The sequence below is a fragment of the Cololabis saira genome, chromosome 8 (genome assembly GCF_033807715.1).
Source record: "Cololabis saira isolate AMF1-May2022 chromosome 8, fColSai1.1, whole genome shotgun sequence".
In the NCBI taxonomy this organism is placed as follows: domain Eukaryota; kingdom Metazoa; phylum Chordata; class Actinopteri; order Beloniformes; family Belonidae; genus Cololabis; species Cololabis saira.
This window is the reverse complement of record NC_084594.1, coordinates 235,579-307,667: the sequence shown is the minus strand read 5'-3', so window position 1 is coordinate 307,667 and position 72,089 is coordinate 235,579. Positions and strand designations below refer to the sequence as shown.

Sequence of the window (72,089 nt, the reverse complement as noted above, 5' to 3'; positions counted from 1 at the left end):
TAGAAATAAGACAAATATTCCTGGTAGGATTTAGAGTTTTTACAGTGTGATTGTTCTTTGCTGTTTTCTTCACCTTTGTTGCTTTAATTATTTCCTAATTTTATATCTTTGAACCTTGTTCTGTACATTCTTTGTGTTAAATAAAGTTTAATAAAAAACTACTCTCCTTCCTGGTCACGTGGAAACAGCGCGGAGTGAAACATCTCTGATCCAGCAGGATCTCTGCAGGATTCTGCTGGTACACCGTAAACGGACCGGGAACGGACCAGAACCCGGACCAGACCCGGACCAGACCCGGACCAAAACCCGGGCCTCGGGGCTCCAGGTCCAGGTGAGTCTTTATTCCCTCACGGATCCTTTTGGGCGGGGCTTAGGCTCGTAAACAAACAACCCGGTTCCAGGACCAGACCCGGACCAGACCAGTCGTGGGGGGTCTGGGGGGTCTTCAGAATAATATGACTCAAGTAGAAGTAAAAGCATAATCCAAATAATTACTTGAATAAAAGTAAAAAAGTACTTGGTGAAAAAACTACTCAAGTACTGAGTAACTGTTGAGTAACGTCTGATTTATTTTATTAACACAACCATTCAAACAGACAAAAGTACAAAATAATCATCTTCAGGCAAATTAAATCAATAAAATAAATTAAAATTAAGGAAAAATAAAAAAATAGCTTAAATTAAAATAATCTTAAAGTAAATTCAAGTACTTTAATAAATAATAAAATAAATAAAACAACAGAATAAATAAATAAATTAAAAAATAAATAAAACAATAGAATAAAAAAATTAATTAAAGGAGCTTGAGGCAGGATTTATGAAAAAAATCTGTATACATTTTAAGTTTTCTAGTAATAATGTCAGATGAAGCGTTCCAAACCCAAAAGAATGTTTCCTCTAGTGTATCTCTCCTTTGCCTTGAACAGGCTGTTGCTGCAAAATGTGCTGCAATTCGGTCCTGAATTTCCCGCGCTGGGCTGTGGATGTGACGTCACATGACGCTGCATGCACTTTCTCCCCGTTCTCCCGTGCCGGCTTCACTGTTGGCTGCAGTACCCCCAACGGCCCAAAGTGGTGAAGGGTGGCGCTAGAGAGTCTCATTTCTTAAAAGGAGCCTCATGCTCCTTTAATTACAAGTAGCACAAAATGTCCAGTCTTTGTACTTTTCTTTTTTAACCAGCAGAACTAGAACAAACATGAACTCATAGAAACTCTGTGTGTGTTTGAGTCTGTGTAAATGTGACAAAACATGCAAAAACTAACATTTTTCCCAAAGAATCACCCAGTGATGTCATGAGATTGACGCGTACGTGGATAAAAGGGATAAAAGAAAAGTAACAGCTCAACGTAGCCTAATGTAGCGGAGTAAGAGGAACAGTTTCTTCTTCACAAATCTACTCAAGTAAAAGTCAAAAGTATAGTGATTCAAAACTACTCCTAAAAGTACAACATTTCCCAAAACTTACTCAAGTAAATGTAACGGAGTAAATGGAACTCGTTACTACCAGCTCTGCTACTAACTAACTACTAACTACTAACTACTAACTACTAACTACTTACCCACATCAAATCCAAACTCTTACACCGATCAAATAATTTTTGAAGCAGCTCATGATACAGAGGACAGTAAAATAAAAAATGGAATTCATTTTCAGTGTCATTAATGTCACAGTCAAGACAAATCCTCTCTTGTTCTGGGAGGTAACGATAACGTCCCGTCTCAAGGTGCAGAGAAGATTCCACAACAGATCTGGGCAAATAATGATCGTTGTCTTTTAGATAACGAGGAACAAACATACTTTTCACAACTATGACAACTTTTTATCATACTAAATATTCTTAATTTTGGTTTATACAATATGTCCTGTGACCATTTGATCTGATACACATTAAACATTAAAGGCTTCTTTAGCCAAAGAGACATTCACAACGCTCCCATTCTGAAATACATGCAATGCACCAATCCTCATAAATAAATAAGTATATCCTCTACTTCACTTGCACCTTTTATTGTAACATCCCATTTTAATAAATTCTTAGCAATTCTATTCTCTGGCATCTTCACTATTCTGTTCCATAAAGCTAACATAGCACCTTTCCAACGTACCTCACATGGCTCCCATCCCAAATCTCCCGTTATAGCTAGTATGGGTGCGAGTTTATGAACCCTAAAAAATATGGGATTGTTATTCTGTACCTTTGTCCTTTCATGTTTTCCTTTAAGCCCCAAACTCCTGCCATATAATCCATAACAGGACAGACGCACGCCTGGAATAATTAGGAATAGGAAGCATATCCCAGATCGCCCAGCTTTTTAGTCTTTCCTATTCCACCACCAAGTCCTACTTGCAGATTCAGCTAACAGAGATGTAGCATATTCAACATTTAGATGTTCATCCAAAATAAAACCTAGGTAATTGTAGTTTCCTACATACTCTAACTTTTGTTCCCCAAAATAAAACTGTATGTCACTCCTTTTAGTCCCAATCTGTCTAAAATGCATAATCTGAGTTTTGCTATGATTAACTGGAAGTCTCCACTTTCTACACCACTTCTCTGCACAAACCAACATTTTCTGCAGATCCTTTTCGTTTTCAGCTACCAAAATTATATCGTCCGCATAAAGCAAAATATCTAATTTGTTACCATCATAGTTAAGACCCAGTCCTCTGACCCGGCGGCTTCCGGTTTGGACATGGAGCGGTAGGCTGTGTGGCATCGGAGCTCTCGATAGTCAAGAGTAAAGACCCTCGAAAACTCGAATAAATAGAGCTGGAAATCACACTGACTGTAATGTAAAGGGGGAAAACTTGGAATGGGAAGGAAAACTCGAGTCACTCAGACCGAAAACACGGCGAAAGACGAAATGGAGAAATCGCTAGCTAACCGTGAGGAGGAGGATGGGGACCACGAGGCTGCGCGCATGGCTGGATGCGGGGCGGAGAGATGCGCTGGTCTGGGAACTGTTAGCGAGGAGATACGGGGCTTAAAAACAGAAATGAAAGCTACCTTCCGTGAATTTGGAGAAACATTGAGGAGAGACATGAGACAAGACTTGGAAGCCTTTAAACGGGATATAAACCAACAACTCACTAAAGTCGCCACTGAACAGCAGTTACAGAGCGGCAGACTCGACGAGGCAGAATCACGGATTGAAAAGCTGGAGCACTGGGCTCAGGAAGCAAATGATGCTCTCGTTATCTCGTTAACAGAACAAAAAACTCTCCAGGACAAGCTTACTGATTTGGAATCCAGATCGAGAAGAAATAATCTCCGTATCTACGGAGTTACAGAGGGAGAAGAGGGTGATTCGATGCCTACATTTTTACAAGACCTGTTCAAACGTGAACTTCAGCTCCCGGAGGATTTTAACCTCCAAATTCAGAGAGCGCATCGGTCACTCGCGCAGAAGCCTGCAGACGGAGCCCAGCCGAGACCCATCATCGTGAACTTTCTGGAATACACCACCAAAGAGAGAGTTTTGAGAGAAGCGTGGAAAAAGAAAATAAAACTCGGAAGCAGAATATTATCGTTTGATCACGACTACGCGACCGAGGTGGTTCAGAAAAGAAAGGAATACAACGCTGCTAAAAGAATCTTGAAGGAAAACGGGATCCGATTTCAGACGCCGTTCACGAGGATGAGGATCCACTGGGAAACGGGAACCCGAACCTACAATAATGCCAGGGAGGTGCGGGAAGAATTGGAGAAGCGCAGACTCGCGGAGAAGACACCGCCGCAGATGACGGGTCCTGCAGACGGACCGCAGACGCGGCTCCGCACCGCGATGGAGTGGCAGCGCAGGGAGGGAGCCCCGCGGAGCGGCAGCAGCGCAGTGGCTGCGACACGAGCTAAGGAAAAGCTCCAAGAGTTTCAAAGAACCTCTAATTAAAGACAGAAAACACACAACGCAGATTCGGTAGGAATGTTTTGATTTAGCCTGTTTTTGGTCATCTAAATATGATTATTACCCCAAAGTAAAAAGAAAATTACTATCGGGGCCCGAGTAACACTTTTTTTTTCTGTGTTAATGTTGGACTCATTTAGTATGACACAAACCCTTACTGTAGGACTTAATGTCATTACTAAGTTAGGCCCCTCTCTACATAAGAGGGCATTCCCTAGATCCACCAACAGGATCGGATTACCGGAGGACGAGAGGATCCTCCGCGTTTTGGAAGCGCATCTGTTCATTTCATTTTGTTTGTTTTATGCCGCTGTTCTGGCAGTGTTAGGGGAGCTACCGATGTTTTTTTATGTCTTTGTTGTTGACAGTAATGCAGCGTAACAATGTGAGAATAGCGTCCTTAAACGTTAATGGCTTAAATAACCCAATTAAAAGGGGAAAAGTAATGGCAAAAATGAGGAAAGAAAAAGTCCAAGTGATATATTTACAAGAAACACACTTATCTCAACAGGAACACGATAAATTGAGGAAATTTGGATTTAAAAACGCCTTTTTCAGTTCATTTAAGAAGGGTCCAAGGAGAGGAGTTGCCATATTAATTTCTAACTCTATTAATTTTGAAGTCATTAAAGAAATAAGAGACAAAGAAGGGAGATATGTACTTGTAAAAGGGAAGATGGACAATAATATAGTTACTTTGGTCAATATCTATGTGCCACCCAATTCTGATAGAAAGTTTCTTAAATTGGTGTTTGAGATCATAGCCTTGGAAAATGAAGGAATTTTAATATGTGCAGGGGATTTCAACATGATTCTGAATGCTAAATTGGACACAACTAACAATAAGAGAAATAAGACGCATCTATCAAAGCTTGTCAATACCTCTCTAACTGAACTAGGACTGTTTGATGTTTGGAGGGAACTCCACCCGCTAGACAGGGACTACACTCATTATCCTGCTCCACACTCCGTGTATTCCAGAATAGATTATTTTTTTATGAACACAGTAGACAGATATCGAATAGAAGAATGCAAGATAGGGATAACTGATTTGTCTGATCACAGTATAATTTACCTTAATATCCACCTAAATAGGAGAAGTAAAATTACACTATGGAGACTAAATGTGGGCATGCTGAACAACCAGAAACTTCAAAAAGAAATTAAGAAAGATATTAAAAACTGCATAGAAGAAAACAAAGACAGCCCAGTGGATCTTACTATACTGTGGGACACAGTTAAAGCTGTAATGAGAGGGAGGTTAATAGCAAGGGCAGTTTACCAAAAAAAGATTAGAGAGGAAAATTATAAAAAGTTGACTAAACAATTAAAAATATTAGAACAACAGCATAAAGACAACAAAGATGAAATAGTTTTACAACAAATAATTAGTGTGAGACGACAGATAGATGTTATTCTAAGTAATGAGGTTGAAAAAAAACTGAAATTCGTGAAACAAACCTACTATGAAGCAGGACCCAAAGCAACTAAATATCTGGCAAGACGGCTTAAGGTCCAGCAAGCCTCTAATACCATAAATAAAATTAGGGACCCCACAACAGAACAACTATTGTTTGAACCTGAAGAAATAGAAAAGGTATTTAAAGACTATTATGAAAACTTATATTCCCAACCCGTAACAAAAGAAGAGAATGAAATGAAAGATTTTCTGGATTTATTGGACTTACCATCTATTGGAGAGGAGCAAAACAAGAAGTTAATTACCAACATCACTATGAAGGAACTAGATGCTGCAATTAGCAGATTAAAGTCAAACAAAACACCAGGTAGTGATGGATTTCCCAGCGAGTGGTATAAGGTATTTAAGGAAGAATTATCTCCACTACTCCTGAGTTCTTTTAATCAAACTCTGACTGAGGGAAAACTGCCCCCCTCCTGGAAAGAGGCTATAATTTCCGTTATACCAAAAGAAGGGAAAAACAAAGAATACTGCGAATCCTACAGACCTATCTCAATCCTGAACGTGGATTACAAAATCTTTACTTCAATAATTTCTAAAAGATTTGAAAATTTTATGTCTGACTTGATTGATGAGGATCAATCCGGTTTTATAGTGGGTAGGCAGACTCAGGATAATGTTAGGCGTACCCTTCACATAATAGACCAGATTCAAAAGCAGGGACTGAGAGCAGTATTAGTGGGCCTTGATGCGCAGATGGCTTTTGACTGTGTACACTGGGGATTTTTATACCAGGTGATGGGGAGATTAGGGATCCAAAAACAGTCAATACATTGTATTCAAAGCCTTTACCAAGAACCTACAGCGAGGATCAAAATTAATGGACATCTAACTGATAGATTTGTTCTACAACGAGGGACTCGGCAAGGATGTTGCCTTAGCCCGACCTTGTTTGCAATATTTATTGAATCATTGGCACAAATGATCAGGCAGAGCGACAATTTAAAAGGAATCCAAATAGGAGGACAAGAACATATTATAGGACTTTTTGCAGACGATGTTATTGTGACTCTCCAAGACCCAGACAGAACCTTTCCTAAACTGATGTCGATATTGGAAGACTTTGGTAAGTACTCAGGCTATAAATTAAACATAGCAAAAACACAAATTCTTAAACTAAATTATTCCCCAAGTCGAGAAATTAAAGATAAATACAAAATCAAATGGAATGCTAAAGTGATCAAATATCTGGGTGTGATACTGGCAAAAAACCTCAATAAAACATTCAAAATAAATTATAATCAGATTAATGACAATATAAAGACAGATATCAGGCGGTGGTCAGCTTTCAACATGGATTTTGAGACACGGATTGAGATAATAAAAATGAACGTATTACCAAGATTGCTGTACCTTTTTCAATCCATCCCACAAATGATTCCAGAGATACAATTCAGACAATGGGACAAACTTATATCTAGTTTTATCTGGGCCGGACAGAAACCAAGGGTCAGGTATAAGACACTTCAATTGCAAAGGGAGGATTGTCCCTACCCAACCTGAAACAATACTTCTATGCAGCCCAAGGGAGGTTCCTGGTTTGTACATGCTGCCCACTATACCAGGCAAGATGGAAAGATATAGAGGCCAAGATAGATACTTTCCAAATTCAAACATCATTAGGAGACATAGGAAATAAAATCTCTCGACAAAGCAATAACGAAATTATTAAACAAACAATGGATATTTGGAGTAGGATGGTGAAAGAATATAATATGGAGGGGGACATCAAATTATTAATTTGGCCTGCTCTGGATCCCAAATATAAGCCAGGAATCAGTGACGTTGGTTTCCGACGATGGTGGGACATGGGTATTACCGCAATATGTACACTAACTCACGGTGGATCCTTTAAAAGTTTTGGGGAATTACAAAAGGAATTTGGACTTGAAAATAAGGAATTTTTCAGATACCTACAAATAAGAGACTACTATGACAGAAGAATAAAGTCAACATTGACTAAGGAAGGTAATGTAGTGATAGATGTTCTGACTGAAGCCTATAAAATTAAGAGTAAAAAAATTATTTCCAGAATATATCAGGGCCTTCAGAAACAGAACGGGTACAACACAGGATATATTAAAGTAAAATGGGAGAAAGAACTAAATATAGAAATGTCGCAGGAGGACTGGCGCTCAATGTGGAATGCACAGCATTCATCCACAAGTTCAAAGAAGTGGAGAATATTTGGTTGGAAAAATTTGATCCGCTACTTTGTCACACCAAATATTAAGAGCAAATTTTCTCAATCACAGGAACAGTGCTGGAGGCAGTGTGGAAACTTGAACGCTGATCACTCTCATATCTTCTGGTTATGTCCAAAAATCCACATTTTCTGGGAAAATATATGTATCGCTGTGGGAAAGATTTTGGGATATAGGGTTCCTAATGATGTTAAAGTTTTGTATTTCTGTGATTTGGCAGATGATGTGATTAGGAAGGAAGACTGGTATCTGTGCAAAATATTGCTAATGGCCTGTAAAAAGACAATCACCAAGAACTGGTATAAACCTGAGACCCCAGGTCTTAATCAATGGATGGACAGAGTTAAAGAAATATATGCTATGGAGAAGATGACTTTCTGTTTGAGGTCCAAAGGAGGACTTTCCACAGGAAATGGGCGAAATGGGATGCATTTATTGGAGGAATAGAGGACGCTTTCAGTTAAACAGGTCACTTGAGCTGATTGGACATTGTCATGACATAACATCATCTATATAGGAGCCCCCATGTTTTTGTCTGTTTTTTTGTTGTTGTTGTTGTTTGTCTGTTTGTTGTATAAGCTGAAAATACTAAATAAAAAGTTTAAAAAAACAGTCCTCTGTGTTTTATTTCCTTAACTAAATTGTTTTTTTTTTTTTTTTTTTCTATTTTTATCCCGGTTTTTTCCCATTTTTACCACCCAGTGCTCCTACCTAAGTGACAGTCCTGGGCATTGCTCCCTCTACCAACCCTGGGAGTTCCTGCACTGAGCTCAGGTCTCCTCCTTAACCTGAGGAGTGAGCAGGCCGCATCTTTTCACCAGACAGGGTGGGGTTTCTCCGGCCGGACGTAGCGCGTGGAAGGATCACGTTATTCCGGCCGGATCCTCCCCACCCCATCTGGCGCCCCGGTTGGCCAGAGGGAGCATGTGTTTGTCAGGACTGTTGCATGTTTTTGTGAGGGTAGAGAACATTAGCTACCCAGGGGAACACGGGGAGAACATGCAAACTCCACACAGAAAGATCCTTTCTCCAACCCCACCCAGGGTGTGGGCACTGAAGTCATGGGGGAACTAACACGCACTTCAGCGCCCACAGCGTCCCCCGGCGGGAATCGAACCCAGGACCTTCTTGCTGTGAGACGGCTGCACTACCAGCTGCGCCACCGTGCCCCCGTTATAACTTAACTAAATTGTTAAGGTAGGAGAAAGACAATCCCCCTGCTTGACACCAGAGGGCGTAGGGAACCACCCTGAGCAATATCCTAACCCTAATCCTAATCCTAACTCTAACTCTAATCCTAACCCTAACCCTAATCCTAACCCTAACTCTAACACAAGCCCGGGGATCTTTGTACAGTGACTGTTTGGCCCAATAGAATTTCCCACCTATCCCTTCCTCAAGAAGACGATAGGCTAGTAGATCTCTGTTATGTGCTCGGTAACAGTCCCCTATATTGACCCACAGGTTTACGAATGTCTGGTGGGGGAGTGTGATACTGTAGAGGTGTCTAAGGGGGGAGTGAAATGTAAATGTTTAATCGATTCTGGGGCAAACGTTTCCTCTGTTACAGTTACAGAAAGTTTTTTTTTCAACCATTTGTTGCCCAAATGGGGTGGGAATTTGGCTGACTGTGGGTGGTTGACGCTGAGTGGTGCGCATGGGCTGGATATTCCATATCTAGGTTATTTTACAATTGACGTGGAGGCAGTGGCACTGGACAGGACTATACCACAGCGAGGTATATTGGTGGTGAAAGACGCGATTGGGCATGCCGCAAAAGAGAGAAAAACAGCGGTGCCGGGTTTGCTGGGCATGAATGTCATTAAGAAATGTTATCAGTTATTATACCCGGTGCAAAGTCATAGCCCACCGCCACCTCTCCTAAACACTCCAGGCTGGCAGACTGCTTTTGCAGTAATAGAACGCAAAAAGAGGAAGATTATTCCAATCTGATGGAGCTTCAAAATAAAATGATCTTTTACCTTTAACCTCTTTTGAAATTCTAGGAACAAAGAAAAAAGTAAAATGTATATGTCTGAGTGAGTATGGAGAGTTTTATAGAATCATGAGTTCTGTTAAATATGGAGGAAAATCAGTGAAAATAAACACATTTAAAAAGGAAGTGAAGCCGGTGAAACTGAAACCAGTTCAATAATTAAACATAAAACTATGATGTTCTGAAAGGACAACGTAACATTAATCTACATCATGAATTAAATAATACAGTCAGAGGTTTAAGATGGAGTATTTTGATAAACAATAAGTGGTAGTATGAGGTGAGAAATGAACCTTTTTCTGACAGGAAGTGAAACAGTTGATTGAACGGTAAAGATGAAATTTTCCTCCTGCTCGTCCGACTTCCTTCCGTGTAGGATTTTTGTGAAAGTGTTTGAGGTAAAACCAAAACCAAAATGGTTAACGTCTCTCTGTCCTCCGGTGTTTCCCAATGCCTTTAAGCATTAGCTGTAGTTATATTATATATAGCTGTAGTGGAGCCTTTACTCAAAAAGACTTAGGCTTAGACCCGACTGTCCTCGGTAATGTCAGGCCGATCTCTGAGCTACCGATCTAGATCCTAGAGAAGGTCCAGTAGTAGTAGTAATAGTAGTAGTAGTAGTAGTAATAGTAGTAGTAGTAGTAGTAGTAGTAATAGTAGTATTAGAGAAGGTCCAGTCGTCTCTGAGCAGCTGTCTTTATTCCTGGATCAAAACAACATCCATTAGACATTTCAGTCTGGTTTCCTCAAACATCACTCCACAGCAGGAATATTAATATAATTTGTAAATGTGCCCGGGAGGAGTTTCCGACGCAAAAAAACTAAGTGTTAATTCACTAAAAAGGAAGGCATAAATAATTGCCATGAATCGCACGAAGAAACGTACGAAACATTGTACGAAAAAACGCATGAAAAAAACGTACGAAAAAAAACGTACGAAAAAACGCACGAAAAAACGCACGAAAAATCGGACGAAAAAACGCACGAAAAAACGTACGAAAAAATGCACGAAAAATCGTACAAAAACCGCACGAAAAAACTCACGAAAAAACTAACGAAAAAAGGCACGAAAAATCGTACGAAAAAACGCACGAAAAAACGTACGAAAAAAAGCACGAAAAAACGCACGAAAAATTGCGCGAAAAACGTACGAAATAAGGTCTTTACCACAAAATGTCGTGAATCAAGTGAAAATTTCGACAAAAAAGACGGCCTTGCTGAAAGTGTCATTATGATGTCTGCTGATTCGGGAAAATGCACTTCTAGTTCTCCTAGATCTATCCTCAGTCTCTAGTTCTCCTAGATCTATCCTCAGTCTGTTCTAGTTCTCCTAGATCTATCCTCAGTCTGTTCTAGTTCTCCTAGATCTATCCTCAGTCTGTTCTAGTTCTCCTAGATCTATCCTCAGTCTCTAGTTCTCCTAGATCTATCCTCAGTCTCTAGTTCTCCTAGATCTATCCTCAGTCTCTAGTTCTCTTAGATCTATCCTCAGTCTGTTCTAGTTCTCCTAGATCTATCCTCAGTCTGTTCTAGTTCTCCTAGATCTATCCTCAGTCTGTTCTAGTTCTCCTAGATCTATCCTCAGTCTGTTCTAGTTCTCCTAGATCTATCCTCAGTCTCTAGTTCTCCTAGATCTATCCTCAGTCTGTTCTAGTTCTCCTAGATCTATCCTCAGTCTCTAGTTCTCCTAGATCTGTCCTCAGTCTGTTCTAGTTCTCCTAGATCTATCCTCAGTCTGTTCTAGTTCTCCTAGATCTATCCTCAGTCTCTAGTTCTCCTAGATCTGTCCTCAGTCTGTTCTAGTTCTCATAGATCTGTCCTCAGTCTGTTCTAGTTCTCCTAGATCTATCCTCAGTCTGTTCTAGTTCTCCTAGATCTATCCTCAGTCTGTTCTAGTTCTCCTAGATCTATCCTCAGTCTCTAGTTCTCCTAGATCTATCCTCAGTCTGTTCTAGTTCTCCTAGATCTATCCTCAGTCTCTAGTTCTCCTAGATCTATCCTCAGTCTCTAGTTCTCCTAGATCTATCCTCAGTCTGTTCTAGTTCTCCTAGATCTATCCTCAGTCTCTAGTTCTCCTAGATCTATCCTCAGTCTCTAGTTCTCCTAGATCTATCCTCAGTCTCTAGTTCTCCTAGATCTATCCTCAGTCTGTTCTAGTTCTCCTAGATCTATCCTCAGTCTCTAGTTCTCCTAGATCTATCCTCAGTCTCTAGTTCTCCTAGATCTATCCTCAGTCTGTTCTAGTTCTCCTAGATCTGTCCTCAAAAAAGACGAAAAAATGCACAAAAACCGCACGAAAAACTCACGAAAAATCGCACGAAAAAACGCACAAAAAACGCACGAAAAAAACGTACGAAAAAAACGTACGAAAAAACGTACGAAAAAACGCACGAAAAAACGCACGAAAAAAACGTACGAAAAAAACGTACGAAAAAACACGAAAAAACGCACGAAAAAACGCACGAAAAAATGTACGAAAAAACGTACGAAAAAATGCACGAAAAAACACACGAAAAATCGTACAAAAACCACACAAGAAAACTCACGAAAAAAGGCACGAAAAATAGTATGAAAAAACGCACGAAAAAACGCACGAAAAAAACGTACGAAAAAACGTACGAAAAAATTGCGCGAAAAACGTACGAAATAAGGTCTTTACACCAAAATGTTGTGAAAAAAGTGAAAATTTCGACAAAAAAGACGGCCTTGCTGAAAGTGACATTATGATGTCTGCTGATTCGGGAAAATGCACTTCTAGTTCTCCTAGATCTATCCTCAGTCTGTTCTAGTTCTCCTAGATCTATCCTCAGTCTGTTCTAGTTCTCCTAGATCTATCCTCAGTCTGTTCTAGTTCTCCTAGATCTATCCTCAGTCTCTAGTTCTCCTAGATCTATCCTCAGTCTGTTCTAGTTCTCCTAGATCTATCCTCAGTCTGTTCTAGTTCTCCTAGATCTATCCTCAGTCTGTTCTAGTTCTCCTAGATCTAACCTCAGTCTGTTCTAGTTCTCCTAGATCTAACCTCAGTCTGTTCTAGTTCTCCTAGATCTAACCTCAGTCTGTTCTAGTTCTCCTAGATCTATCCTCAGTCTGTTCTAGTTCTCCTAGATCTATCCTCAGTCTCTAGTTCTCCTAGATCTATCCTCAGTCTGTTCTAGTTCTCCTAGATCTATCCTCAGTCTCTAGTTCTCCTAGATCTATCCTCAGTCTCTAGTTCTCCTAGATCTATCCTCAGTCTCTAGTTCTCCTAGATCTATCCTCAGTCTCTAGTTCTCCTAGATCTATCCTCAGTCTGTTCTAGTTCTCCTAGATCTATCCTCAGTCTCTAGTTCTCCTAGATCTGTCCTCAGTCTCTAGTTCTCCTAGATCTATCCTCAGTCTGTTCTAGTTCTCCTAGATCTATCCTCAGCCTGTTCTAGTTCTCCTAGATCTATCCTCAGTCTGTTCTAGTTCTCCTAGATCTATCCTCAGTCTGTTCTAGTTCTCCTAGATCTATCCTCAGTCTCTAGTTCTCCTAGATCTATCCTCAGTCTGTTCTAGTTCTCCTAGATCTATCCTCAGTCTCTAGTTCTCCTAGATCTATCCTCAGTCTGTTCTAGTTCTCCTAGATCTATCCTCAGTCTGTTCTAGTTCTCCTAGATCTATCCTCAGTCTCTAGTTCTCCTAGATCTATCCTCAGTCTCTAGTTCTCCTAGATCTATCCTCAGTCTCTAGTTCTCCTAGATCTATCCTCAGTCTGTTCTAGTTCTCCTAGATCTGTCCTCAAAAAAGACGAAAAAATGCACAAAAACCGCACGAAAAACTCACGAAAAATCGCACGAAAAAACGCACAAAAAACGCACGAAAAAAACGTACGAAAAAAACGTACGAAAAAACGTACGAAAAAACGCACGAAAAAACGCACGAAAAAAACGTACGAAAAAAACGTACGAAAAAACACGAAAAAACGCACGAAAAAACGCACGAAAAAATGTACGAAAAAACGTACGAAAAAATGCACGAAAAAACACACGAAAAATCGTACAAAAACCACACAAGAAAACTCACGAAAAAAGGCACGAAAAATAGTATGAAAAAACGCACGAAAAAACGCACGAAAAAAACGTACGAAAAAACGTACGAAAAAATTGCGCGAAAAACGTACGAAATAAGGTCTTTACACCAAAATGTTGTGAAAAAAGTGAAAATTTCGACAAAAAAGACGGCCTTGCTGAAAGTGACATTATGATGTCTGCTGATTCGGGAAAATGCACTTCTAGTTCTCCTAGATCTATCCTCAGTCTGTTCTAGTTCTCCTAGATCTATCCTCAGTCTGTTCTAGTTCTCCTAGATCTATCCTCAGTCTGTTCTAGTTCTCCTAGATCTATCCTCAGTCTGTTCTAGTTCTCCTAGATCTATCCTCAGTCTGTTCTAGTTCTCCTAGATCTATCCTCAGTCTCTAGTTCTCCTAGATCTATCCTCAGTCTCTAGTTCTCCTAGATCTATCCTCAGTCTGTTCTAGTTCTCCTAGATCTATCCTCAGTCTGTTCTAGTTCTCCTAGATCTATCCTCAGTCTCTAGTTCTCCTAGATCTATCCTCAGTCTCTAGTTCTCCTAGATCTATCCTCAGTCTCTAGTTCTCCTAGATCTATCCTCAGTCTGTTCTAGTTCTCCTAGATCTGTCCTCAAAAAAGACGAAAAAATGCACAAAAACCGCACGAAAAACTCACGAAAAATCGCACGAAAAAACGCACAAAAAACGCACGAAAAAAACGTACGAAAAAAACGTACGAAAAAACGTACGAAAAAACGCACGAAAAAACGCACGAAAAAAACGTACGAAAAAAACGTACGAAAAAACACGAAAAAACGCACGAAAAAACGCACGAAAAAATGTACGAAAAAACGTACGAAAAAATGCACGAAAAAACACACGAAAAATCGTACAAAAACCACACAAGAAAACTCACGAAAAAAGGCACGAAAAATAGTATGAAAAAACGCACGAAAAAACGCACGAAAAAAACGTACGAAAAAACGTACGAAAAAATTGCGCGAAAAACGTACGAAATAAGGTCTTTACACCAAAATGTTGTGAAAAAAGTGAAAATTTCGACAAAAAAGACGGCCTTGCTGAAAGTGACATTATGATGTCTGCTGATTCGGGAAAATGCACTTCTAGTTCTCCTAGATCTATCCTCAGTCTGTTCTAGTTCTCCTAGATCTATCCTCAGTCTGTTCTAGTTCTCCTAGATCTATCCTCAGTCTGTTCTAGTTCTCCTAGATCTATCCTCAGTCTGTTCTAGTTCTCCTAGATCTATCCTCAGTCTGTTCTAGTTCTCCTAGATCTATCCTCAGTCTCTAGTTCTCCTAGATCTATCCTCAGTCTCTAGTTCTCCTAGATCTATCCTCAGTCTGTTCTAGTTCTCCTAGAACTATCCTCAGTCTGTTCTAGTTCTCCTAGATCTATCCTCAGTCTCTAGTTCTCCTAGATCTATCCTCAGTCTCTAGTTCTCCTAGATCTATCCTCAGTCTGTTCTAGTTCTCCTAGATCTATCCTCAGTCTGTTCTAGTTCTCCTAGATCTATCCTCAGTCTGTTCTAGTTCTCCTAGATCTATCCTCAGTCTCTAGTTCTCCTAGATCTATCCTCAGTCTCTAGTTCTCCTAGATCTATCCTCAGTCTCTAGTTCTCCTAGATCTATCCTCAGTCTGTTCTAGTTCTCCTAGATCTGTCCTCAAAAAAGACGAAAAAATGCACAAAAACCGCACGAAAAACTCACGAAAAATCGCACGAAAAAACGCACAAAAAACGCACGAAAAAAACGTACGAAAAAAACGTACGAAAAAACGTACGAAAAAACGCACGAAAAAACGCACGAAAAAAACGTACGAAAAAAACGTACGAAAAAACACGAAAAAACGCACGAAAAAACGCACGAAAAAATGTACGAAAAAACGTACGAAAAAATGCACGAAAAAACACACGAAAAATCGTACAAAAACCACACAAGAAAACTCACGAAAAAAGGCACGAAAAATAGTATGAAAAAACGCACGAAAAAACGCACGAAAAAAACGTACGAAAAAACGTACGAAAAAATTGCGCGAAAAACGTACGAAATAAGGTCTTTACACCAAAATGTTGTGAAAAAAGTGAAAATTTCGACAAAAAAGACGGCCTTGCTGAAAGTGACATTATGATGTCTGCTGATTCGGGAAAATGCACTTCTAGTTCTCCTAGATCTATCCTCAGTCTGTTCTAGTTCTCCTAGATCTATCCTCAGTCTGTTCTAGTTCTCCTAGATCTATCCTCAGTCTGTTCTAGTTCTCCTAGATCTATCCTCAGTCTGTTCTAGTTCTCCTAGATCTATCCTCAGTCTGTTCTAGTTCTCCTAGATCTATCCTCAGTCTCTAGTTCTCCTAGATCTATCCTCAGTCTCTAGTTCTCCTAGATCTATCCTCAGTCTGTTCTAGTTCTCCTAGATCTATCCTCAGTCTGTTCTAGTTCTCCTAGATCTATCCTCAGTCTCTAGTTCTCCTAGATCTATCCTCAGTCTCTAGTTCTCCTAGATCTATCCTCAGTCTCTAGTTCTCCTAGATCTATCCTCAGTCTGTTCTAGTTCTCCTAGATCTGTCCTCAAAAAAGACGAAAAAATGCACAAAAACCGCACGAAAAACTCACGAAAAATCGCACGAAAAAACGCACAAAAAACGCACGAAAAAAACGTACGAAAAAAACGTACGAAAAAACGTACGAAAAAACGCACGAAAAAACGCACGAAAAAAACGTACGAAAAAAACGTACGAAAAAACACGAAAAAACGCACGAAAAAACGCACGAAAAAATGTACGAAAAAACGTACGAAAAAATGCACGAAAAAACACACGAAAAATCGTACAAAAACCACACAAGAAAACTCACGAAAAAAGGCACGAAAAATAGTATGAAAAAACGCACGAAAAAACGCACGAAAAAAACGTACGAAAAAACGTACGAAAAAATTGCGCGAAAAACGTACGAAATAAGGTCTTTACACCAAAATGTTGTGAAAAAAGTGAAAATTTCGACAAAAAAGACGGCCTTGCTGAAAGTGACATTATGATGTCTGCTGATTCGGGAAAATGCACTTCTAGTTCTCCTAGATCTATCCTCAGTCTGTTCTAGTTCTCCTAGATCTATCCTCAGTCTGTTCTAGTTCTCCTAGATCTATCCTCAGTCTGTTCTAGTTCTCCTAGATCTATCCTCAGTCTGTTCTAGTTCTCCTAGATCTATCCTCAGTCTGTTCTAGTTCTCCTAGATCTATCCTCAGTCTCTAGTTCTCCTAGATCTATCCTCAGTCTCTAGTTCTCCTAGATCTATCCTCAGTCTGTTCTAGTTCTCCTAGATCTATCCTCAGTCTGTTCTAGTTCTCCTAGATCTATCCTCAGTCTCTAGTTCTCCTAGATCTATCCTCAGTCTCTAGTTCTCCTAGATCTATCCTCAGTCTGTTCTAGTTCTCCTAGATCTATCCTCAGTCTGTTCTAGTTCTCCTAGATCTATCCTCAGGAAATGATTACTTAAGACTCTAAATAGTTGTTTAATAATGCCCATCCAGTAAACATGTACACCATTAGTGAATGATTAGTAGATGTATTAGGTAGCTGTTACTTAATGCTTATTCACTCCAAATAAACACCATTAGTAAATGATTACTAGGGACATTAGTAACGTTTTACTTATGTATTAACTAATGTATTACTTTATACTAAGTAATGCATACATAAGGATAAATAATTACATCATGTAACGTTTATTAATGCTTACTAATGTATTAATTAACTCTGAGCAGTAGGCATTAATTAACTGTTTATTAATGCATTAACTAACTGTTTATTAATGCATTAACTAATATGCTAATTAATGTTAAGTAATACATAATAATGGTTATTTAACTATTATTACACTGTTAATTAATGCTTAATAATGCATTAACTAACTGTTTATTAATGCATTAACTAATATGCTAACTAATGTTAAGTAATACATAATAATGGTTATTTAACTATTATTAAACTGTTAATTAATGCTTAATAATGCATTAACTAACTGTTTATTAATGCATTAACTAATATGCTAATTAATGTTAAGTAATACATAATAATGGTTATTTAACTATTATTACACTGTTAATTAATGCTTAATAATGCATTAACTAACTGTTTATTAATGCATTAACTAATATGCTAATTAATGTTAAGTAATACATAATAATGGTTATTTAACTATTATTACACTGTTAATTAATGCTTAATAATGCATTAACTAACTGTTTATTAATGCATTAACTAATATGCTAATTAATGTTAAGTAATACATAATAATGGTTATTTAACTATTATTAAACTGTTAATTAATGCTTAATAATGCATTAACTAACGTTAATTAAGGGACCCTTATTGTAAAGTGTTACCAATATTATGTCATATAACCAAATTATATCACCATACTATTATATATAACGATATAATAATACTATAGTTAAACATCCCATGAGGTTTCATAACTTAATATAATGATAAACTATGCAACTATGCTGTTTAATAACAATAAACAGGTTTTAAACAGTTTTCTGCTGTAAATAATAACAATAAACGGGTTTTAAACAGTTTTTCTGCTGTAAATAATACAAATAAACGGGTTTTAAACAGGTTTTCTGCTGTAAATAATAAAAATAAACGGGTTTTAAACAGGTTTTCTGCTGTAAATAATAACAATAAACAGGTTTTCTGCTGTAAATAATAACAATAAACAGGTTTTCTGCTGTTTTCTGCAGTAAACAATAAAAATAAACGGGTGTAAAACCTTTTTTTTTGCCGTTTCCTGCTGTAAATACAGTATGGACCGGTATGGACCGGTATGAACCGGTATGGACCGGTATGAACCGGTATGAACCGGTATGGACCGGTATGGACCGGTATGAACCGGTATGGACCGGTATGAACCGGTATGAACCGGTATGGACCGGTATGGACCGGTATGGACCGGTATGGACCGGTATGGACCGGTATGGACCGGTATGAACCGGTATGAACCGGTATGAACCGGTATGAACCGGTATGAACCGGTATGGACCGGTATGAACCGGTATGAACCGGTATGAACCGGTATGGACCGGTATGGACCGGTATGGACCGGTATGGACCGGTATGGACCGGTATGGACCGGTATGGACCGGTATGGACCGGTATGGACCGGTATGGACCGGTATGGACCGGTATGGACCGGTATGAACCGGTATGGACCGGTATGGACCGGTATGGACCGGTATGGACCGGTATGGACCGGTATGGACCGGTATGGACCGGTATGGACCGGTATGGACCGGTATACCGCCCAGCACTAAACCGAGCCTAAGAAACCTGGTGTTGTGTTTGACAAAGACATGTCATTAACAACACTGCAAACAGCTGACGGGGTGACTGAGGTCTGGACCAGAACCTGCTGGTGGTACCAGGTACTGGTTCTGATCCAGTCCAGCTCTCTGAGGTCTGGACCAGAACCAGGTACTGGTTTCTGAGGTCTGGACCAGAACCACGTACTGGTTCTGATCCAGACCCAGCTCTCTCAGGTCTGGACCAGAACCACGTACTGGTTTCCGGACCAGAGGAGACCGGTTCTTCCTCGTTGCTCCCAGACTTTGGAACGATCTTCTCTCTGCGTTCGTTGGAGTCGTTGATCCTTCAAAAGGAACTTAAGACTATTTATTTGTGCAGGTTTTGTCTGATTGTCTCGGGCTGTTCTGATCGTTATTGTGTCGTCTGGGCCTTTAAACTTAAATATGTTTGTATCTTTTAACTGTTTGGTTTTTGATGTAACTGTGAAGCTTCTGTGACCGCGGTCTGTGAAGGATCTGGGCAAATAAAACTTACTTACCTGTCTCCCTCCAGGTGGTCCAGGACCAGGACCAGGACCAGGCCTGTGAAGGAGCAAAGAAAACTTACTTTCCTGTCTCCCTCCAGGTGGTCCAGGACCAGGACCAGGTCTGTGAAGGAGCAAATAAAACTTACTTACCTCAACAAACCCACTCTTCATCAAACTGAGAACACTCACATTCAAGGATCTGGTCGACTTCCAAACTTTACAAATCCTGCACAAAGAGAATCAGCATCAGTTGCCACAAAACATCCAGAAGTTTCAAATAAAAGAAAATAAACACAATCTCAGGGGAATATGTAATTTTAAAAAACAACATGTACGAACAAACATCAAAACCCACTGTGTATCAGTGAAGGATTAATCTGTGGAACAACTGCAGAGATGAAATGAAATCATGTAATTCACCAAGTAAGTTCAAACGAATCTTTAAAATCACTACTCTTTATGGATATAAAACAGAAATGGACACATGAACTGACAGTTCCTGCTCAGCTCAACCACTTTTTCTTTTCTTTTATGCGTTTCTTTTGGAGTTGTGTGAAATGAATAAACAGTAAAAACAGAACATTAGAAGGGGAAGGACTAGAAAAGTTTTTAGAAACTTCATCCTACACCCTTTCAAACAGGAAATATTTATCTACATATAGATTTGTCTCTTTAATTTGCTTGTTTTGCTTATGGTTTTTTTTATTTTTTTTCGGTATGTACATTTTATGTATTCTGATTATTTTGTTTTTGTTTTAACCTGTTTGAATAAATAATGAAATGAAATGAAATGAAAACCTGTCTCCCTCCAGGTGGACCAGGACCAGAATCCAGATCCGGACCAGGACCAGAACCAGAACCAGGTCCAGGAACCAGAACCAGGACCAGGACCAGGACCAGGACCAGGATCCAGAACCAGGAACCAGGACCAGAACCAGATCCGGACCAGGACCAGAACCAGAACCGGGATGGGTGCAGGTCCGAGTCAGGACGGTTCTGACCCGAGACCAGAGGAAGAACCTCAGGACCCTAACGGGCCGGACAGAACCGGGCCGGACAGAACCGGGCCAGACAGAACCGGGCCCTCTTTGCCGCCTGAAGGTTTGGGGGTTTTCTGTTGGAACTATTGTAAATAAGTAGTAAGTTATCATGCTCCTTTAACAGAACGTATGATAATTCTCTTACGCCTGTGACTGATAAAACAATGCTGTTAAGTGATTAAAAAGTTCTGCACAAGAAGTTTCCTGATATCAGCATAAAGCAGAAATCTGCAGAGAAGAGAAAACTTCTTGTTGCTAAACAAGAACAATCTCTACCTGTCACTGACTGGGACCACTCCCTTTCCCCCTCCCTTTAGGGTTAGGGTTAGCAGTCAGCGCTGTAATCTAGGGAACACCCAGAGTGAATAAAGGGTTAGGGTTAGGGTTTAGGGGTTAGGGTTAGCAGTCAGCTCTGTAAACTAGGGAACACCTAGAGTGAATAAAGGGTTTAGGGTTAGGGTTAGCAGTCAGCTCTGTAAACTAGGAAACACCCAGAGTGAATAAAAGCAAAGAAGCAGCAAGGAGGGTTAGAGTAAGTTTGAGATTTTACACGTCTCGACTGCTCTCCTTGCGCAAGTCAAAAAGATACTTAACTGTGTCCGTGTCTCTTTTGTTTCCAGAAAGTTTGATGATACGAATGTTAAGTGTTTGAACCTAACATTTTCCTGGTGCTAGTTCTGCTAGTTCCAGCTGCTAATAATGAAAACGTTCCTCCACAGAGCCGGCCGAGCTGCCCCAGTGCATGATGGGAACCAGGAGGGTGGACAACATGTGCTTCATGATCTCCTGCACCAACTGGTACTGACCCGGTTCTGACCCGGTTCGGGTCAGAACCGGGTCATCTGTTTGTGGAGTTTGTGACGAATAAAAGACGTAAAACTCTGTTTTCTGAGGTTCTTTAACCCCCAACCCTCAACCCGCCCACGAGCAACACCAGCAGGTTCCGTTCACGGGAGGACAGAGTTTGTTTCATTTCTATTTCTGTTTTTCTCTTTTATATATTATTAATATAAAATATCCTAACCTGCGCACGAGGCACTCTTATTATTGCTCAGGCTTATTAGTGCCACGGCTATGCCATAGCAATGGAGGAGGAGGCTTATTTATTTATTCTTCCGTATAAACTTCGGCGCGTAACTAGTCCCGCAGCTTTGAGAAAACCCGAAAAGTAAAAACGTAGAAACGTGCGCCTTAAGCGGGAATTGAGTGGTATGACTTTTATTAGCGATTGGTGCGCACGTTTTTGCACAACGTGCGAAAACGTGCGCTTTTAGGCCAATCCGGAACGCATTGCGTGAACTTTGGGGCCTCACCACTCGCACACCGTTACTCGAAAAATTCGGAACCGATTTAGAAAGTTGTAGGCCCTGAATTTAACTACAGTCCTGTGGATTTTCAGAGCGATCGTGTGTGTGCCGTGGAATGTCACACTGTGGATGGGAGGAAGTAAAGAAAAATTCACCTTTTTTCTCAGTCACCTAACTTTCTCATACTTGCACGTAGAAATGTCATTCAAACTTCAAAACGGAGGAAAACTTCTCTTCTCTCCAAAACCCTAACCAAACAGTTTTTTCCTAAGATGTACACTTTTCAAAATATGAGCACTCAAGCGAGGACTGGAAATCACTTTTTTGTCAAATCTAGAGTGCAGGTGTCGGTTTCTAGAGTGGGAGAAAGAGTAAAAAATTAACCTGAATTTTTATTTGTAACACGAGCTCATGGCCAAACCGTAAAAAGGAGACCAATAATTTTTGGTCAGAATGTAGACATAGGTGTTGGGATTCATAAAATGTGACTTTGACAGGTGGGGGGGGGGGGGGCTAAAGCGGCACCAATACAGTCTCCATTGACTGCATTGTAATCAAACGTGAATAAAATTAAGATTGTCAGAATCTGCCGGGTTCTGTGTCTCTCACGATGTTTTCGTTTTTTTGCTACCATCTATGGTTTTATCACAAATCAAAGTGATTTGAGACTTTGTCAGAAGCTAAAATCTGGGTTAACCGGAAGGTTCTTCAAATTAGCCCCCGCCCCAAAAAAAAGGGGTTGTATGTGTATATATATATGTATATATGAGATAAATATAGTAACAATGCACATATATATGCCTTAGGTTCTTACCAGCATGGTATTAACCATTAATATGTGCAGACAAAAACAGAGAGAGAGAGAGAGAGAGAGAGAGAGAGTCTGTTTCTCTGATGCTTCATTGTTTTCGTCTCCGTGTCAGTTGGAGTTTTATTTAGCTCTCATTGTTCTGGTCCCTGAACCGGATCTGAACCGGATCTGAACCGGATCTGACCCGGATCTGAACCGGATCTGAACCAGAACTGGGTCTGAACCGGATCTGAACCGGATCTGGGCTGGACTTCCGGACAGGAAAACACCGAACACTGAACCTGAAAAGCCGATCGTTGTCCGTGCAGCGATATCAGCTCCTATAAACTAATCAATAAATGAGCGACACACTCGACATCTTTAGTTCTTTATTTTAAAAACCAGGAGAAACTTTAACCCAACAACTAAATAACATCATCTTTAAAAACGTAAAAACAAGTTTCCCCCCGATCCTTCAGATACTCAGTATTGATCCCTGGCACCAATATCCATCAATACCAGGTATTGATCCTCAGTGACGTCACTGGTATCTGAAACAGATAAACTCTTAAACCAAAGAGAAACAAAGAGAAACAAACGTCCAGAAGCGTCAGAGACTGGTTCCAGGTTCTGGACCAGTTCTTTCCTCTGGACCAGTTCTGGTTCTGGGTTGGTCTGAAGTCGTAGTTTAATACTTTTAAATTCTAATAAAATCACCTGAAGTCGTGATTCTGCTCTGAGTTTACATTTCTGAGTTTGTAGCGACGCTAAAAAAGCTTCAGCTTATTTTGTGTATAAATGTTAACATAAATGAACGAAGGATTCTGATAGATTTTACTTTTATGCACATACAGTAATAATAAAGACATTTGAAGCGGCTGAAGCTTCAGCTGAAAACTTGTCCGTGAGACAAGACGTCCCCACGAGGGCTGTGCGATTAATCGATTTTAAATCTAAATCGGATTTATTAAGCAAGACGATGTTAAAAAAAGGAAAATGGTAAAATGGATGTTCCTTTTCTGCAGCTGCATTACAGACAGAGCTCGTCTAGTCTTTGTTTGGTCAAGAAAATTGTAAATGTTGTCACTTTACTAAACTCAAGGAGGATTTACAGGATCTTTCAATTTCACTTCATTCCCAATAGGGAAATTTGTTTGCTATTTTTCTTTAAAAATAAAAATAAAATATTTGAAACAATTTATTCCATTGTCTTTTGTAGTTTTACCAAAAAAATCTAAATCGAAAATCGGGTTTTCAGAGAAAAAAAATCGCACAGCCCTAGTCCCCACCCACAAAAATCCCCAACAAAAATATCAAACATGAGACCAGACGGTTGTAAAAGACGCCTGAGTGGCGGAGGAAACGTCCCGGAGTGTTGGAGACGAGAGTTTCACATTTTCATCTGTTTCCTGTTTCTGAGGAATAAGATCCGTAGAGAGATCTGTGTAAACCGTCACCGTAAACCAACCGTCCCCTGACCCCCCGGGGGAAGTGTTGAGCCGCATTTTGTAATAAACGTCCAAAATGAAATAACTTTTTTTTTTTTTTTTTTTTTTTAATTCATTTTTCTATTTTATTTTTTTTTCCATTAAAAAAAAAAAAAAAAATGTAATAACTTTGTCATTTCATTTTGTAATAAACCCGCATTTTGTAATAAACTTCCCCAACACATTTTGTAATAAATTTTGCTGCATTATGTAATAAGTTTTGAGAAGATTATTACAAAATACACTTGCAACTTTTTTATTGTAAAAATTTATTAAAGTTATTAAAGTTATTTGAAAATGTAATAACATGGTGCCTTATGTAATAATAATAGTTTATTTGTTATTGGCCTATATAATTCCAAACTTCAAATAGGCAACTAAAGTTATATTTGCAGTTTTATACATAGATTTATTGGCTACATAGCTCTGAGGGAAATTGCATAAAAAATAAAAGTCACTCTTGTATAAATTCATTGTTAAACCAACAATAATAATAGGTATTATTACATAATTCACCATGGTATTACATTTCCTATAAAATAAAAAAGTTGCAAGTGCATTTTATAATAATCTTCAAAATGCAATAACATTTATTACAAAATGCGGCAGTTTATTACAAAATGAAATGAAAACGTTATTACATTTTGGACGTTTATTCCAAAATGCACCGTTATTACAAAATGCGGCTCAACACGGCGTCCAAATATCGTAATTATCACGGGAATAATTACGGGTCGTAATATCACGAGAATAAAGTCGTAATATTATGAGAATTAAAGTCGTAATATCACGAGAATAAAGTCGTAATATTATGAGAATAAAGTCGTAACATTACGAGAATAAAGTCGTAATATTAGGACTTTATTCTGGTGATATCAGGACTTTATTCCGGTGATATTAGGACTTTATTCTGGTGATATCAGGACTTTATTCCGGTGATATCAGGACTTTATTCCGGTGATATTACGCCCGTTTTCCCCGCCCTAGTTGGAGCTCTTGAGCTCGAAGCGGCTGTAAACCTGCTTGGACTTGAGCCGGTTGTAGTGGTTCACCAGGTCCAGCTTGCTGTGGCCGAGCGTCATCCTCTTCTGGTCCCCGCGGCTCATGAGGGCCGGGGGGGACGTGGGGGGCGGCGGGGGGCTCTGCTGGGCCTCGGGCTCGGGGGGGGACAGGTCTGGCTCGGCCCAGGGGGCGGGGCCCCCCAGGGGGGGCGGGGTCCTCCAGCAGCTGTAGCCGTCCCTGTCCTTGTCCCGGGACGCCGAGGGCGGCAGGAAGAAGTCCGTGATCTTGTTAAGGAACGGGCTGGAGCTGGTCCTGGGCCGGGGGGCGAGCCGGCCGTCGGGGGCGAGCCGGCCGTCGGGGGCGAGCCGGCCCTCGGGGACGGGGACGGGGCCGGGGGGCGGGGTCTTGGGGCTCGGGGAGCCGTGGAACATGGCCGGCTTGTGGTCGTACAAGCCCAGGCCCTGGAACTTGGACGAGACTCCGCCCCCGCTGGGCTTGTTCCACTCCAGCCCCGTCGGCTGGCTAACCGGGTTGTAGCTAGCGCCGCCGCTAGCGGAGCTCCGGGCCGCCGGGGTCGGCCCGCCCGCCCGCTCGGCGGTTCCTTCCCTGCGCTGCGGGCTGAGGCGAGACGCGGCCGGCGGGTCCTTCTTGTCGTGACCCTGCGTGACCTTGAAGACGGCGGTTGACGCCGCCATGCCGGGCGCCGCCTTGACGCTGGAGACGCTGTTGTTGCTGGACTGGCTGCTGGAGTTCTCGGAACAAACCCGGTCCCGTTCCCGCTCCCGGTCCCGGTGTCTGCAGGAAGAGAGGGACAGACGGGATCAGAAACCTTAACCCCTAACTTCAGATTCAGAGAAACTTTATTCATCCCCGAGGGGCAATTCAGGACAACTAAGCAGCAATACAAGACAGTAAATCTGCTTAGCTGCCGGCCGGTCGACCACAACGAGCAGTGACCCGAAACCGGAACAAAGCAGAGAAAGGATGACATTGGGGTTGGGGGAGGGAGGAGGGACAAAAAGGGCATCTGTGTATAAGTACTCAGTGAGAAAGTGCAAAAAAGCACCTCAGCACAGAAAGCACATGACAAATGTAACATCATCATCACAAGACTTATAGCCGGGAAGGCGTTGAGTTGAGGGAGGTGGTTATCAGTAAGTGTGTGAGCGGTAAGTCCGTGAACTTCTCCCAGAGCTGCTCCTCAGCCAATGTCCTTGATGTTATCAGACGGCTCGGTCAGTTCTGAAACAGGTCCACAGATGTTCCTGAGAGGGGAGGGCTAGTGGGGGCAGAGTCACCTTTTTACATTCCACCAGGGAGATTGTGACCAGAGCGATCGGCCAAAACCACCCTGTCAAGGCCAGATTATAGAATCAACAATTATATTGAAAACAGACAGACTCAGTAATTTTCCGTCTGCCTTCAGTCTCTGGTTCATCAATGGCGACTCCAATCAGACGAATTAGTGATCAATTCCCACCAAGCCGAGCTCGAGCAACACGTCTCGAGTCCAAGTGTCGAGAAAAAAGTCGATGTGTAAAGAAAAAAGGCAAAATTTCGACTTTATTCTTGAAATTGTATTTCAACATGAATCTGGACATTTGGACTTTTTTCTCTCCAGTAAAAACCTCTTCCTCTCAGTAAAAACCAATTATGAAGCATCTTCAACGTCCTCGACAGACAGGATCGCCAAACACAACGGTTTCCAATGTTTCCAGGAATCCATTGTGTATCCAGTAAATGTCCCATGGGGGCAGGAGGGCTCCCTTACCCCCTGACTTCTGGTTGTGCTGAGAGACCAGTTAATCAATTCCATGATTGTAGAGTTTGGGAGGAGTGAAAAGAAGAGACTCTGAAGACGAGACAGGACAAAAGCAGTAGCAGGACAGATAGGGAGGGAGAGGAGCAGAAAAGCATCCGCCTTCACCGAGAGCCGGAAGAGAGAAAACTCAAACCCCCAACCGTAAGCATCGGTGCAACCGTCCTGCACCTTGCGTATTTCCTCACCTGTCGGAGAGTAAATCCAGCGCCGGGCTCCACCCGGTCGCGGCGGACTGGTACGGCGGGTAGTACGGCATCCCGTCGTCCTCCGGGTTGGAGAAACAGTCGATGAGCTGCGAGTCGGCGTAGAGACACCGGAACTCCCGGTCGAAGCTGTCGGTGATGCGGCCGGAGAAATGCATCACCATGTTGCTGTGCACCTGCGCCGACAGCCAGGTGAAGCTGCGGAGAGAGGAAACCTTAGCGTCAGAGAGGAACGCTAACCTTAGCGTCAGAGAGAGGAACGCTAACCTTAGCGTCAGAGAGAGGAACGCTAACCTTAGCATCAGAGAGAGGAACGCTAACCTTAGCGTCAGAGAGATGAATGCATGAATTATTAGTATCTATATTAGTTAGAACTGGGGGAGATTTATTTATTCATTATGCACTTCCAGAAAAAAAAAAGTAAAAATGTCGAGAAAAAAGTCGAGAAAAAGTTGAAATTTAGAGAAAAAAGTTGAAATTTTGAGAAAAGGGTTGAAATTTTGATGAAAAAAGTCGGAAAAAAAGTAGAAATTTTGAGAAAAAAGTTGAAATTTTGATGAAAAAGTTGAAATTTTGAGAAAAGGGTGAAATTTTGAGAAAAACGTTGAAATGTCGAAAACGCACGAAAGAACGAACGCACGAAAAAACGCACGCGAGGAATGCCTCCCAATCTCCCTCCTAACGGAGGGAGATTGGCCCTAACGGAGGGAGATTGGTGAGGCCCTAACGGAGGGAGATTGGTGAGGCCCTAACGGAGGGAGATTGGTGAGGCCCTAACGGAGGGAGATTGGTGAGGCCCTAACGGAGGGAGATTGGCCCTAACGGAGGGAGATTGGTCCTAACGGAGGGAGATTGGCCCTAACGGAGGGAGATTGGTCCTAACGGAGGGAGATTGGTGAGGCCCTAACGGAGGGAGATTGGTGAGGCCCTAACGGAGGGAGATTGGCCCTAACGGAGGGAGATTGGCCCTAACGGAGGGAGATTGGTGAGGCCCTAACGGAGGGAGATTGGCCCTAACGGAGGGAGATTGGTCCTAACGGAGGGAGATTGGTGAGGCCCTAACGGAGGGAGATTGGCCCTAACGGAGGGAGATTGGTGAGGCCCTAACGGAGGGAGATTGGCCCTAACGGAGGGAGATTGGCGAGGCCCTAACGGAGGGAGATTGGTCCTAACGGAGGGAGATTGGTGAGGCCCTAACGGAGGGAGATTGGCCCTAACGGAGGGAGATTGGCGAGGCCCTAACGGAGGGAGATTGGTGAGGCCCTAACGGAGGGAGATTGGCCCTAACGGAGGGAGATTGGCCCTAACGGAGGGAGATTGGCCCTAACGGAGGGAGATTGGCCCTAACGGAGGGAGATTGGCCCTAACGGAGGGAGATTGGTCCTAACGGAGGGAGATTGGCCCTAACGGAGGGAGATTGGCCCTAACGGAGGGAGATTGGTGAGGCCCTAACGGAGGGAGATTGGTCCTAACGGAGGGAGATTGGTCCTAACGGAGGGAGATTGGTGAGGTCCTAACGGAGGGAGATTGGCCCTAACGGAGGGAGATTGGTCCTAACGGAGGGAGATTGGCCCTAACGGAGGGAGATTGGCCCTAACGGAGGGAGATTGGCCCTAACGGAGGGAGATTGGCCCTAACGGAGGGAGATTGGCCCTAACGGAGGGAGATTGGTGAGGCCCTAACGGAGGGAGATTGGTCCTAACGGAGGGAGATTGGCCCTAACGGAGGGAGATTGGCCCTAACGGAGGGAGATTTGTCCTAACGGAGGGAGATTGGTGAGGCCCTAACGGAGGGAGATTGGTCCTAACGGAGGGAGATTGGCCCTAACGGAGGGAGATTGGCCCTAACGGAGGGAGATTGGTCCTAACGGAGGGAGATTGGTGAGGCCCTAACGGAGGGAGATTGGTCCTAACGGAGGGAGATTGGCCCTAACGGAGGGAGATTGGCCCTAACGGAGGGAGATTGGCCCTAACGGAGGGAGATTGGCCCTAACGGAGGGAGATTGGCCCTAACGGAGGGAGATTGGCCCTAACGGAGGGAGATTGGCCCTAACGGAGGGAGATTGGCCCTAACGGAGGGATATTGGCCCTAACGGAGGGAGATTGGTCCTAACGGAGGGAGATTGGTGAGGTCCTAACGGAGGGAGATTGGCCCTAACGGAGGGAGATTGGTCCTAACGGAGGGAGATTGGTGAGGCCCTAACGGAGGGAGATTGGTGAGGTCCTAACGGAGGGAGATTGGTCCTAACGGAGGGAGATTGGCCCTAACGGAGGGAGATTGGCCCTAACGGAGGGAGATTGGTGAGGCCCTAACGGAGGGAGATTGGTCCTAACGGAGGGAGATTGGCCCTAACGGAGGGAGATTGGCCCTAACGGAGGGAGATTGGTCCTAACGGAGGGAGATTGGCCCTAACGGAGGGAGATTGGCCCTAACGGAGGGAGATTGGTGAGGCCCTAACGGAGGGAGATTGGTCCTAACGGAGGGAGATTGGTGAGGCCCTAACGGAGGGAGATTGGTGAGGCCCTAACGGAGGGAGATTGGTCCTAACGGAGGGAGATTGGCCCTAACGGAGGGAGATTGGCCCTAACGGAGGGAGATTGGCCCTAACGGAGGGAGATTGGCCCTAACGGAGGGAGATTGGTGAGGCCCTAACGGAGGGAGATTGGCCCTAACGGAGGGAGATTGGTCCTAACGGAGGGAGATTGGTCCTAACGGAGGGAGATTGGCCCTAACGGAGGGAGATTGGTGAGGCCCTAACGGAGGGAGATTGGCCCTAACGGAGGGAGATTGGTCCTAACGGAGGGAGATTGGTCCTAACGGAGGGAGATTGGCCCTAACGGAGGGAGATTGGTGAGGCCCTAACGGAGGGAGATTGGCCCTAACGGAGGGAGATTGGTCCTAACGGAGGGAGATTGGTCCTAACGGAGGGAGATTGGTGAGGCCCTAACGGAGGGAGATTGGTCCTAACGGAGGGAGATTGGTCCTAACGGAGGGAGATTGGCCCTAACGGAGGGAGATTGGTCCTAACGGAGGGAGATTGGTCCTAACGGAGGGAGATTGGCCCTAACGGAGGGAGATTGGCCCTAACGGAGGGAGATTGGTGAGGCCCTAACGGAGGGAGATTGGTGAGGCCCTAACGGAGGGAGATTGGCCCTAACGGAGGGAGATTGGCCCTAACGGAGGGAGATTGGTGAGGCCCTAACGGAGGGAGATTGGTGAGGTCCTAACGGAGGGAGATTGGTGAGGCCCTAACGGAGGGAGATTGGTCCTAACGGAGGGAGATTGGTGAGGCCCTAACGGAGGGAGATTGGCCCTAACGGAGGGAGATTGGCCCTAACGGAGGGAGATTGGTGAGGCCCTAACGGAGGGAGATTGGTGAGGTCCTAACGGAGGGAGATTGGTGAGGCCCTAACGGAGGGAGATTGGTGAGGCCCTAACGGAGGGAGATTGGCCCTAACGGAGGGAGATTGGTGAGGTCCTAACGGAGGGAGATTGGTGAGGCCCTAACGGAGGGAGATTGGTGAGGCCCTAACGGAGGGAGATTGGCCCTAACGGAGGGAGATTGGTCCTAACGGAGGGAGATTGGTGAGGTCCTAACGGAGGGAGATTGGTGAGGCCCTAACGGAGGGAGATTGGTGAGGCCCTAACGGAGGGAGATTGGCCCTAACGGAGGGAGATTGGCCCTAACGGAGGGAGATTGGCCCTAACGGAGGGAGATTGGTCCTAACGGAGGGAGATTGGCCCTAACGGAGGGAGATTGGCCCTAACGGAGGGATATTGGCCCTAACGGAGGGAGATTGGCCCTAACGGAGGGAGATTGGTCCTAACGGAGGGAGATTGGCCCTAACGGAGGGAGATTGGCCCTAACGGAGGGATATTGGCCCTAACGGAGGGAGATTGGCCCTAACGGAGGGAGATTGGTCCTAACGGAGGGAGATTGGCCCTAACGGAGGGAGATTGGTCCTAACGGAGGGAGATTGGCCCTAACGGAGGGAGATTGGCCCTAACGGAGGGATATTGGCCCTAACGGAGGGAGATTGGTCCTAACGGAGGGAGATTGGCCCTAACGGAGGGAGATTGGCCCTAACGGAGGGATATTGGCCCTAACGGAGGGAGATTGGTCCTAACGGAGGGAGATTGGCCCTAACGGAGGGAGATTGGCCCTAACGGAGGGATATTGGCCCTAACGGAGGGAGATTGGCCCTAACGGAGGGAGATTGGTGAGGCCCTAACGGAGGGAGATTGGTGAGGCCCTAACGGAGGGAGATTGGTGAGGCGGTGGGGCGGCCCCGGTTTCTTCAACAGTATAAAAAGAGGAGGCAAATCCAGGAAGTTTTCAGAGAGACCGGTGGATCTAACTCTCCTGTGTTTGGTACAAATTGTATTCGTACAATAAAAACCTTTGCAGTATTTGAACGGAACGCCAGCCCAAACCTGACTCCAGTGTTTTTATTCAGTCCATTGATGAAGGTGAAACTTCACCTTCATCTCCCTCCGTTAGGACCTCACCAATCTCCCTCATCTTCATCTGGCCCAATCTCAACACTCCCCCTACTTTTCTCCACTCACCCTTCTTTTCTTCCCTACCCCCTAAAAAAGAAGGGGGAGATTTTAGGGCCCAGGTCTGTCCCATTTCTCCCCCTCGTTTTCATCCCTAACCTGATCAGGAAGCTGAGAGCCAAAAGCTGTTTTAATTTCAGCTGTAGCGCTGTTAATATGGCACTTTATTAGGTTTTAATATTTTTTCAGGCATAAAGGTAACCTTAAGATCCCCAACCTGGGCTCAGTTTATCCAAATAACGCCTGTTAAGAAATTTGACCCGATGTTTTCGGAGATGAGAAGAGCCGCCGGCCCCGGGGAGCAGCAGCAGCTGTTACCATGGTAACAGCAGCAGCAGCAGCAGCAGCTGTTACCATGGTACCAGCAGCAGCAGCAGCTGCAGCAGCAGCAGCAGCAGCCGTTACCATGGTAACAGCTGCTGCTGCTGCTGCAGCCGTTACCATGGTAACAGCTGCTGCTGCTGCTGCAGCCGTTACCATGGTAACAGCAGCAGCAGCTCACAGCCCGACCGGGTCAACCTACGCCGTCGTCCCGGGAGAGAAACCTGCAACTCTTTTGAGAATTACGCTGGCTGAAATAAATCATTTAGGAAGATAAATGTTGGTTTAATAGATGAAATCTAACAGTTGTAGCTACGCCTGTTAAGAAATTTGCCCCGAAAATTTAGAGATTTCTGTCTGCCGGCTCCGGAGTTTATTTGTCCACGTTAAATCGATGCAGAGCCTACGGCGTAGGTTACGTAACTTACGCCGTAGGCTCTGCGTCGATTTAACGTGGAACCATAAAACAGCTCCGCTATCTTCACTTCAGCTTTATCTGAAAGTGTGTAAATTACCCAGATAACAGCTGGATTACTTTGTGGTTTCTGAAAACTATTATATCAGAAACATCCAAAACAAATCTGACGAGTCACAGGATTATTTCTCTCTATTTCCCACAAAAAAATGCTTTGCTCCCTTGGTCACAATCTGAGACGACTCTGCAAATGATGTTTGCCCTCGGTCGGCGAGTCAAATCGACGCAGAGACTACGGCGTAGGCTACGTAACCTACGCCGTAGGCTCTGCGTCGATTTGACTCGCCGACCGAGGGCAAAGATCATTTGCAGAGTTTACTACGCCTTTACTCCGGCGCGAACAATGGACAAAAAAGTGATTATGTACATTCACTGAGTGAATATTCTGAAAGTAAAATATATATTTCTCGCTAGAAATGTAATCAAAACGCATTTTTATGCAGAAACTAACTCAAAATATTGATTTATTCACTAAAAAATAAGAAATGTCCGCCTTGGTTTTTTTTTTTGGATTCAGTCCGCAAATGACGACGAAAAGCATTCTGGGAAATTTTCATACCCCCTCGCTCGCGAAGTCAGCATGTGGAATCCCTCGATGTGAAGGGGCTATTCTCAGCCCCTCGCCCTCGTTATGCCCCCTCCCCCTAGGTGGAAAGAGGAACCACTACCCTCACGGGAACAAGCAACATTTAGGGGGAGGGATCAAAACGAGGGCGAGGGGGAGAATTGGGACGCAGCCTTAGTTTATGTAGAGGACCCGAAATAGAATCCACTACAGCTCTGGTCCCCAACCTTTTCTGAACCAGGACCGGTTTAATGTCTGACAATATTTTCACGGCCCAATGTAAAGCTGTAGCTGATAAAAACATATATATAGAATGACAAGATCGGCACTAAAAACTGTGATATTTTCTCTATTATAATACTAATAATAATAATATTAATAATAATAATAATAATAATGAACTAAATCCACTGTGTAATCATGTGCAACTTTATTAGCGTTGTCCTCGTAACGTCACACCAACAACAGAACATCACACTTCTGACTCTTCATTGGACCGTTTCCTCTTTGCAAAGAAACTTTGTAAAGAAGTTTGTTTTTTGCTCATTTTGCTAGTTTGGGATTAAATAACATTTAGTGGGATGTATCACGTGACGTGTGGTGTCGCGGGCCTTGACGTGCGTCAAGTGAGAGGGGTGTAACAGAGAGAATCCGGTCACTGTTCAAAATAAAACATAATTTTCTAAAAAATAAAATAATGGAAATTGGAAATTACCTTTAATATGAGTATTTTTTACAAGTGTGTTTTTATATTTGTTTCCTCATTAACGTTATTTGAAGCCAGGCTTCTAATTTATTTTTTATATAATAACGAGACAGATATTTGGCGCTTTTATTTTGAAGGCGACTCGCCAAGACTTTGTAAACATCCGGCGCTTTGGACGGTAAAAGTTTAACGGCAGTAGAAAGTTTGTCTGAAAGACTAAACTAGTGTCAGGAAAAAGTGGAGCCTAACTGACACAAAAATCTCCTGCTGATCAGGATTTGTTTTCTTTGCAAATTTTATGCCGTATTTATGTCCAGCTTGAGTTTGGTTGCCATGGTTACTCATGTGTTGTGGTTAACGAGCTGGTGTCCGACCCAGCGAGCAGCTGCGTCGGTTTAAGTTAAATGAAACTTATATGAATGTAGAAAGACTAACGTGGCCCCCTGTGGCGCGGGGGTTGGGGACCTCTGCACTACAGCGTCAGAGAGAGGAGCGTCAGAGAGGAACACCTCGTCACAGAGAGGAACGGCGAGGCGCGGCGGCTCAAACCGTGACTCATTTACTGCAGATAAGAGTCGGCTCTGCGACGGCTCTGCAGGATCAGAGACAGGAGAGGAAACGCATGACGGAGCGTCCGAGCCTCCGTGGAACTCTGATCCGTCACCACCTCGTGGGCGAAGGTGCGTCGTCACGGTGACTAATCCCCCCGACATCCGTGAAGACGTTTGATCAAACAGAAACTCGAATTTCAAGTTCAACAAACGAGCCGAGAGTTCCAGAGTTCCAGAGTTCCAGAGTTCCAGAGTTCCAGAGTTCCAGAGTTCCAGAGCCGACGACCGGAATGTGACGGGAACTCTGACAATCACAACACATCGGTCTGGAAGGTTCTGGGTTGGTCTGGAAGAACGCAGTGAACGCAGCCGAGCCTCCTGATCCAAACCATGAATGAATTGATGAGGAAAGTAACCCAGTCATTCCCAGATTAACGTCTAACTGGGAACCATCAATAACGTAGTGGATCAATAACAGCTACTGAAACAGCTGTTAATCATTGATAAATCCGTTAACTGCTAATCAGCCTGATCTATAAATGATGTAACGATCCCCACATGAACCGCCCACTAACCACGGGTTAATAACGACTTCCTGCCGGCGTCTGCAGCAGCGTCAGCTCGTAAAGTTATAAAGTTATAAAGGTGATTTCCATAAACGCTTGTTTCCGTCGCAGTAAAAGCTTTTACTGCTCACTAATCAAACATTAGCGGGTGGAAACGGATCTGTGGCCACGTTTCATTCAAATTAAAATATATCTGATCTTTAGCTCCGGGAAGGGGAAGAAGAGGTTTAGTTCAGGGATCAGAAACCCGCGGCTCTTTAGCGCCGCCCTAGTGGCTCCTGGAGCTTTTTACAAAATGTTTGACCTTTTTTTCCTTTTTTTCCCCTTTTTCTTCTTTTTTGCTTCTTTTTTTCTTCCTTTTTTTCCCTCTTTCTTTCTCTTTCTTTTCTCTTTTTTTCCCTTTTTTTCTTTCTTTTCTTGTTTTTTTTGCTTTTTTCTTCTTTTTTTCTTCCTTTTTTTCTCTTTCTTTGTCTTTATTTTCTCTTTTTTCTCTTTTTTTTTCCTTTCTTTCCTGAGATTTTTTCCTTTTTTTCTTCAACATTTTGATTTTTTTCTCAACATTTCCACTTTTTTCTCAAAAATTTGACTTTTTTCTCAACATTTTGACTTTTTCTGTCCATAATGAAAAAATAAATCTCCCCCAGTTCTAACTAATATAGAAACTAATAATTAACTAATATAGAAACATGCAGCACGACCCCTGAGGTAGTTGGTCTGGAACCCTCACCTGTACTGGTTCTCACCTGTAGGAACCGGCCAGAACCTCCTCACAGTCGATGATCATGAACTTCTCCAGAACTTGCCCGCTGAACTTCTTTCCGCTCTTGGTGCAGTACATGTCGCCGGCGGCGCTGCGGATCCGCATGTTCTGCAGCGCAGGAGATTCAGATCATTCACAAATGCACAGGACAATCCACAAATGCACAGGATAATCCACAAATGCACACCCCGATCCACAAACGCACACCCCGATCCACAAATGCACACCCTGATCCACAAATGCACACCCTGATCCACAAATGCACACCCCGATCCACAAATGCACACCCCGATCCACAAATGCACACCCCGATCCACAAATGCACACCCCGATCCACAAATGCACACCCCGATCCACAAATGCACACCCCGATCCACAAATGCACACCCCGATCCACAAATGCACACCCCGATCCACAAATGCACACCCCAATTCACAAATGCACACCCCGATCCACAAATGCACACCCCAATTCACAAATGCACACACCAATTCACAAATGCACACCCCAATTCACAAACGCACACCCCGATCCACAAACGCACACCCCGATCCACAAACGCACACCCCGATCCACAAATGCACAGAACTATCCACAAATGCACACCCCGATCCAGAAATGCACACGCCGATCCACAAATGCACACGCCGATCCACAAATGTACACCCCGATCCACAAATGTACACCCCGATCCACAAATGCACACCCCGATCCACAAATGCACACGCCGATCCATAAATGCACACCCCGATCCACAAATGCACACCCCGATCCAGAAATGCACACGCCGATCCACAAATGCACACGCCGATCCACAAATGCACACCCCGATCCACAAATGCACACCCCGATCCACAAATGCACACCCCGATCCACAAATGCACACCCCGATCCACAAATGCACACCCCGATCCACTAATGCACACCCCGATCCACAAATGCACACCCCGATCCACAAATGCACACCCCGATCCAGAAATGCACACCCCGATCCAGAAATGCACACCCCGATCCAGAAATGCACACGCCGATCCACAAATGCACACGCCGATCCACAAATGCACAGGACAAGATCCACAAATGCACACCCCGATCCACAAATGCACACCCCGATCCACAAATGCACACCCCGATCCACAAATGCACACCCCGATCCACAAATGCACCCCCCGATCCACAAATGCACACCCGATCCACAAATGCACACCCTGATCCACAAATGCACACTCCAATCCACAAATGCACACCCCGATCCACAAATGCACACCCCGATCCACAAATGCACACCCCGATCCACAAATGCACACCCCCATCCACAAATGCACACCCCGATCCACAAATGCACAGAACAATCCTCAAATGCACAGGACAAGATTCACACGTGCGTAGGACAAGATGCATGCATTTTTGATGCACACACAAATATAACCTGATTTACAATTGTGTTTTTTTTTTGTCTGTGAGCTGCGCTGGATTTGCGCGTGACTTTTGAGACTTTTGAGACTCCCCTGACGCGACTCGATCCACAAATGCCTTTTTTTTTTAAACAGAAGGATCTGCAACTGATGGAGCATTGTGACAGCACGTGGCCCCCTGCAGGGCTTTGAACTAGGACCCAACACCTTTGTGTTAGCTTCAACTTCCTACCCAGCTCCCTACCCACCCCCCCTGCAGATGACACCTGGAAGTTGGTTCAAACAGACTTTAATCACGAGAACACCCTATGGGGTAATTTAGAAGTCTGTGACAATCAGGCCAAATGCCCGATAATGACATTTGGCCACAGATCACATCTGATTGTAAATTACTTTTGTCTCTCACTTGGTTTGTGTATTTCCTGCCTTCTGTACCTTGAAGCTTACTGTAAGTCATGACACAATCACCCTGGGTCAGCACACCAACTCAGACGCGCTCTGTGTAGGTCTGCTCACCGCCGGCTTGCTGAATAAAAACTCACTTCTCACAAGCGGACTTCTGAACTGGTTTTGATAAATTCCTCAACACAACAAACCGGCGGGACTAAGAGTCTCCAGTCTCCCGACGGCTCTGGTTGGACGAACAAACCATCTCCGATCTGATGTTTTCTTTACGAGATCACCAGAGAAGCAGAGATCTCCTCTCCATCCGTGTTGCTGTTTATTTATCTTTATTCCACCAACTCCAAATATTAATCACTTTTCCAAGCGAACGGCGCTAACGCAGCTCAAACAGCAGGTGACTCCGCCCCTTTAATCTGATTGGTTTAGAGTAGATCGTCCCCCACGTGGGGTGAGCTCTTGTGATTGGCTGGAACAAAGAAACACATTTGTGAATCTTGTCCTGTGCATTTGTGAATTACGAGACTGTTCTAGCTCCATAAAGGTCACACCTCCACACCTGTCCCCAGGTGTCCCCAGGCGTCCCCCAGACTCACACTCAGGTGGGCGTTGTGGACAGGTGTGGGACACCTGTGGACAGGGTTAGGGTTAGTAGGACAGGTGTCCCCAGGCGTCCCCCAGACTCACGCTCAGGTGTTCGTTGTGGACGTCCAGCCTGCTGCACATGTCGGTGAAGAACTGCAGGTTCTTCTGGTCCAGCAGGACGTAGACCGGGACCCGACGCTTGTTGGACGCTTCCATCAGGTCGCAGAGCAGGTCCACGTCCGTGAAGACGTCCATCACCAGGGCGATGACCTGGGGAGACCGGGACAGGACCAGAGACACGGGTTAGACCGGGACAGGACCAGAGACACGGGTTAGACCTGGACAGGACCAGAGACACGGGTTAGACCGGGACAGGACCAGAGACACGGGTTAGACCAGGACCAGGACCAGGACTCACATACTTCCAGAACAAGTCTGTGAACCTTGAAGTGACTCAAGCCCTGAGAATCTTAGGCTGCTTTCAGACCTGTGGTCCGTTTGTTTTGTTCCGATTCAGGGGATAAATCGATACAGTTGTTTTGTTTCTCGTTTGTGGAGTTTGTGTTCACAACCGTCTGTACCGTTTCAAAGCTGTTAATAAATGAACCAGCTTTTCTCTGATTGGTCAAATGAACGCGGAAGGAGTTTCCTCTTCTGTCTCATCAACACGCCCCTTTCAGCGCAGACCGCCGCCGGCGTTAGGCCGATTTATGGTTCCGCGTTACACCAACGCAGAGCCTACGGCGTAGGCTCTGCGTTGGTGTAACGCGGAACCATAAATCAGCCTTTACCCATTCCTGTATGAGCTACCGGGCCTGCACAAACCCTGCCCGAATTGAACATTGTTTAATTTTGCACCGTGCCGCGCTGGGAAGACATCTCGGCTCGTCCAATAGGAGAGAAGGGGGCGGAGTTTCAGCACAGACTCCTCTCCTTGAACCGCGGTCGCACATACACATGAATGGAGTTGTGTCGTTGCTGTGTGGATTATGTTCTCACTACAAATAAAAAAAATGAACCGTTTCAGGTCTCGAATGTGATCTGGGCTCGCTTGTTTTGTGCCGTTTCAGAGCGTGATTGCTGTGTTCACATGTACCAAACGATCCGATCTTTAGGGGGAACGTTCCCTGTTCCGGAACAACTGCTCCAAACGGGACAGAGGGGAAAGAGGGGGAGTATTGGGATGCAGCCTTAATAAAACAGACTTCATGATCTTCAGCAACAGGAACAAAGACGCTGGTGCTTCAGTTAGTATAGAAGGTTTTAAATTAACAGGGAAACAAAGTTTTCTAGGTGTCATTAGTGTTGGAAATCACATATACGGCATACAAAGGTAAAAATATCAAAAACAATAGCCGTTACACAAAGTAAAACATTCCCTGGACAACAAGGCTTGTATATTTTATAAAACACTGATTGTTCCATATCTGATCTGTTGCATTGAAGTTTACAAAAAAAGGGGGGGCGGGCCCCGACCGATTCTAGCTCATTTATATCTATTTATAGAAGCAGAGCAGGAAGTGGCTCAGGAAACAGGAAGTGAGTCAGAGCAGCGCGTCCCGGACCGTCTGCTCAGCTGGGCGTCACATGAAACAACTAAATTAAAGCAGCACCGAGTCGTGTTCTCCTTCAAGATTCATGTTAAAAATGTAAAAAAAGTGTCTTTTAAAAAATAGTACAAAATAAAATAAAATACACTCTGTATCACCTATAAATATTTTATCTTTATTTTTAAAGAAAAATAGCAAACACATTTCCCTATTGGGAATGAAGTGCAATTGAAAGATCCTGTAAATCCTCCTTGAGTTTAGTAAAGTTTTCTTGACCAAACAAAGACGACTAGACGAGTCCGTCTGTAATGCAGCTGCAAAAAAGGAACATCCATTTTCAGATTTTCCTTTTTTTAACATCGTCTTGATTAATAAATCCCATTTAGATTTAAAATCCATTAATCGCACAGCCCTAGTATCACCGTATATACTAAAAGTGCAGCAGTGCAAACACATGACTGTTGTATGTGTGTGTATTTGGGCTGGGGATCGATTCCATTTGGATTCTTATCGATTATAACGATTATTATATATAATATTAATAATAAAATTATAATAATAATCATTATTATTATTATTATTATTATTATTATTATAATAATAACTTTTATTTATAATACACTTTACATTACTGAAATATCAAAGTGCTACAGTTTGATAATTAAAAGGAAACAGAAATAATAAAATCAAGATAAGAGATATAAGAGATAACTGGAGCCCAGAGATATTTATATATTTATATTTGCTGTTAGGACTCTAACCTGGTGCTTTATAAAGAATAAGAAGCTTATTTTTCACGTTTCCTCTGACCGACTGGTTCATGTTTATCATGTTTATCTCCAGACCGTGACGTCGTTAGTTTCTGTTATTTTAATCTGAAGCCTCGTTTCCGCATATCTATGGAAATGAAGTGCAGTCGCCGCGGTAACTTTAGGAGACGAGTAGAATCAGCTGGTGGTTGGAGAGTAAAATGCACGAACGCACGCAAAAACGCACGCACGCAAAAACGCACAATAAGACGCACGCAAAACGAACGCATGCACGCAAAAACGCACGAACGCACGAAAAACTCACGAAAAAAACGCACGGACGCACGAAAAACGCACGCAAAACGAATCAGCTGGTGGTTGGAGAGTTGGATGAGTTTAAAGACCAGTAGAATCAGCTGGTTGTTGGAGAGTAAAATGCACGAACGCACGCAAAAACGCACGAACGCACGAAAAAACCCACGCAAAACGAACGCACGCAAAAACGCATGAAAAAACGCACGCAAAACGAACGCACGCACGCAAAAACGCACGAAAAAACGCACACAAAACGAACGCACGCACGCAAAAACGCACGCAAAAACGCACGCAAAAACGCACGAAAAAACGCACGAAAAAACGCACGAAAAAACGCACGAAAAACGAACGCATGCACGCAAAAACGCACGAACGCACGAAAAACTCACGAAAAAACGCACGGACGCACGAAAAACGCACGCAAAACGAATCAGCTGGTGTTGGATGAGTTTATAGACCAGTAGAATCAGAGTTGGATGAGTTTATAGACCAGTAGAATCAGAGTTGGATGAGTTTATAGACCAGTAGAATCAGAGTTGGATGAGTTTATAGACCAGTAGAATCAGCTGGTTGTTGGATGAGTTTATAGACCAGTAGAATCAGTTGGATGAGTTTATAGACCAGTAGAATATCCAGTTGGATGAGTTTAACCTCCGGAGATCTCAGTGATCGGTTTATTACCGTATAACTTCACCTCCGTTTGGTTTCTTTGTAAATCTCTTTGCTTCGTCCAGCTCTTTTTTCTCGCCGTCGTTTCTGAACCAGAACTGGAACCAGATTTAAGTCTTTTAGTTTTCAGAACCAGGTTCATTGTTTGACGGTTTCACACCACGAACATGAGTGATTTAAATACGACTGGGATTAAAGTTCACCGGTGAAAATGTAATAATGAAGAAATCGATCTTTAGACATATAATATGAGAATAGGTTTAGAATGGGAGAAGGTACCTCATTAAACAGTTTTAAAGCTTCATGGGAGGAGTTATATCTGATAAACTACGGGAAGAAGCGTTTAAAAAGGTTCCACCTCCTCCACCTGTGCACCGTGGATCATCCAATATAAACTTATTCATAGGGCCCATTGGACCAGGATGAGAGTCTAGAATCTCCTGCAAGTCCAATGCAAGTCCCCTGCATATTAGTGTGCACCGAAATGAAAATTTGTGGCCGAAACCGAAACCGGAAATAATAATAAACACTTGGTCGAATACCGGACATGGTTCTTCTGCAGTTTTTCATTTATTTTGACAATTTTTTCACCATTGCATAAATCAAATAAATTTGATTTAGGCTTTTCAAAGAAAAAAATCTTTTACAAAATTACAAGGTAGAAAATATTTATTGAACATAAAAAACTGAACATGTTTTAATTTCCAGCATTATGTTGTTTTGGTTCCACCTCCTGGTGAATGTTGGTAAAATTCTTAAGTGGTTACTTTTTGGTTGGCCAACGATTTGTTTGTGGTGCAACCGTTACGGAGCGGCCAGTCTATTTCCTTATTTTACAACAACGTTATTAATTGTTCGGTTTTTTCCCACTTATTCCACCGAAAGTGTTTTTTTGCCATTTTCGGCCGAACAATTTCTGTTACCGAACAATCGGTGCATCACTACTACACATGTTTTGGAGTTGCCAATTATTGACTAATTTTTGGAAAGACATTTTTAACACAGTCATATGCACATTGAACCAGAGCCGTCGTTGGGGTTTGTTTTTACAGAGATGAACGAGGACGCGACTAGGAGGCGTCTGTGGTCTCAGCTTCCAGGATCCAGGTTTATTCCCGGGTTTATTCTCAGGTTTATTCCCAGGTTTATTCTCAGGTTTATTCCCAGGTTTACTCCCAGGTTTATTCTCAGGTTTATTCCCAGGTTTATTCTCAGGTTTATTCCCAGGTTTACTCCCAGGTTTATTCTCAGGTTTATTCCCAGGTTTATTCTCAGGTTTATTCCCAGGTTTATTCTCAGGTTTATTCTCAGGTTTATTCTCAGGTTTATTCTCAGGTTTATTCTCAGGTTTATTCTCAGGTTTATTCCCAGGTTTATTCCCAGGTTTATTCCCAGGTTTATTCTCAGGTTTATTCTCAGGTTTATTCTCAGGTTTATTCCCAGGTTTATTCTCAGGTTTATTCTCAGGTTTATTCTCAGGTTTATTCTCAGGTTTATTCTCAGGTTTATTCTCAGGTTTATTCTCAGGTTTATTCTCAGGTTTATTCTCAGGTTTATTCTCAGGTTTATTCTCAGGTTTATTCCCAGGTTTATTCCCAGGTTTATTCTCAGGTTTATTCTCAGGTTTATTCTCAGGTTTATTCCCAGGTTTATTCTCAGGTTTATTCTCAGGTTTATTCTCAGGTTTATTCTCAGGTTTATTCTCAGGTTTATTCTCAGGTTTATTCTCAGGTTTATTCTCAGGTTTATTCTCAGGTTTATTCCCAGGTTTATTCTCAGGTTTATTCTCAGGTTTATTCTCAGGTTTATTCTCAGGTTTATTCTCAGGTTTATTCTCAGGTTTATTCTCAGGTTTATTCTCAGGTTTATTCTCAGGTTTATTCCCAGGTTTATTCCCAGGTTTATTCCCAGGTTTATTCCCAGGTTTATTCCCAGGTTTACTCCCGACCTCAGCTGATCCAGGTCAGCTGATCTGGATCAGCTGATCTGGATCACATGATCTGTGTGTGTGATGAGGCTGATAAGAGCTAAACAAACACGGCAGCTGGTGGAGGCCGGGCCTACCGGGCCGGTCCAGACCTGGAGATCCGGGCCGGTCCAGACCTGGAGATCCGGGCCGGTCCAGACCTGGAGATCCGGGCCGGTCCAGACCTGGAGATCCGGGCCGGTCCAGACCTGGAGATCCGGGCCGGTCCAGACCTGGAGATCCGGGCCGGTCTGGGGGCGGGGGGGACAGGTCTAGGCCGGTCCAGACCTGGAGATCCGGGCCGGTCTGGGGCGGGGGGGGACAGGTCTAGGCCGGTCCAGACCTGGAGATCCGGGCCGGTCCAGACCTGGAGATCCGGGCCGGTCTGGGGGCGGGGGGGACAGGTCTAGGCCGGTCCAGACCTGCCCCCCCCCCGGGGACGGATCAGAGGCAGCGATGTGAAGCAGGATCAAAAACTCTGGACCAGGAGCAGAAACTCCCGCCGGGTCTCCTAACTTCCTGCTCTTCCTGACCAACTTTCTGCAGCAACAATCAAAGTTCAAAGTTCAGAACTTCCTGATAAACATGTGATGATGTCACTTCCTGATAAACACGTGATGATGTCACTTCCTGGTCGGCTCCAACATTCAAAACATCAAAACACAAGACCCGACAGATTCCACCCCGTGACCTCCGTACAGAGCAGGAACAGCCTGAAAAGATCCTGGTTGAAACCCGTGAGCTCGTACGCAGCAGACGTGTCGTTGAGGAGCAGCCTGAACTCGTCTGAACACGTTTAACCGGAATCAGAGGAATCAGCATCTCTGGAGAAAACGCTGCAGCAGCACATTCACTAGTCACTACACATTCACACATTCATTAGCCCCGGGGGAAACATCATTATAAAACCACTAATATAATCATTATTATTCTGCTGTTCCATTTATAAAAACCACTAATATAATCATTATTATTCTGCTGGTACATTAATACAAACCATTAAAAAAAACATTAAAAAAAACAACATAATGTATCAAATGAATATAAAAAATCCTTAATAATAAAGTTTATTAAACAAGTTTCCCAGAGCTAAATAAAAATATAGAATAAAATTATACAAAATAAAAACGCCCATTTACTCTAAAAGTCCAACAAAAATCTCCTGTAAAAATGATTAAAGATTTTATAATATGTCGGGCAGTTTTGCATATTATCCAAATGTTTATGTCAGTGTTAAAACTTAAATAATAGATCATAGGTTTATACAGTAAATTGAATGTTTTTAATATAAAAAAAGTTTATGAAATGTTTTTATTTTAATTAATTTACCTCTCTGTATCTGTGTATATTTACCTCTCTGTGTGGGTTTATGGAGCTGACAGGAATAGATTATAAAAGCTTAATAAGCTTCAGGTCTGGTTGTGTTTAATTATTCAATATTAGCATTAACTTTATTAATTAAGGTTTATTTGTTGTTTTCTTCTTTCTTTTCTTTTGTGTTGGAATTTTTAATTTGGAAATGAACAAACAAACAAACAAACAAACAAACAAAAGGTGTTAAAAAATATCCTATGTGGATAAAACAGCACTGTTTCACACTAAATTACATATTTTAATACATAAAAACATCTAATCACGACAGGAACTTTTCTTTCTACGGGGGGAACTAAAAAAACACTTGTTTCCAGTAGGAATCTTTTCCCGGTGGCACCGGTTAAAACGCCGCTTTAGCTCCGTTACTAACGCCGTTATTCAATCCAGTAACGGGTAATCTGATTACTCTTCAGAGGTGTATAAAGTACTTGAAAAAAGTAACTAAGTAAAAGTAGAAACACCACAACTGAAAAAGACTTTGGTAAAAGTTAAAGTTACCCATAATAAAATTACTGGAGTAAAAGTCTTAAAGTAGCTCACATTAAATGTACAAAGTATGTTGTGAAAAAATATACTCAAGTATCAAAAGTAAAAGTACAAGTATTTTATAGTACGATTGAAAAGAAGCAATGCGACCAAAAATGATCCTTCTCTTCTTTTTTTATTTCACTTTCACTTAAAGGGATTGTGACATGAAAAACACATTTTTCTTGATTTTTTAACATTCAGTGTATTGTGTGCTTTCTGGGATTTTCCGCATAACTGTGCAAAAACGGCGCATGTGGTTTGCTGGCGGATCGTTACGTAACGATCCGCTAAATCACCGCCCCCTCCACCCAGCTCCCTGTCTCCTCTCCTCTCCAGCGCACCATAAAGGCTGATTTATGGTTCCGCGTTACACCGACGCAGAGCCTACGGCGAAGGGTTACGCGGCGACGCGCACCATACGCTGAACCCTACGGCGTAGGCTCTGCGTCGATTTAACGCGGAACCATAAATCAGGCTTAACACGGAGCTGTTTAGAGCCTCTTTTGTTCTAATCACCGGAGGAAAACTGCTAAGAAGACCCGCGGCCACTGACTGGACTTAAGATAAGGGGACACTTTATTTACATGCCTTTATTTTTATGATTGTTTGCTGTGGACTGTCTGCTTCGCCCTGCTGCTTTTCCGTGCATGCTTCGCCTGTCGCTCCCGGCTTAACTCTCCGACGCCGCTGTGAGCGTATTGCTTGCGGGGAGCTACGGTGCTGCCTTCCAGTCCTCTGGTCACGGACTTCATCCCCGGGCTGTAGTCGCCCTGTCTGGGCTGTGTGTGTGGGTGTTTGTGGTTCGGTGTGCGCGCGTGTGTGTGGAGACGCCGGCAGAAGTGTGTAGCAGTTGGGTTGGAGGAGGTTTGGAGGAGGAGCGGAGCAATGATTGACAGGAAAGGGGGAAAAGGACGCGTTTTTCACGGCGCAAAAAAACACTGTCATAAAAAGCCAGGAATGGAGTACTAGAGTGAAGTTTTTCTTGTTACACTCTTTTAGACACATTTGAGGGATGTTGGCCAAGACTTTTAATAGTGTTAAAAGCATGTTAAAAATGATGTCACAATACCTTTAAAGACGAACTGTCTTTCTGCAAAATATAATTATTTGATTATTTTAATTTCTAACGGGTTACGAGGTGGCAAATGTCAAAGTAACGAGGTAAAAGTATATCTTTTAACTTTTAAATGTAGTGAAGTAAAAGTAAAAGTCCTGATAAAAGAAACACAACGCCGTTAAGACGCGTTACTAAACTCTGACATGAATCTAATTATCCGACTGACTCACTCTGACTGAGTCACGTTGGAAATATAATTACTTACTACAATAACAGCGTTAGTAATTACTTACTACAATAACAGCGTTAGTAATTACTTACTACAATAACAGCGTTAGTAATTACTTACTAAAATAACAGCGTTAGTAATTACTTAATAAAATAGCGGCGTTAGTAATTACTTACTAAAATAACAGCGTTAGTAATTACTTAATAAAAGAGCGGCGTTAGTAATTACTTACTAAAATAACAGCGTTAGTAATTACTTAATAAAAGAGCGGCGTTAGTAATGCCGTTATTTTTAACGCCGTTATTCCCAACACTTGTTCATATCAGTCAGTGCGTTTACATGGGAAGTTTAATTCCTCTTTCATTCAGAATTAAAATTAAATAAAATTAAATCCGATTTAAAATCAAGAATCTTTTTTCTTCCTTTTTCCTTTCCCTTTTAATCTCGGATATTTCGACTTTTTTCTCGAAATTTTAACTTTTTTCTCGACATTTCGACTTTTGTCTCAAGATTGTACTTCAACATTAATCTTGACATTTCAACTTTTTTCTCGAATGAAAATGAAATGAAAAAAACAAATCTCCCCCAGTTCTAACTAATATAGAAACATGCAGCAGGTGTTTCTTCATTCTAATTCTGATACAACACTTTTCATTTTTTGCGGCTCCAGAAATATTAGTTTTTTGTGTTTTTGGTCCAATATGGATCTAAAATATGTCGGGTTGAGACCGCTGGACTAACGGAGCTGCAGGTGGTTCCATGAACAGAGTGAATAGTAATGGAGATAATGGGCATCCTTCGAAGTGGGCGTGGGCCCCCCCAGACCCCACCAGACCTCCCCGTGGCCCCCGCAGCCCCCCCAGGACCCCCCAGCTCACCTTCTGGGCCTTGTTGATGAGGGACCGGACCAGGTCCTTGATGTTGTGGCTCTTGTCCCTCTGGAAGTAGATCTGTGTCTCGGAGGCCCCCCGGGGCCCCCCGGAGGACCGGTCTGGGGGCTCGGGCCAGCCCAGCTCCAGCAGGGGCGGCTCCTCGTCAGACATCATGGGGAAGTAAGTCCCCGACGTCAGCTCAGACACGGCATCACACCCGGGGACGTCGGGGGCCCCGGCCCCGTCACAGAACCTGCTGATTAGTTAGTGTTAATTATATTATTATATAATTATAATAATAATTATAATAATAACCACCATAATAATAATAATAATAATAATAATAATAATAATAATAATAAACCCCGGCCCCGTCACAGAACCTGCTGATTAGTTAGAGTTAATGTTAGTTATATTATTATATCATTATAATTATAATAATAATACACACCATAATATTAATAATATTAATATTAATAATAATAATAATAATACACACAATAATAATAATAAACCCCGGCCCCGTCACAGAACCTGCTGATTAGTTAGAGTTAGTGTTAATTATATTATTATTAGGGCTGGGGATCGATTCAAATGTCAAGAATCGATTTGATTCAATTCTTAAGATTCAGAATCAATTATCTCGATCCGATCTGATTCCGATATTGATTTGGGTTAGTGTTATTAAAACTGTTTTTTCATCTGTTGCATGAATGATATGACTGTAGTTCTGCAAAATATTAATACTAGTATTATATTGAGATTCAACAGCAAGTATTGCAGCTAATGATGCTGTAAGGACCAATCAGCTCCCAGAATGCTGATAGAACTGAAACAGAAACATCGTGGGTCAGAATTACCAAACAGATCCAGGGAGGAAACAGAAACGCAGGAAATCGCTTTTATTTTTTTTCCCCATTTATGAGAATTTGGTTTTTAACATTTATGCAAATGTAACCCCAAGACAGTATAAAGTAATGAAATATAGACTATGTTTGCAATTATAACTGAAAACTTTAATGTTTTAATACCTTTAAACATATTTAAAGACAAAAACATGGTACCAGTTATTCTCGTGTCCAACAAAATATTCCTTTTTCTGAGAATCGATTTTAAATCGGAGAATCGATATTTTCAACACAGGCCTAATTATATAATAATAATAATAATAATAATAATAATAATAATAATAACCACCATAATAATAATAATAATAATAATAATAATAACCACCATAATAATAATAATAATAATAATAATAATAATAATAATAATAATAATAATAATAATAATAATACACCATAATAAAGCAGACTAAAAACCTTTTGCACCAGCGTTTGAGTAAACTCATGATTACATGATTGGCGGAGTGATAATGGAATTATTGTTGTTATTGTTATTTTTCTCTTGACATCCTTTTGTCTGTTTCTGTTATTGTAAACCAGTAATATATTTGTTTGTTTGTTTGTTTGTTTGTTTATGTATTTGAGCACATTGAGTCCATGCTTGTCATGTGAAATGTGCTTTATAAATAAATGTGCCTTGTCTAATAATAACAATAATAATAATACACACTATAATAATAATAATAATAATAATAATAATAATAATAATAATAATAATAATAATAATAATAATAATAATATTATTATTATTATTATTATACTAATAATAAAACCCACCGGGCTCCGGGCTCCTCGGGTCCGGGTCCGGGTCCGGGCTCGGCCCGGGCTCCGTTCCGGGTGATGTATTCCAGCTCCAGCGGGGACAGGAAGCTGAGCTCCCGCTCCTCCGCCAGGACGCGCCGGTACTCGGCCTCTCCGCCCTGCAGCAGCGCGTCGGTGGCCAGGCGGGCCGCCTCGCTGTGGCTGAGCTCCAGCACGGAGCCGCAGCTCCGCCACGGGTTCTTCACCTGCTCCAGCCGCGCGGCGAGCTTCCCCAGCGGCTTGGGAGCCTTCCTGGCCCCGCCGGCCCCGCCGGCCCCGCCGGCCGCCATGGAGCTCATCATGGCCGGATCAGGTCCCGCTCAGCCCCGCGGAGAGCCGGGTCGGGCGGGTCGGGAACAGCTGATCTCCGGGTCAGGGTCAGGGGTCCGGGTCCGGGTTAATGGGCCTCTCCGCTCCGGTTCCAGGTCCAGGTTCCAGGTCCAGGTTCAGGTCCAGGTTCAGGTCCCAGGTTCCCAGGAGAACTCTGCGCATGCGTGCGTCAGGTGCCTCAGGTGTGTGTCAGGTGTGTTCTCACCTGTCGCTCCGCGGCCTCTCATTGGTCCCCGGAGGGAGGAGCGCGGCCCCGCCCCCAGCCCTGGTTACCCGGGCAACCAGATCCCGACCAGCTGACCCGGCCCGGGGCCGGACTTTCAAAATAAAAGTGCTTAAGAATCAAAAACTTTATTTTTAAACTTGTTTTATTCTTTATTTCATTCATTAAAAGAAAAACAAAACAGTTCAATATAATTACAAGTTAAAGTACATTTTAAAATGATGAATAAGGTGTATCCTGTGGCAGAATCTCTTTAAAAAAAGATGTAAATTGGAGGTAGATCAATGTTCCTTCTGCAAAAAGGATTTGAGCGACTTGGTTTTTTTTGAATTCCTTACAAGAATCCCCCTTTATTTTCTTCTTTTCATGTTGCATTTAAATTGATATTTGTTGATATATTTTCAATAAAGTTTTGTTTAAAAAAAAAGTATCAAATACATTATTTTTAAACTTTCTTTATTCTTTATTTCATTCATTAAAAGAAAAACAAGACAAGGAATCAAATTTCAATTAATGTAATAATAATAAAAATAAAAACAAAAACAAATTACAAATTACATAATTAAAAAACACTTTCCAATAATTAATTTAAAAAAAATAAAATAAAAAATCAGGACCTGGACCTGGACCAGGACCAGAACCAGAATCAGGACCAGGACCAGGACCAGGACCAGGACCTGGAGCAGATGGAGGATGTAGGTCACCAGCAGATTTAACAGGACTTAAGAACCTCCCCCCCCCTCCAGGATCCAGGATTAAGACCCCCCCCCTTAACTCAGGGAGAATCAGAATCTGAATCAGAACCAGAATCAGGATCAGAACCAGAATCAGAACCAGAACCAGAATCAGGTTTATTAAGTCAGCTTAGAAAACTGTTTTGACTTTGGATACACCGGTGGTGACACAATGGTTTTATACGCCTGTTTTTCCAAAGGGAAACACTGGGATGGGGGGAGGGGGGGGGGGGGGGGGGGGGGGGATACATCTTCACACTGAATATCAAACATACACAGTATCAAGTTGCAAAAAAAAGGTGTAGGAGGAGTAGGAAGAGGAGAAGAAGAGCCGTCAGATCCGGACCTGCAGGTCTGGATCTGACCTGCTGGTCTGGATCTGACCTGCTGGTCTGGATCAGACCTGCAGATCTGGATCAGACCTGCATGTCTGGATCTGACCTGCAGGTCTGGAACTGACCTGCAGGTCTGGAACTGACCTGCAGGTCTGGATCTGACCTGCAGGTCTGGATCAGACCTGCAGATCTGGATCAGACCTGCATGTCTGGAACTGACCTGCAGGTCTGGATCTGACCTGCAGGTCTGGATCTGACCTGCTGGTCTGGATCAGACCTGCAGATCTGGATCAGACCTGCATGTCTGATCCAGACCTGCAGGTCTGGGGTCACACACACTCCAAACTGCGTGGACTCAAAAATAACCTTTTCCCAAAACAGACATGAGCACAGGACAAGACAAGTTACTGGGGTCATATTTCTATTCCATTACCGAGATCAAATGCAATGAAAAGAACTTGTATGTACAGGTTCATCTCACAGTGGAACAGGTTTATACCATAACTAAAGCAACAAGCAGAGACAGTTTCAAAAAGCAACTAAAAAGGTTATTTTTGGGTACAGACGTAAACAATGGTTAATATAAATGTTTCATATACATTTTGTGATTTATTGTGTGGAAAATACAGCTCAATGTAGTTGCAGGTTGTGACGGTTACCACGGTTACCACGGTTACCACTACAGTGATGGTGGAATGATGTGGGTTAATGGAGTGATGTAATTGTATTTACTTATGTATTTAGTTATGTATTCATACATTTAAAATGTAAAGTACTATAGGAAGTATATATTATATAAAAATTGTGCTTTTATATGAATGTATTTTAATTTTCATGGACCCCAGGAAGACTAGCTGGCGTTTTGCGTCCGCTAATGGGAATCCAAAAAAAACAAAAAAACACACACACACACATATGCATGGAAACTCAGTCACAGACGTGGCTGCAGGTCTGTTTTTGCTGCTGTGTGTTGGGGTGGCAGCCGTGCAAACAAAAACACCAATGGCTCTTCTCCACTAGTACCTACTCAGCACATGGTGATTTATTTATTTATTTATTTATTTAAAAGGGACAACGCACATTGATTGACATGAGTTCATCATGTAAATGTGCCACTTCTACCCTCCACGCCCCGTCCTGCTCTTCTCCACTAGTACCTACTCAGTGTAGCAGCTGTTTTTCTGCGTTGTGTTGTGTCGTTGAAAGTGAGACGCACGCTGAGGTTGAGCATCTATGGGACTTTAATCTTCAGAATAAAGAAAAAACATAGGCGTCACACACACCGAGCCAGACTGCAACTCTCCACCGCTCAGTTCAGAGCACACACAGCTCTCTCACACTTTTGTATATAGCACAAAATTAATGTAAAAATACAATGTACTATATTAAACAAAATCAAATATATGCAATACAAATGCACTAAAAATTTCTTACGCATTTTCCACAGTGTAAAATAATCAAGTAAATTCACCCATATTAACTCATTTTTTATAATGCAATATATCAAATATCAAACATGGGAAACGAACTGCATTAAATAACATACCTTCAGAATAAAGAAAAAACATAGGCGTCACACACACCGAGCCAGACTGCAACTCTCCACCGCTCTACAAAAAAAATTAAAAAATTCACATAACCCCAATAAAACGTCATGTTTAGAATAATATAAAAAAAACCCAGCTCAGATAGCATAAAGCTAAGTTAAGCAACTCTCTATGAACAACTCAATTTAAGATTCAATAACAAGTTACTAATCACTGGAGTCTTGACCAACAGCTTCATTAGCACGTTACACTTTTTTATATATCAACATATTGAGTTTGTGAACAGAAAAAAATATGAAATAAATAAAAGAAGGGAGAGAGCACGTCATGAAGTGACTCACCAGTTCAGAGCACACACAGCTCTCTGACGCTAGGTGGTGCAACGCCAAAACAACACCCCAGGGAAACAAAGGGGGTACAATTGAAAATCACCATAGTAAGTTTTCTTTTTCCTTTTACATGAGGAAAAAATAATTTTGGGGAAGTTCACAACACAAAAGAGAGATTTTTAAGGAAAATAAATAAATAAAACACAATGACAAATTTGACTCAGTTACATACTCCCCCCTGAACTTCACCAAAATATTCAGCAGTGTACTCCCACACATTAAACTTCTGCAACTAAAGAGTTACTCACATAACTGAGAAAATGACTCACAAAGGCTGCGCAACCCTTATGAATACACCTGCAAAAGGGGTGCCTTATACACCACCTCGTACACTATAACTAAGGTAACATCACATGTACCTTTTTTTTCCAAAATAAGGAGTGTAATAACTATCACTGCTTTGTGCTGTCCACCTAATACAAACATCTTGCTGTTCTCGGTGTCTTACAGGGGAGTTAGCGTCAAAGATGAGAACTTAACCAAATCAAACTGAACATATTTTCTTCTGTGTCATATTCTGTATTAACCTATCAACAGGTTTCACTAGCCTGCCCACCCTTGTCCTTATCCTAGACACAGCACTGATTGCTGTGTCAAGGGGGCCGTGGTCACTGGGCATCCCACCAATCACACTGGATACACTCATTGCCCTCTGGCTGACACTCTCATCCGGATCAACATCTTCGGCCCCTTCACCATCGTCAGGAGACTCTGAGGGGAGGCTGGGGGCAGAGCTGCCATGGACCCAATCGGCTGTCCGGTCTCCTGTGACGCCCCCTGTCAACACCTCTGACGCCTCGCTCCGCATCTCTTCACAGCTTAGCTCGGTCGACTCAGCAAATGATGGTTCATCCTCATCCTCCAGTTCAAGGGGCAAGAAGTTTGCACACAAGAGGAGGTTGCGATGCACTACCTTTTCGTGTCCACTAGTGGTATTCTTGATGCGGTAGGTGTGACACTTTGGGTCCCTTGCAACCACCACATATGGGGTAGACTCCCATTTGTCCACCAGCTTCTTGCTCCCTCTTTCACCTTTATTGGCTAGCAGAACCTGATCTCCCTCCACAATGTCATGACCTTTGACCTTTCTATTATACACCTCAGCTTGGTGTTGCCGACTGGCGACAGCATTGACTTGGGCAGATGATAATGCCTCCCTCAAGTCCTCCCTCAACTTCAGGACGTATTTGTCATAGTCAGCGACATCACAATCCCTCTCCACGTTGTGGAACATCACGTCGACTGGGAGTCTAGGGATCCTTCCATACATTAAATAGAACGGGGCATACCCTGTCGACTCGTGGGCCGTGCAGTTGTAGGCAAAGGTCAATGTCTGCAACATCTGGGGCCATTTCTGCTTTGCTCTTGGAGGCAATGCTCTGATCATGCTTCCCAGTGTCCGGTTGAAGCGTTCGGCAATGCCATTCCCCATGGGGTGATATGCAGTTGTCCTCGATTTCTTCACCCCGGCAATCAGCAACAACTCTCGGATTAGCTGGCTCTCGAAATTAGCTCCTTGGTCGGAGTGGATTCTCTCCGGGAATCCGTAGACACAGAAGTATCTGTCCCAAAGTTGGCGAGCAACTTGCCTAGCTGTCTGATCGGGACATGGGAAGGCATGAGCCATCTTAGTGAAATGGTCAGTGATGACCAGAACATCTACATTCTTCCCTGCTGGAACCTCCGCCGACCAGAAGTCGATACAAACTATTTCAAGCGGGCTTGTCGTCTTAACGCTTTGGAGAGGCGCTCTGCCTTCTGGTTCCGGTGTCTTACTCACCACACAGCGCTTGCAGGACCTGACGTACTCCCGGACATCTCGTTCCATTCCGACCCAGAAGAACCTCTGTTTTGCTAAGGACAGGGTTCTGGACTGTCCTTGGTGTCCAGCTTCATCGTGGATGCCTTGCAGAGCCTGCTTGACCAATGCTGCAGCGACAACATACTGGTAGCGCCTTTTCCCAGTCAGTGAGTCTTTAAGCACTCTGTACAGGATACCATCCAACATTTTCAGCTTGTCCCATTGTTTTAGTGTTTTCTGAACCCTGAGAGGCTCATTGACTCGCTCTCTTCGAGATGGCCTCCTGCCACGTGTCACGTAGTGTATGACCCTCATTAGCACAGCGTCTTCCTGTTGCTTGTCCTGGAGATCTTTGAGAGAGAATACAGGTAACGCACTTTGGCCTGGCGGGGTGAGCTTTTGCACGTCATGGGCCAACCAAGAGATCACTCTCCCTTTCGACCCCTCCTCCCATTCCATTTGGCCGTTCAACACTGCTGTCACTTCTTCACTGCTCAAGGACTGGCATCCCACCTCAGACTCCCACTGTTTCACCTCTTGACAGTTTGTACTCAGCCGGAAAACATTCTGTATGGAATCGTCTTTGACATGTTGGGCCTCTTCGAGCAACACACCATATGGCTCCGCCACAATTCTCTCACTGACACGTGTCTGTACGAATGGTTGTCTGCTCAGAGCATCAGCGATGACATTCCTGCTGCCTGGGATATACTGGATATTAAAGTTGTATGGTGCCAACTTCGCCACCCACCGCTGCTCACAAGCGTCCAGCTTGGGCTTTGTGAGGATGTACGTGAGCGGGTTATTATCTTTCCAGACAGTAAAAGAATGCCCCTTCAGCCAGCGGCTGAACTTATCACACACGGCCCATTTGAGGGCGAGAAACTCCAGACGGTGGGCTGGGTACTTGGCCTGTGCACGCGTCAGGGACTTGCTCGCGAAAGCAATGGGACGTGCCTTGCTCCCTCCCTCTGGGACTTGAGAGATTACAGCGCCCAATCCATCCAACGAAGCATCTGTTGAGAGGATGAACGGGCGACTGAAATCAGGATGGGCTAGCACTACAGAACTCAGCAGAGCAGCTTTCAGCTGGTTAAATGCATTACTCTGTTCTTGAGTCCAATCTCTTGGGCTGAGTTTCTTAAAGTGCATAGCACGTCTTGCGTTGGCTCTGCCTGGCGCAGCAGCGGTCAGAGCAAACAGAGGCTTTGCCATACTGGAGCAGTTTTGTATGAACTTCTGGTAGTACATCACCATACCGAGGAAAGACTTGATTTTCTTTGCTGAGGGTGTCACCCCATCCTCCATCATCAGGTCCTCTTCACCCATAGCAGTAATGGCATGCACTTTCTCTGGGTCGGTGGTGACCCCATTCTCGTCAATGATGTGACCCAAAAACTTGACGCTCCGCCGGAGGAAGTGACACTTCTTTGGAGCCAGTTTCAGCCCGTGCTCTCTCAGCCGACCAAAGACCATCTCAAGCCTTTTGATGGCTTCATCTTCATTTGGAGCAAAGACTAGCACATCGTCAAGGTAACACAGTAGTGTCAAAAAGTTTTGGTCTCCAAAGATGTTCATCATGAGGCGCATAAAGCTTGCTGGGCTGTTGCATAGGCCTTGTGGTAATCGGTTGAACTCGTGGAGGCCTACTGGTGTGGTGAAGGCCGTGAACTTTTTGTCCTGCTCGTGCATGGGGACGTTATAGAACCCCGATGTCAAGTCCATGGCACTGAATACAGCATTTCCCCCTAGTGCAGCCAAGCAGTCAGCTTGGTGGGGTACTGGATGGGCGTCCTTCACCGTGCGGGCGTTGAGCCACCGGTAGTCCACACAGATACGCAACTCTCCATTCTTTTTCCATACGAGCACCAGAGGAGAGGCCCACTCACTGGAGGATTTGCGTATTATGTCCCTCTCTTCCATTTCAGAGAGAGCCTCTCTCAACTTCTGGTACTGGCCTGGTGGAACACGGCGGTATGGTAGTCGGAATGGGCGGTCATCTGTTAGGTGGATTCTGTGGACGAAATCCTTGGCATGGCCACAGTCCAGTTTGTCCCTGGAAAACACGTCCTCATATCTCTGTATGAGCTCCACCAGCTGACTCTTCCAGAAGGGAGACACTTCACATGAGTTGATGTCGATTTTATCCAGTCCAAGACTGTTAAGTTTGTCCTGGAGGGTAGGAGCGACAGGGGTGCTACAGGCATGGTCCGTGCCCTTCTGCATGCTTTGATTTTGTGCCTTCAACTTTGTGTCACGGGCGTGGTCCATGTTGAGCTCAAAATCTTCCAACGCCACACATGGCGAAACATCAGCCAGCTTTGTGTTTCTTCTCAGTGTTACAGGCTTGTCACTTGTGTTCACGACTTTTACTGGCACCCACCTGTCACCACTCATTGAGGCCACAGTTCTCCCGACAATGATGTTTCTCATGTGTGACTGGGACTTCGACGGTTCCACTAGTATGGCACTTCCCTGAGAGACAGGAGCAACACCTGGAAGCTTTCCCCACACTATGTGCTCATGTCTGGGGCTAAGTGTCACAGCATTGGCAAGCTTTACAGTTCCGATGGTGTCAGGAATCACGTCGCCCTTCCATCTTGTTACACCCGAGAGCATACTTAAGAACTGTTCAATGCTTGACTCACCAGAAGAGTCTGCTTTGCTCATCACACGCCAATAACTGGGATTTTTCTTGAACTGACGTAGCAGGTGTTTGATCACATTGCTTCCTATTATCATCTGGTCACATTGGCCTGGTACAACCAGTGTGGGCACGCTCATTTCTTGTCCATATACACTCAACTTTAACTGATAGATGCACTTGGGCCGTACTTTCACGCCGCCACAGCCCACCAGAATGACATCCTCGTTGGACTGCGTGCTCTCCGACAGCAGTTCTGCTTTGTGGAGTTCCTCTTCAGCTCCTTCACTCACTGTGCAAGCCATAGAACCACTATCAAGCAGAGCCTGCAATCTGATTTGGTCATTCACCAGCACGTCAGTGTAGAATAGATCGTCTGCTTTCTCGAGCCTGTGTATGTTTTGGTAAATGATGACACTGTTGTTCTGAGCAGACTTGCAGCTCTCTTCATACAGGGAGATTAGGTCTTCTTCTAATTTGAGGGTCTGAAATGATGCACTCACACTTTGTCCTACGGAGTGTGAGTGGTTCAGTTTCCCTGGTTGGGCGTGCGGCTCTCAGGCTGGGTTTGGTGTGGCGTGGCTCTTGTACAGTCTCTCTTCTGGTGACCAAGCTCCAGGCATCCAAAACACCTTTTCTCCTTCATGCAGTGTTCACGTGTCACATGAGTCTTCTCACCACACACACGGCAGGGTGAGGGGCGTGACCACTGGGTTGGCTGTTGGACTGGTGAGGCTGTCCTGGCTAGGAGGCTTCCCAGCATACTCAGCACTCTTTTTAATGCCCCCGCTTCTGGAGAGGTGACTGCACTCTTTTTCGCCTGTGCAGTGGGTTCTTGAACACTGGCTCTCATTGTCGTTAACTCCTCTGCCACAGGACTGGAAGTAGCTGTTGCCGTTGCCACCACAAGTCTCTCCGCTCTGGAGGGCCTCTTTCTCGTCTGATGTTCCCTCTGGTGCTCATCGATAGCCTCTTGGACTTCCATAGCTGACCATTTGCTAATGGGCTTACACCTGAACACACTGGAGAGGTCAGAATTGGGGCAGTTCCGGATGAACATCATGGCAACTTCCACAGACATATTCTCCATCTTCCCTCCACTATTTCGCAGGTGTCTATCAGCATGTTCGGCCGCTGTATGTAGTCGGACCCAGTAGTCCACCGGGCTCTCATTCACATCTGGGTGAGTGGCGTAGAAATCAGCCAATGGTAAGCTGGACATGGGGCAGTCGCTAAAGTATCTTCTGAGGATGTCATATATTACTTCAGGATGTGCTGCCTTGTCGGAATTACTCTTCAGCCCTACCTTGACGATGTTCTTTGCTCGTCCCAACAGGTGACTGAGGATTTCATCCACCTGCTCCCCAGCAGAGCAGCCCCTCTTGCGCAGATATGTGTCCATCACATCTATCCACTCTTGGACGGTATATTTGTCTGTGCCATCTCCCCTATATGCCGCTGGTTCTTTAGCATCTGTCTTCACCACAACACTCAGTCGGGACATGTCAGGTGTGAATGGTGAGGGATCTAGCAGTGGGAGAGAACTAGGGGGTGGGGGACCTCTTATGGGGGCAGTCGTCTGGTTGGCTAAAAGGCGATTAACAACAGAGTCACCAATTTGGGTCCCCAGCTCTCCTAGCAGGTCACGTATCTGCCCTAGGGTGTCACTATCAGTGGTGATGGGGGTGGAGGACATGGGCCTAGCTGCAGGTGTGACATTACCAATGCTCAGACTAGACTGGGGCTTCACTACGGGTGTGACACTATCCATACTCAGACTAGACTTGGGCTTAACTATGGGCACAGGGAACTTTGGCTTCTCTACAGACGTGGCTTCATCCATACCTAGATAACTACCAAAGCTGGGCTGCCCCACCCGCTCTCTGTCTGGGACATCTGCATATCTCAAGCCTCTACCCCTCCCAATACTAGAAACTGGAGTAAACTCCATGGCAAGTTAAATGTACTTGATAAAACAGTGTGATAATTACAATGTGGGAAATACAGTATGACCAAACAGTTAGCTTTTTCTTTTTTTTTTTTTAATTCTAAATAATGTCGACGATCCTCGGATTCCTCCTGCGCACAGCACGATACGCTTACTTGCTCACAGCTTAACCTCGGCGATCTGCAGTGGCTGATCTGAAGAATCCGGCTCACGGCACCATTTGTAGCAGCTGTTTTTCTGCGTTGTGTTGTGTCGTTGAAAGTGAGACGCACGCTGAGGTTGAGCATCTATGGGACTTTAATCTTCAGAATAAAGAAAAAACATAGGCGTCACACACACCGAGCCAGACTGCAACTCTCCACCGCTCAGTTCAGAGCACACACAGCTCTCTCACACTTTTGTATATAGCACAAAATTAATGTAAAAATACAATGTACTATATTAAACAAAATCAAATATATGCAATACAAATGCACTAAAAATTTCTTACGCATTTTCCACAGTGTAAAATAATCAAGTAAATTCACCCATATTAACTCATTTTTTATAATGCAATATATCAAATATCAAACATGGGAAACGAACTGCATTAAATAACATACCTTCAGAATAAAGAAAAAACATAGGCGTCACACACACCGAGCCAGACTGCAACTCTCCACCGCTCTACAAAAAAAATTAAAAAATTCACATAACCCCAATAAAACGTCATGTTTAGAATAATATAAAAAAAACCCAGCTCAGATAGCATAAAGCTAAGTTAAGCAACTCTCTATGAACAACTCAATTTAAGATTCAATAACAAGTTACTAATCACTGGAGTCTTGACCAACAGCTTCATTAGCACGTTACACTTTTTTATATATCAACATATTGAGTTTGTGAACAGAAAAAAATATGAAATAAATAAAAGAAGGGAGAGAGCACGTCATGAAGTGACTCACCAGTTCAGAGCACACACAGCTCTCTGACGCTAGGTGGTGCAACGCCAAAACAACACCCCAGGGAAACAAAGGGGGTACAATTGAAAATCACCATAGTAAGTTTTCTTTTTCCTTTTACATGAGGAAAAAATAATTTTGGGGAAGTTCACAACACAAAAGAGAGATTTTTAAGGAAAATAAATAAATAAAACACAATGACAAATTTGACTCGGTTACATCAGCACCTTTACCCTCCCCGTCCTGCACTTCTCCACTAGTATCTACTCAGCACGGGTGGAGCCGTGCTGAGTAGATACTTTTCTGTAACAAGGCTGCCAAGGTTCTGGTCCTGGATCTGACGTCATCACCCTCCTCGCCACTGATTGGTCGGGGGGTTGGAGTCAGACGCTGAGCTGGAAAAAGTACAAAAATATTGTACTTAAGTAAAAGTACAGATTTTCTGCTTGAAAATTACTTAAGTAAAAGTAAAAAGTACCTCAAATTAAATATAATAAAGTACCAAAAGTACATGGTGTAAAATGTACTTAAGTACAAAAGTAAAAGTAAAAAGTACAAAATACAAAGTACAAAATTCTTTTCAAAAGGATTGCAAAGAAATGAAGTCCCAACATTGTCATGCTGTCAAAAGTGGCTTTATTAAAACTTTAGAGTGCTTACAACTCTAAATAAATAATGGTGATATGAATGTAAAACCACACTAAAAACACACAAAAAACACTACAATATTTACATTTTTACATAAACCAACTCTTTTTAAATGACAATCTTTCAAATGACAATCTCCACGAGTGCTATACTGAATTACCTCACAATGTAATTATGATTGAATGTTTGCAAACTGGCTGTTTATCTGTTTATCAGTCTACTGTTCAACTTCAACAGCAGTTGGTTCTCTAGCCGTGAGTCTAGCCGTGCTCTTGTTGGGCTGCAGACCTGTCCTGCGGTGCTGAACAGTCGTTCACAGCTGCAGACGCAGGTAGAGGAGTGTTTAGCTTGACTGACGACTGGCAGAGCGGGGTACGACTTCAGTGCAGTCATTTGATCTGCTGCTGAAAGGGCCAGGTATCCATCACGTTGTACGGCGCCGTCTTGGTTCACATTCGAACTCGTAAGGCCCGCAAAGAAGTCTCCTTCATCCGATGCAGGGTCGGCGTCATGGGGGTTCATCCGCGGGCCATGCCCCCCCCTCCACTCGCCCACAAGCAGGCCAAGCCTTTGTGCCAAACTTTGTATTTTATTGATTACTTATCTTATTGAACGTGAAATCATCCTTCGTAAATTACATTGAATTAAAACCCGTGCTTATTAATCACAAAACACAGGTTAAACATCATGACCAAATCCGCTCCGACCCGCTGTGTCAGGATCAGCGCAGACAGACTGCAGCTTCGCCTGAATTATGGTTCTGCGTTAAATCGACGGCGTAGCCGACGCGTAGGGTCGCGGTGGGGTGTGCGTCGCCGCGTAGCCTACGCCGTCGGTTCTGCGTTGGTGTGACGCGGAACCATAAATCAGCCACCGGGAGCAAAGGCTCGCTGGGTTGATGTTGATCAAAACTTGTTAAGGATCAAACTCACTCTTATCTACGCGGAAATAACGCTAAAATATAAAGAAGGCTTCCCAAAGTGTGATCTATGGTGAAATAGTAACATTAAGATGTGCAACTCTTCTAAAGGTGACACATGCATTTAATTGACTTCATGGCGCCAGCCTTGGCGTTTATTATTACGCAAATGTGGAATGTTTGGGTCTGTCTAATTTCGTCAAATTAAATTTGGAGATTCACCGTTCACATTTTTATGTGTATGCGTTGTATGAGAGAGAGATGGAGAGGGCGAGGGAGGGAGGGAGAGACGTGGCCTGTACGTCGTTGTTTTTTGTTTTTTTGCAGTTTGGGTGCACAATACACTTGTGTGTGTGTGTGTGTGTGTGTGTGTGTGTGTGTGTGTGTATTAAAAAGAGATTTTGCAGTATGTTGTGTAATTGAAACTGGTTTGCTGTGATCGTTGATGGTAAACTCATATTAAGCATTTACATCATATTGCGTTCTTGAACGGCAGTTTGTGCCCCCCCGCTGGTTATTATGTGCCCCCCAATTAGATCTGTTCTGCCGCCGACTCTGATCGATGAACTGGCACTGGCGACATCCGTCAGCGAAGGATCCTCCAGGAGCTCCTTGATGTAGTCCATTCCTGAAATACAGGGAAGGTGAAATACCAAAAATAATATAATGGAGAATACAAAAGGTAGATACTAGGGGTGGGTATTGGGAAGGACCTCACGATACGATACGCATCACGATATCCCGATTATTATATTCTACATAGTTCACCGAAAAATTTAAAAATGCATTACACATCTTAAAATCAGAGTTGTATAAATGTACATCAGATGATAGTGATGGATCTTAAAATCAGAGTTGTATAAATGTACATCAGATGATAGTGATGGATCTTAAAATCAGAGTTGTATACATGTACATCAGATGATAGTGATGGATCTTAAACAGTTGTATAAATGTACATCAGATGATAGTGATGGATCTTAACAGTTGTATAAATGTACATCAGATGATAGTGATGGATCTTAAAATCCCAGTTGCACGTTCATCAGATTATAGTGACAATTCATGGGACAAACTGAGTCAAAACAATGTTTTATTATAACTATACAAGCTAAAGTTACAACATATTTGTATATGTTTTTCATATTATTTACATCATATGAAATTAACATTAAATTTAGTATGAGGTTGCTTTAATTATGTGGCAAATGATAATAAACACAAGAAAGATGGAACTAAAACCAAGGACAGGCACAGTGATCAGTCAGTATAGATATAAATCCATAAATAAATAAACCTCTGTCCATTATTTTTCATTTTTTAAGGACATGCAATTGTGTTATATAAAAAATAAATTATAAAATGAAATAAAACGTGAAATAAAACCTGAACTCAGTGCAGGGCCCTCCCAGGGTTGGTAGAGAGTGGCAATGCCCAGGACTGTCACTTAGGTAGGAGCACTGGGGGGTAGGATGGGAAAAAATCGGGGATAAAAAATATAAAAAAAATAAAAAAATATCGATATTCAAATTTTGAATATCGATATTGAATCGGCTGGAAAAGTATCGCGATATATTGCCATATCGATATTTTTGCCCACCCCTAGTAGATACATTTCATATTGCTGTTCAAACTGATGCATTATTTCTCCCTGCTCAGCACAATTATACAGTCATAAACAAAACAAAATAAACAAGCAAACGGGGGGTTTGAGCCTTCGTGCCCCCAAGTGCAGACCGTCGGGACGCCCGGTCGCGACGTGCGGGACCCGCCCGGGAACCTCCGCACCCCTCGCAGAAACCGCCACCCCCCAAACAGCAGCTCTCACCCGCGGGGGTGAGAGGAAAAAGAGAGTGCTGTCTCCGCCGTGCCCCCCGCGCTGCCGGTGGACTCAGGATCCGCGCTGACTGCGCCTGCGAAGGCCGGCGGAGGCGGACGCACACTCCCATCCACTGGGGGATCTTGGCGGCGGACGCGTGGGGTGACGGAGCGCCAGCTCGTCCCCCTCGCTGCACCGGCGCGCCCGGCAATCACCCGAGCACTGAGCCGCGGGCTGGAGGGAGAGACGGCCACCGCCCCTCTCCTCTCCACCTGCGCTCTCTTTTTTTTTTTTCTCCTACGACCTCAGATCAGACGAGACAACCCGCTGAATTTAAGCATATTACTAAGCGGAGGAAAAGAAACTAACAAGGATTCCCTCAGTTCAACCCGAGGCTCCGCCTCCCCCCACAGATACAAAGAGTCTGAATGATTGACAAGATGGTTCACTCCGTTCATTTTTTCCCGCTAAGGAACAAACGCGCCCAGGTGCTGAGACCGATGCACAGAGTCTTGTCATCCAGTGTGTTTGGAGGCCGGAGACGAAGAAAACAAATATGCATATGGCCATTTATCGAGGCCGGAAACATTATCGAGTCCATTTTCATTTATCGTGCGATTAATTGATTTATTGATTATCGTCCCAGGCACCGTATGGTGCGTGTCGCCGCGGACCCTACGCCGTAGACTCTGCGTCGATTTAACGCGGAACCATAATTCATGCTTTAGAAGAGCTGCGCTCTCGGACACGAGGACGTGCCGGCGCTCCTGACAGCTGCAGCTCGTCAGCTCATCTATGGAGAAGTTAAAGAGCATCTACTGCTAGCTTCTACCGCTAGCTTCTACCGCTAGCTTCTACCGCTAGCTTCTACCGCTAGCTTCTACCGCTAGCTTCTACCGCTAGCTTCTACCGCTAGCTTCTACCGCTAGCTTCTACCGCTAGCTTCTACCGCTAGCTTCTACGGCTAGCTTCTACGGCTAGCTTCTACCGCTAGCTTCTACTGCTAGCTTCTCCTTTCATCAACGCAGGGAAGAGTATCAGGTCAGAATAGATGAATGTCACCAGCAGTGACTAAGTTTGTGGTGTTGAACATGTTACTGGACATTCTTGTGTAATTGCTACAAAATAATTTGTTGTTTTTAGTTAATTGCTACAGAAGGATATTTATTTTATTATTATTATTTGATATTAAATCATTTACATATTTAACTGTATATTACAAATAGTTTCGTGGGGACCCCCTGGCACCATCGAGGAGCCCAAGGCTGGGGGCGTCTTAAGACCTCACTTATATTTTTTTGTTCAAAGATATAAAAGTTTTATATCTTTGAACAAAAAAGATCCGAGAAACAAAGAAATTGAAACAAAGAATCAATTTTAGTATCAACTTTGTTTTATTAAAACAAAGTTGATACTAAAATTGATTCTTCTCCTTTTTTCCAAATGAGAATCGATAAAGAATCGAATCGTTAAGCAGAATCGAAAATGGAATCGGAATCGAAAAAATCTTATCAATTCCCATCCCTATGTACAAGCTTGCAGCACTACACTTAGTGACACACTGTGACCTTGTAGATCTGCCATTTTTGAAATGCCTAAAGTAAAAAAAAAAAATGTTTTCCCAGTTTTAAGGACTTTAATTGTGTGAGGCAATTGCGGTGTTAAACCTACATTGGAACGTTGAATTCAGTGCAGACAGCTCTCAGGGCCGGCTCCCCCCTTTCCCCCCCCCTCTCCACAGCCATGAACAGAGAGTTCCACCTGCAACAACTGGAGCGAGCCGGTTCTTCCACAGCTTCAGCTGCTTTAACCCATCTCCCACACTTATTCCACAGCCCTCGACACTTTCCGAATGCTGAGCGATACACTCGTTTGTATCCGTGGTTGGAAGTTGCTTTCTCAGCATCAGCTGTGGAGACCAAGTTGAGGAGATATCAAGCACAGCGTTGATGCTTTAGGAGCTCAAATTCAAAGCCATCATTCTCATCCAGGACATCTGACACTTCAACAAACTCCACTTCATCATTTCCCTCTTCTTCCTCACCGTCACCACCAGGCTCTGGGTCACCAACGCTGTTGTTCATGTCTGGAACTTCACTGTAAACGTGAAAAGCCTTTAGGAAGTTGGAACCGTTGTCTGTGGTGGTCCACACAAGTTTGTTTGGGATGCCATACTCTGAATGGATATCATTGATGTGGAACAGCCCCTCACTACACCAGAAAAAAGGGTTCAGACGCTGCAAGCTAGCAAAAGCGCATCAAACGTGGAGCCTGATGCTGTGCAAACAACCATTGATACCGCTGCTGACAGAGACGTCAATAAGGTCAGACAAGATGATGAGTGGCCAGACTGTTGGTCAAACGATCAAGTGTTTTTGCTCACAGAATAACTGGCTTTTTGCCAAAGACAGAAAACTTGGCTGCAAGTTACAGTACGTCACAAAGCCGGCACACTGGGTATTAAAAGAGAGCAAGGTCTAAGGTTGTCAAGCGAGTGCATTGGGTGTTTAATCACTGCATTTGGGGATGACAAGGGGAAAAAACAATCTTCATTGCTGAAGAAAATCAAAGAGCACAGAGATTCAGGATCCCATTTAAAAGCAGTGGAAATTGAAAAGATGGCATCAGACAATGAAATGATTAAACATATTCAAGATATGCACAAAGCTGAATATGACACAACCTGCAGAGTTTTTAGGACAGCTTACAAAATTGGTAAACACGGGCGTCCTTTTACCGATATGCCAACTGACATAAGGCTGCAAGAGTTAAATGGAGTCATTATGGGCAGAGTTTTACACTCACAACACCGGTGCTGAAATTATTGACCATGTTTCAACAGACGTGAAGAAGAAAATAGTTGATGACATCATCAAAAAGAGAAGAAAACTCTGTGTGCTGATTGATGAGTCCACCACAGTTAGTGGTAAGTCTGTGTTGGTCGTTTGCCTGAGAGCTGCTATTGCAAACAAAGAGCTGCTTGAGTTGGATGGGACCACAGCAGATAACATGGTAACACTTTACAATAAGGGTCCCTTAATTAATGTTAGTTAATGCATTATTAAGCATTAATTAACAGTTTAATAATAGTTAAATAACCATTATTATGTATTACTTAACATTAATTAGCATATTAGTTAATGCATTAATAAACAGTTAATTAATGCCTACTGCTCAGAGTTAATTAATACATTAGTAAGCATTAATAAACGTTACATGATGTAATTATTTATCCTTATGTATACATTACTTAGTATTAAGTAATACATTAGTTAATACATAAGTAAAACGTTAATAATGTCCCTAGTAATCATTTACTAATGGTGTTTATTTGGAGTGAATATGCATTAAGTAACAGCTACCTAATACATCTACTAATCATTCACTAATGGTGTACATGTTTACTGGATGGGCATTATTAAACAACTATTTAGAGTCTTAAGTAATCATTTCCTAATGGTGCTGTGTATGTTATCAGGTAGCTTACCTGACCTTATGAATGGTAACCTGACATGTGCTTGAATTTCCTGAAAAAAGTACTGGAATTTCCTGATAAAAGTGCTTGAATTTCCTGAAAAGTGCTTGAATTTCCTGAAAAAAGTGCTTGGATTTCCTGAAAAGTGCTTGGATTTCCTGAAAAGTGCTTGGATTTCCTGAAAAGTGCTTGAATTTCCTGAAAAGTGCTTGGATTTCCTGTAAAGTGCTTGAATTTCCTGAAAAAAGTGCTTGAATTGCTTGAATTTCCTGAAAAGTGCGTGAATTTCCTGAAAAAAGTGCTTGGATTTCCTGAAAAAAGTGCTTGGATTTCCTGAAAAAAGTGCTTGAATTTCCTGAGAAAGTGCTTGAATTTCCTGAAAAAGTGCTTGAATTTCAACTGCATCTCCAGCTCTTCTGCCCAGCATCACAGAAGCTCCATCACATGCAAAGGCTACTAAACACTCGCCCAAAAACTGGTCATCGAATCCATGTTTGTGAAGACATTCCAGTAATGTCTTTGTGATGTTATCGGTAACACTTTACAATAAGGGTCCCTTAATTAACGTTAGTTAATGCATTATTAAGCATTAATTAACAGTTTAATAATAGTTAAATAACCATTATTATGTATTACTTAACATTAATTAGCATATTAGTTAATGCATTAATAAACAGTTAATTAATCGTTAGTTAATGCATTATTAAGCATTAATTAACAGTTTAATAATAGTTAAATAACCATTATTATGTATTACTTAACATTAATTAGCGTATTAGTTAATGCATTAATAAACAGTTAATGAATGCCTACTGCTCAGAGTTAATTAATACATTAGTAAGCATTAATAAACGTTACATGATGTAATTATTTATCCTTATGTATGCATTACTTAGTATTAAGTAATACATTAGTTAATACATAAGTAAAATGTTAATAATGTCCCTAGTAATCATTTCCTAATGGTGCTGTGTATGTTATCAGGTAGCTTACCTGACCTTATGAACGGTAACCTGACATAAACCTTAATAAATGTATAGGAGTGGCTCATAACCATTACTTAACCATTAGTAAAGGCTTGCTGGACCCTTATTGTAAAGTGTAACACATTTATCCCTTAGGTAACACATTATTAATGCTTAACAGCCTCATAAGCATTACTTAACCATAATTAACCATTAGTAAATACTTTTCTGGACCCTTATTGTAAAGTGTAACACATGTATCCCTTAGGTAACACATTATTAATGCTTAACTGCCTCATAAGCATTACTTAACCATAATTAACCATTAGTAAATACTATTCTGGACCCTTATTGTAAAGTGTAACACATTTATCCCTTAGGTAACACATTATTAATGCTTAACTGCCTCATAAGCATTACTTAACCATAATTAACCATTAGTAAATACTTTTCTGGACCCTTATTGTAAAGTGTAACACATTTATCCCTTAGGTAACACATTATTAATGCTTAACTGCCTCATAAGCATTACTTAACCATAATTAACCATTAGTAAATACTTTTCTGGACCCTTATTGTAAAGTGTAACACATTTATCCCTTAGGTAACACATTATTAATGCTTAACTGCCTCATAAGCATTACTTAACCATAATTAACCATTAGTAAATTAAGCAATCACATATAAAGAAGTTTACACTTTTTATTTAAAACAAAATAAAACAGATAACAGATAACATTTGTTATATGTATACTATATATATATATATATATATATATATATATATATATATATATATATATATATATATATATATATATATATATATACATCTGTGATAAGAGATACGTAACAACAATTCGCACAGAGGAGATCTTTGAACAAACATTATTTAGTAACATAATACAATAACACAGTATGATAGGCTACCCTCTGTTTATCCTCCCTGGAAATGTCTGCTCCCTTTTGAAATGATGAGCTATGAGTGGCACCAGTTCTCTCCTCCCCCTCTTCTCCACCAAGCGAAGCACCGGCTTCCCTGGATGTCTTCGCCCTCGCCGCCTCCGCGTGCTTTGCACCCCCAGCATCCCGAACACCCACTTCCTCCGCTTCCAGACCCCAGCCATCCTGCCCCTTCCATACTGTGTTTTGGGGAAAATGACAGAACAAGAAACAAGATTATTAACCTTGTGTCAGATACATTTATAATGTTAGCAGGAATAAAGTTGACAAATCTGATTAGACAAAGTAGAATGCAAGATTTCCATGGAATGGATGATGTGTATATATATATATATATATATATATATATATATATATATATATTACATTTGTACATATATATATATATATATATATATATATATATATATATATATATATATATATATATATATATATATATATATATATATATACTATATATATATATATATACAAATGTACATAGTCCCATATTTGTATGACTGGAGGGGGAGAGTACCGGCACTTATTTTTTCCCACTTAAAGCACTGGATACAACAAGCAGACAGTGTGGAGTAAATCCTCCGTGCTGCTGTGGAAGAGTCAGACAGACAGACAAACATGTCCCTGTTGGGCGGGAGCAGCACCGTGATCAGGACAGAGAGCGATAGAGATTAAGTATAAGTTCATCATTGGAGTACTACTTTGATACTCTGCAACAGGAAGTGTGTGTAGAATGTCACGCCTGTGGAACAGGAAATTACTTGTCTATTCTTTTTTTATTGTTAATCTATTTAAGATTGTAGTAGATATTTGGTAACTATTTTGTTCAGTAATACAAAACATTTACATGGTTAGTGTATATTTTAAAACACGGTTGCTCTGAGTAACCGTCACAAAGCTTGTGTTTTTTATTTTATTTGTATGTATTTTTTAAGGATGCTTTACAACCAGAGCAGGCACTCAGCTTCTATGCCCAGGTATTAACGACATAAAAATCACCAATATTATCCTCATATCTTAATGTGTCAAGGCTACACGATGGCATGGAGTAACTCGGTGCTACAGGCCGTCAGAGACAGCAGGGTCAGCGCCAGAGCAAATATTCAGAGGGGGCACGAGGCTTAAGGGCGGGCACAAAATCAGCCGTGTAGGACAGCATTTTAAGGAAAAAAGTGCATACTAACTGCTTTCCTATTAATAATCTGTCTAAAACAGCCTTTCTCAACCTTTTTTCAGTCATGACAGCCCAGAGTAAAATATAATTAAAAACCGCACTGCATCGCTCTGATTGTAAATGCATAAGTCCCGTTTATTTTGTAGCAATAACTTGAACACGATAACTGCACCAGAGTAGAAGTCATCGTTCACTGTTGTGATTGGTTGCCACGCTGATGGACAGGAACTATGGTGACTTTTAAAAGAAAGACTTTGCCTAAAGAGACTTTTCCAGCCGGCTTCACGCCGGCCGTTCAAAGTGAAGCCTGATTTATGGTTCTGCGTTAAATCCACGCAGAGCTTACGCGGCGTAGGCTCTACGGCGTAGGCTACGCCGTAACGTACGCGGCGAAGCTGATTTAGCGGAGCTGTTTAATGCAGAAACAGAGGATGAGACTTCGATGGGTTTGATTCATGTAAAAACTGAAATAAAGTACAATCAAACAAAGTTTTACTCCCGCTCTATTTTTAAATACGCACACTTGTGTGTGTGTGTGTGTTTTGCGGGACATGCGCGCGCGTGTGTGCGTGCGTGCGTGCGTGCGTGCGTGAGTGTGTGTGTGTAGACGGCGCCTTTACGGTCGGTGCGCCGTGTTTTAAATACAGAAATGACACAAAACCGAGGGTGCCTTTCCACACGGTGCCCGTATGGTCGCGAAAATACGGTATTTAGGCTATATATGAAATGTCAGAATAGGTAATTTTTTGACGACACCCCTGAAGCAGTCAGGCGACACCCCGGTTTTTGAGAAAGGCTGGTCTAAAACATGTGGAGAAATCAGATCACTTAGGTGTAAATAATGCAAGGAAGCGCACATTTATCTTTGACTGAAAACGTTTTACTCGTAACACACAACGAGGTCACATGGTTTCAATATAGCATATAGAACAAGAACAAGAACAACTATGCATTGATTTATATTTACATTTTGAGCTTAGAAAAGCTGCAGTCTGCGGCTCCAGGGGCTGAATTTGTGCAGCACAAGGTCCTTGCACTCTGCCGTGAAAGTTTGGCACTTGGAAGCACGAGGGGGAACTGCAGCCTATACACACTCTCACCAAGCTACACACTCTCACCAAGCCATCATTCACAATAGTTCGCTTTCGGGAAATGTGTTTAACGCCAAAGAAGAAAAGTGAGGGGGCTCAGTGACTGAAGTCAGCGGGCACTGCCCCCTGGTGGCCGCCCATGGAACTACACTGAAGACAGCCCTGCCTTGCAGAGGTTGTTGGTTGGAGTTCCCACCGCGCCGGTAACTGCATTGGAAGTCAGAGTTCTCTTTAAATGGTTTACTCGGTTGAAGGCAGCTCTCGTCGCTCGGCAGACGAGCGAGCAGTTGCCTATTGGCTGGACTGGCTCATTGACATAGAGGGTACGGGTCACTTCAGTTACTGCAAACAAAAATGTCCGCCTTGTGTCTAAAAGCATCATATCTTAATGTTTGCAGAAGGAGAAGCAGTCCTACATGTAGAGGGGAGGAACCGGTCCAGTTGACTCTGCAGGATGTTCTACGCTTTGCTACTGGAGCAGAAAACATTCCTCCTCTTGGGTTCAGCGAAAAGCCTGTGCTGCATTTTCTTCATGAGCCAGTGAATAACCAGAGGAGAGTTTTTGTATGGAAGCATATGAGGAACTATATTCAAATTAAAATGCATTTGCGGAAATGCTTTTTCATTTTAAGAATGTGGCTGCATTATTTGAGTCAAAAATTAAATTAATAATATTTAATCCGCTTTGCATTTTCATTTTCGTATTCAACACTGCTTATTCTTGTACTTAATTCAAATTAAAAAGAAAAAGACGTTTGAGATTTAATTTTCAAATCATGCCTCAGCAAATAGTTACCAATATTCAATTTTAAATCTAAAATGTGAAAATTAAAATGCATTTGCAGAAATGCTTTTTCATTTTAAGAATGTAGCTGCATTATTTGAGTCAAAACTAAAATTGATAATATATAATCCGAATTGCATTTTAATTTTATTCTTTACGCTGCACATTTTATGTCATAATCAAAAAGAAAACAAAGAGGACATTGCTTTTTCTTTTTCATGCTCTGCCCGCAAAAAAGTGGACAAAATTCAAAAACGAATTAGCAATCCCAGCGGCGCAGGAGAGTGACGTCACGGCCCGCTCCGTTCAGCTTCCTGC

At 42.9% G+C, this 72,089-nt stretch overlaps 1 protein-coding gene across 2 annotated transcripts; it reads right to left on the bottom strand.

Moving 5' to 3' along the window:
• Positions 1-22,986: 22,986 nt before the first annotated feature.
• fam83c (family with sequence similarity 83 member C) lies at positions 22,987-49,566 on the bottom strand. Of its 2 annotated transcripts, none has more exons than XM_061726537.1 (6): positions 49,015-49,566; positions 47,339-47,588; positions 38,126-38,293; positions 35,604-35,728; positions 27,099-27,314; positions 22,987-25,886 (listed from the first exon to the last, which is right to left on the bottom strand). In XM_061726537.1, exons 1-6 carry the CDS (start codon positions 49,338-49,340, stop codon positions 25,073-25,075), a joined length of 1,899 nt encoding a protein of 632 aa, XP_061582521.1. In that variant the 5' UTR covers positions 49,341-49,566; the 3' UTR covers positions 22,987-25,072. The 2 variants fall into 2 exon arrangements, with proteins under 2 accessions (XP_061582521.1, XP_061582522.1); XM_061726538.1 differs by having other exon boundaries at positions 47,339-47,585.
• Positions 49,567-72,089: the final 22,523 nt, after the last annotated feature.

Excerpts from the sequence above, each read along its gene's own strand:
- fam83c (XM_061726537.1), bottom strand. The coding sequence starts at position 49,340 with ATGATGAGCTCCATGGCGGCCGGCGGGGCCGGCGGGGCCGGCGGGGCC. Across the intron at positions 35,729-38,125 it reads TCCACAACGAACACCTGAGC|AACATGCGGATCCGCAGCGC; the intron begins GTGAGTCTGGGG and ends CCTGCGCTGCAG. Across the intron at positions 27,315-35,603 it reads GTTCTGGCCGGTTCCTACAG|CTTCACCTGGCTGTCGGCGC; the intron begins GTGAGAACCAGT and ends CTCTCTCCGCAG.